The 72089-nt window shown below is 30.8% G+C and overlaps 4 protein-coding genes across 4 annotated transcripts in view; 1 reads left to right on the top strand and 3 right to left on the bottom strand.

The window, feature by feature from the left end:
- Positions 1–1200, bottom strand: part of LOC130821210 (probable inactive receptor kinase At1g27190) — a 2551-nt gene extending 1351 nt beyond the window's left edge. Inside the window, exon 1 of the mRNA XM_057686891.1 lies at positions 1–1200. This exon is cut by the window's left edge and continues 1351 nt beyond it. Within this exon, the coding sequence (XP_057542874.1) occupies positions 1–918 (918 nt within the window). The 5' untranslated portion in view covers positions 919–1200.
- Positions 1201–18130: 16930 nt separating this feature from the next.
- Positions 18131–23120, bottom strand: LOC130820950 (transcription factor MYB1R1). Its single transcript, XM_057686517.1, has 3 exons — positions 22543–23120; positions 19836–20044; positions 18131–18657 (listed from the first exon to the last, which is right to left on the bottom strand). The coding sequence occupies exons 1-3, from the start codon at positions 22940–22942 to the stop codon at positions 18286–18288; spliced, it is 981 nt and encodes a 326-aa protein (XP_057542500.1). The 5' UTR covers positions 22943–23120; the 3' UTR covers positions 18131–18285.
- A 12683-nt stretch (positions 23121–35803) lies between these two features.
- On the top strand, positions 35804–42965 carry LOC130820617 (protein COFACTOR ASSEMBLY OF COMPLEX C SUBUNIT B CCB4, chloroplastic). The gene is made up of 8 exons (XM_057686054.1): positions 35804–36028; positions 36109–36278; positions 37926–38025; positions 38165–38238; positions 38534–38715; positions 38811–38881; positions 40902–40985; positions 42642–42965. Exons 1-8 carry the CDS (start codon positions 35894–35896, stop codon positions 42732–42734), a joined length of 909 nt encoding a protein of 302 aa, XP_057542037.1. The 5' UTR covers positions 35804–35893; the 3' UTR covers positions 42735–42965.
- Positions 42966–44250: 1285 nt separating this feature from the next.
- Positions 44251–47226, bottom strand: LOC130820616 (glycosyltransferase family 92 protein At1g27200-like). The gene has a single exon (XM_057686052.1). It carries the CDS (start codon positions 46430–46432, stop codon positions 44495–44497), a length of 1938 nt encoding a protein of 645 aa, XP_057542035.1. The 5' UTR covers positions 46433–47226; the 3' UTR covers positions 44251–44494.
- Between the last annotated feature and the right edge of the window lie 24863 nt (positions 47227–72089).

The raw sequence follows: 72089 nt of genomic DNA on the forward strand, positions 1-72089 counted from the left end.
AATATTTTCATCACTAAAAAAACTTGTACCTACCAACAAATCACCTACTCTAATCTTCACAATACTCTTCTCAAACAAAACTACTTGCACATTCTTATAGTTGCCCAATTTTCCTACCCATCCCACAAATTTCACACCTTTTTCATCATCAACATTACAATCTTTCTTCTTATTCTTAGTATCCCTACAATACCAATAACAAATCATAAACCCTAATAAAAAAGATGCCCCGCCACCAACAACACCACCAATAAGAACAACCTTCAAACCCCCATTTTTCCCACATTTGGATCCCATTACACTCCCACATAACCCAGCATTCCCACTAAAAGAACTCTGCCCAAATTTGCCTAAATCATCAGGAACAGCCCCAGAGAGTTGATTTCTTTCAAGGGAAAGCCTTTTCAATCTATCTAATCTACCCATCTCAAAAGGAATTGACCCAGAAAGCTTATTATCACTCAAACTTAAACTATTTAAGAACTTACAATTTTCAATTTGAATAGGAATTGAACCTGTAAACTCATTACCAGAAAGATCTAGAGTTACTAAATATGGCAACCAATCACAGATTTGAGGTGGGATTTCACCAGAAATTTTGTTGTCCGATAGAATCAAACTTTGTAAACTTCTACAATATTGAAGTGATGATGGTAAATTTCCTGATAATGACATTGATGGAAGCTGTAATGAGATGATACGATCTTCTTTTTCATTCCAACATGCAACTCCAGTTAATTTGCAGATTGAATCTACTGAAATATTGTCGAACTTCCAGTTTGAAAGAAGATTTTTTGGGTCATTAAGTGCGGATTTTACTCCTTGTAAGCATTTTACATCATCATCTAAAGAGAAGGAAAATGGGATGATGAGATAGAGGAAAAGGAAGGTGAAAAGAAGGTGAAAATAAAGCTTCATTTTAGTTATAAATGGTGGAAATCAATGGATTTGGGAAGCCATGGAAATGGAGAAAGAAAGAAAGAGAGGAGATTTTTAGAGTGGTGTTTTTTGGTTGTGGGAGTGATGTGCAGAAAGGGGAAAACTAAAAGTGAAAAAGGATGAGAAAAACGGTATCGTTTTGAGGAGGGAGGATTGGTTTTTTTGGGTAATGATTGGAACTTTGGAATGAAGAAGGGTCAAAAGAGTTCAAAGTTGTTAAAAATAATGGATTATTTTAGGGGTTGTTTTCTAGAGATGTGGTTGGGTCTTGGGAATTGAGTTGAATTCTTTTTCAATGATTTTGGGCTTTTGAGTACTAGTAAAAAGGGTTGCCTAAAACTAATCATGTGGTTTTTTACAAATTACACAATAAACTTCTACCAAAAATCTTTTGTCCAATTCAAATTTAATTTACATAAATTTTTAAATGAGACAGTGTTATAGTGAGATTAAATTTATTGAACTAATCTATATATATTTAATATTTAAAGTGATTATATATGATTTCAAAATAATTGATTACATAAATGAGTCTGTTTTATAATAAGACGGTCTTATATAAAACGAGTCAATTTAGTTTATGTTAAGGAACCAACTCAACCAAAAATTTAGGCTGATGATTGAGGCCCCAAAATATGTTATATACTATAACACACCCTTTTACATGAAAGCCCTTTAAGTTAGAAGTGTGGATGCAACACAGATTCTCCTCATATTTGGTGCTAAATATTTCAATTTAAATGAGAGGTAATTAATCATTAAATGAAGTATCATTTGATACCTTTTGTTGCACTAATTAATAGTGTTTTTCTTTAGTCTCTATATCCTATTGTGATTGATGACCTACATCTTAATATTTCCTACATTCTCACTTAAATAAAAAGAGTCGTACTATTCATTGCAAGTTATTTTGTCATGAATTTCCATGTGTTTATGAGATCAAAAGAACAATTACATACGATACAAGTATGAAATAATTCTACTACATTGTGACAATTTTTACAGTTTTAATATATAAATTTATACTAATTTATATCAATCATAACTAAATTTTACTGATTATATATATATATATATATATATATATATATATATATATATATATATATATATATATATATATATATATATAACGTGAACTAAATATAGTCTTAGACATCCTGTTAGGTAAGAGATGGACATGCTATGAGCATGTGTCTTGTGAGGGTATAGGACATTGGTTTCTTAACTTGATATAATTGTGTGTCATTCCTACGCTAACTTTTTTTTGTTATAAAACCTAAACTAAGATATTGAGTATTATTAAGCGGGCTTTGATACATGCCTAAGATCAAGCAATTATTATAACAATAACTATGTGTATAAGATTTATGCACAATATATCATGTTCATGCCAATATTGATTACATAATTTGATTTGCGCTCTACTAAATTGTTAATAGATCAATATTTCAAAACCAAGTGTATATGTATAACAATCTTTAAAAAAATTTAACTTTATTATATTATAAATTAAAAATCAATACTATTTGCTTTACCATAAGCCACAAGGTGGTGTCTTTTTGGGTTATATAGAATTATAGCCAATAATTTATAAATGGAAAAATTGTTGAAAATTACCTAGAAAAATAGATCTTTTGTGAAAAACTATCTAGAACATTTTTTTTGTCAAAAAATACCTAGAAAATTTGTTTTGTTTGTGAAGAAGTACCTGCTAACGGAACTTTACTAACCCCGATATATTTTCCAATTTTAAAAAAAATTTTAAAACTTTAGTAAAGCAAGTATGGCATGTGGGTTCTTCAATATAACTCACCTTTTCAATTGACATTTTCATTCCCAGGAACCCAAACTCAAGTCTTCTTCCCCAATTTTCAAGATCTAGGCTTTCTCAATTATCATGTTCTTAAGCACAAACAAGCAATTTGTCTCTTTAAAAATTCATCCTCATCATGTCCAAAATTCTTTTGAAGGTCGAAAATTCGTGGTCAGTGGCGTCCAAGTACAGGTGAGGTGGAAAATTGCATATGGAGTCTTCATCTAATGAAAGCTATGTGATGAAATCTGTTTCTCATTAGCATTTATATTTTCATAGCTTTTAACTTAATACAAAGCTGATCGAAAATGTTCATAGAAACCTAATACCACATTGTTCATACAAAATAACTTAATACAATGTTCATAGAAACTTCTAACTTAATACAAAATACCATATTGTTCATACAAAATAACATAATACAAACTTCTAATTTAATCGCAAACTTGATTGGAAATGCTTGATTGTTGACTGGAAATGAGAGAAAGCCTAAATTGACTGGAAATGCTTGCATTTTTACTTGCTTTACCTACCTTGGCCTTCGATGCGCTTGAAGTAGGCTTGGGTGGGTTCTTGCAGGTTTTCTTGTAATGCCCAAAGTTACCACAATTTGTACATTTATTCTTCTTTCCTCGACTAACCAAACTTTCCCCTAGCTTCTCTCAACACATTGTTAAAGGATTCACAACAATTGTTGAGTAACATTCCAGACTTACTCTTTGTTGTAAATACATGTCTGGACCAGTGGGCACTAGAAATGGCAGCTAAGCACTCGTACGCCTCTACTGATATGTCTTTAATTGCAGTCATATGTTGTTGGAAATGATACTGCATACAAAATAAATAAATCACTATATGAGCACAACAAAATAAACAAGTATCACTAATAACTTACATTAGTTGTAGCCTAGACCGCCTTCCAAAATAAATGCCTAAATAGCTCTCCGGAGAATTGCTGTTTAAAGTTTGCCCATATATGTCTACAACAAAATCTAACTTCTGACTGTGGGACAACATTTTTCAATGCATCTATCAAACCCTGCACATAAATATTTTTAGTCCAAATATATGTTTCCATGATCATATATATCTAGTTTTATATGTTAAAAGGGAAAGGTGATACCTTTTGTCTGTCACTCATAAATGTAATTTCACTATCTTTGTCTGTCACTGAGTTAATGTCATCAACTAGAAGCGCTAAGAACCTGTCCAAGTATCTGCACTCTCTGTTTCAACCACAGCCCACGCAATGGGAAATATGTTGTTATTCTCATCCTTAGCTACTGCAGTTAGCAATATTCCAGGATATGACCCTCTTAATGTGCTCCATCAACCCCAATGATACGTTGACACCCAGCCACAAAACCCTCCTTACAAGCTTTTAAACAAATTTACATCCTTTGAAATAAAGGAGGGGAGACTCTATCCCAATACACTTCACTATTGTTGCACTACTTGGAATAAACTTTCTTATTGCTTCCGCATAATCCCGAACCCTACTATACTCCTCATTTGCATCCCCATAAATCATCCTCATGGCAATTCTTTTTGCGTTATAGTAATTGTGATATTTCACTTCACATCCACACTCCCTATTTACTCTTTTAATGAAAGCATTTAAATCCCAACCCGAATTTCCTCTCCAATCTTCTAAATACTTCTCAACCAAATACAAGCAGTAACTTTGTTGTTTTCATGTTGGTGTCCACAAGTATGCTCAGATCTATAAGTTTTAATTTGAAAAGTCTCCTATTCCCTCAATTTCACGGTATAAATCATAAATGTACATTTATTTTTTTGTGTACAAGAGCATTTTTTAAACTTTCCTTTCACTTTTTTACAACCACATTTATTAAAGCAATAAACACTCACCCTTTTACCACCATTGTGCAAATAATAGTACTTGTATCCATTTTCAATAGCATGGTGCCTTAAAGCCTTTCTAAACACATTATTAGAAGGAAATTTTAAGCCCAAAGAAAGGTTTACCTTACCCTTAAAGTCAACATCTGGTTGAATACTGGATAATGCTTTTCCTTCTCGTCATCGAATCCATCCAAGCTATTTAATTCAACATCCAACTTAACTAATTCATCATCAGTATCCTGATAATTGTTCCTAGCTTCCTCATCCGCAAGCTCTCGATTCAATACATCTAGAACATCAGACTCAATTCTTGGAGCTACTTCTTCCAATCTAATATCAATGTTCTCAGCAAAAAGATCATCAACATTACTATCTTCATAATCTCCATCACTTAGCACGACATCACTATCACTATCAACATCACTATCATTATCTTCAACATTAGACTCAATCCTTAAAACTCCTTGTTTCTCATCCAAACTTTTTTTTTTTGGAAGAAATCATCTTCAATTTAGGCCTCTTATCCTTCTTATGTGGTCCATTAGTCCTAGAAACTCCACTTTCCAAGACATTATCCACCTCAAAATTGACCAATTCTTTCTTCCCCAAGTCGGTCCCTCCATGTACTACATAAAGATTATACCATCCATTTTTTTCAGAAGACTTCAAAAAATTAGTGATTTAACTATCATCAATTATCTCTTTCCTACCATTGAACAAACTACAATTAGTGTTTCTAAAAAAAATTCTACCAACATCTTTACATTCACAATCATTTTTAATCCAATCAACAATCTCAAAGTAAGCAATTTCATCAACATTGGTCACTAATTTTATCCCACCCTCTTCATACATTGTACTGTGTTCTTTAGTAAAAAAAAAAACCCATGAAATATTTTAACATTAATACTCTTCATCATCCAACTTAATTAAAGTAAATCAAAAGTTTGAGACCAATTAAAACTTACCTAAAGAAAGAAGATTAATGGAATAATAGGATGAAAAATTGTAGCAGCTCTGAGGAAGGAGTGTCGAAGCCCTAAGTGTTTTGAAGGAGTGTCGAAGTCCTAATTGAATTGGGGAAAAGTAGCTTATGTTTTTTGTTTTGCCAACCCACGCCAACCCACGTGCCATACTTGCCTTACTAATGTTTTTAATTTTTTTTTATATTGAAAAGTGTAACGGGATTATTAAAGTTCCGTTAGCAGGTACTTCTTCAAAAACACAACAAATTTTTTAGGTATTTTTTGACAAAAAAAAATGTTTTAGGTAGTTTTTCATAAATAAACGGTTTTTTTATGCATTTTTCAATAATTTTTCCTTTATAAATATTATCATATTGAATATAATTCGCTTTATATTTAGGATTAAAAAGGATTAAAAAATTATAAACCATCCTCTTATCGAATCATATTTTTTATGTATAATAATTTCACTTTTAGGTAATTAAAGAATAGGTGGAGATTGTCCACAAAGGCTCGCCTAGATGGGAATCGCATAGTAATTCAAAAAGTGTAAGAAACAGGATAACGTGGGAGCATTCATACATGTTGATTAAGAAAGTACAAAGATGATGACTTCTTGGTTTTTTTGATACGAAAAAAATCTGCCGAGTTGCAAGATCTTCTACTTTTATTTGATGTATTAATATTTTTTGTTAATCAGCTTAATTAATCAGTAATCTTAAATTTAGTATGGTAAAAAATAGGAAAATTACCTAGAATAATTCAACTTATTTATGATTTTTCTACAATAATCCCACCTATTGATTAACCATAAATAATCTCTACTTAGAGGGTATTTTCCTAGAGTAAACTCGGTAACCCGATAACTTGCTGTAACAAAATTTATTTTAAAAAAAAGATGAAAACAAAAAAATGTGAAAAAATATTTTTTTAATTTTATTTTTCTAATTATTTAGAATTTTTTATGTGAATTTTTAAAATTTTTCTCTAATTTTACATTAATTTTCAATTTACTTTTTTTTTTGTAAATTACCTACTACAGCAGGTTATCGGGTTACCTAAGCTTACTCTAGACAAATACCCCTAAAGTTGGAATTATCCATGGTTAATCAATAGATAGATTATTATAAAAAAATTATTAAAATATTGAATTATTTTAGGTAATTTTTCCTAAAAAATATTCAATTCATCTGGAATAATAAAAACATTATAAATTAATAAATAAATTCAGCACATAGTTTAGTTCGACTAAATATAAATTCACTTGAATATATTTTTTTTATTAAAAACAAATGACTCATACTTTATACTTCTACTATAAAAATCGATTATTGAGATTGCATATTGTCAATGAACGAACTCAATCTAAAGTTTAAAATAATGATTAACGTCTCAAATTAGATTATATACTCCAACACGCCATTAACATAATAAGAGTCCTCTGGGCTAAAAGTGCAGATGCAAAATAAACTCTCCTCATTAGGTCCGGCCCTGGAGGTAGGCGAGGAGTGCCGCCGCCTAGAACCCAACATATAAACGGGCCCATTTCGAAATTCAGAGTAATAGAGTTGGTGATGGTAGTGACCGTATTCTGTGAGAATGAAGACCCTAAAACTTGCAAAGAAGAGGAAGATGGAAGTTGGAGAGAAAGCAATTACTTCCTTTTTTACAACTTTAAAATTAGAAAGACAAAAATACCCTTGCAAACTATTCAAAATTGCATTTAAAAACTAGATTGAAAACAGAATAAAAATTAATTGGAGTACTAAGGGTAGTGGATTGATGTGGCTACTCTACCTAAAAATAAGGCGTCAAACATTCAAAATTCCAAATTTTTTTCTTGAACTTCAATTTATATTTCGATTGGTAATCTTTTATATTGTGATTTGTGCACTTTAATAATGATGAACATTTTTAATTTTTTCTATAATTTTAAAAGAGATGAGACCCTTCTTACTTCTTAGTGTGATGATGCTTAATATTAATTTTATCGATATAATTAAAATAGTGTCACAATTAATTAATTAATTGAATTTTAATTTGTATTATATTCTTAACTTGTTATCATTTATTTAAGTGAAATTTTATTTAATTTGTTTCAGTAAAAAATAATTAACAATAACTTATTTTTTATGATTATGCATAATTAGAGAAAGAATTAATAATCATTAAATAGCACTCCAATGAAATAGCGAGAAAGCACTAGTGCATGGAATATTGCAATATTTTGATAAAAAAATAACTTTTCCTTATTAATGACTAAACTTTATTATGTTTAGTAAAACAAAACTGTATAGTCATTGATTGAAATATTGGATAATATATCAAATTTTTGTTAGTGCCGAAATAATAAGAGGATGAAAAATTATACCTTAAATGTAATTGTGAATGCAATTCATTTGATATTGATTGAATTCACTTTTCATGAAGTTGATTATGTTGAATTTAATATTTTTTATTATAATTCACTCATACCTTTAACAATATTTTTCCCCTCAGTTGAAATTAATAATAATTTTTTTGTGATATAGATGTATGAGAATTGTATTTTAGAAATTTTTGTTAATGTAGGCCTCAGATTAATAAATCGCCTAGGGTCTAATAATTCTCGAGAACGACACTACTCCATATACCTGGCATTGACTTTTCCACTTTAAATGGGTGGTCAAAATTTCAACCGTAACCTTTTATCATATTTGCTTCTGATATTATATATCAAAAAAATCAACTCAACCAAAAGTATAAACTGATGATTAAGACTCAAAGACTCTTTAACACATATTATTATAATTTATAGTGATTGACTTTAAAAGGTAACCACAGTAAAAATTACCGGTTACTAATATTACCTCTATATAATATCACCTCTATATATATTACGTCGTGAAACACGAAATGCTAAACATTGAACAAGTGGAAGAGAACCATCAGAAAAGCAAAGCCCAGGAAAAAGTAGATGCCATGGAAAAGGAACAAGAGTCATACAACATTATAAATTTGTAGCGCTCATTATTTTTTGTCGTATTTCAAAATTAGGTATTTTGGGTTATTTAAAATTGAGTTTTATGTCTTTATTGATATTTACATAATTATAAACTCCTTTTAAAGTTAGGTCAAAGAGAACGATTCGGTTATTAAATTAATAAATGTTAAATCGTTGAATTTGTTTTAAATATCTCTGATTTTGTCCATTTAGAAGTAGAGCAAGGGAGGTTCTGAGCATGTTCGACCGTATAGCGCCCTAAAAAATTAGGGGCTTCAATATTAAATTACGTAGTATATGTTAAATGTTTAAAGATACAAAGTTATTGCAAAAAAATATGAAATTATGCTTAGCCTTTAAAAAATTTGTTAATTTTTACTCGGTCGCCGAAGTAAAAGAGTAATTTTTACTTTTTAAAATTCAATTCAACCAATAACTAAGCCATATAATGGGCCATGCAAGAATTAAAGTTGCATGAAGTTAACATATTAGAATCAGATCGCGTTAGGCATAAGCTTGGCTAGTTGGCTGTACGTAAATTAAAGTTGAAAATGAATCCCACTTCTACAATATCAACCTTTACTATGTGTCAGTGTGTCAAAACAAAAACATAAATTCAATCAGATGGTAAATTATTTTTATTGGGTCGATTTATATATATTTAGTGTAATAAAATGATCATTTATAAAATAATTAATTAAAAATAGATTAATTATATGAATTCATCTCATCGTAAAATGATCTAATACAAATGAGTTGTAACATAAAATAAGTCGATTATTATTTAGTTAAATTTTTTTCTTAATAAAAAAAAATATGTCTTAAGAAAACTCCATATGTTAGAGGTATAAATATGCCGGAGATTTTCAACTTGACAATTGTAAACAAGTGAAGTCTACTCTTGCAAGCATTCTAAACTCATTTGTTTTGAGTATGGTTAGAGACAGATTTTCTTTTCGATCGATCGGGCAAGGTCTCTCTAATTTTTTTATAACTTAAAATTAAATTTTGTATTTTTCCTCTAATCTGTTCTCGAAAACTCAGTTATTATCGAGAAACTCAATCATCATTATTGTATCTACATGGTTCCCTTTATAGGAAACTATAACTAGAATCTGAGAAGGAAAAGAATGCGACAACTCATACCTGTAAAAGAGAATGCGACTAAAGAGTCTCATGGCTCGAAAAATATCCTCTAAAAAACCCTCATAAAAAAAGAGATTCCTGCAACCCGATCCAAAAAAAACTTTTTTAATCAATTGTTTATATCAATAGAATTTAGGGTGATTAGCTTTTTTCTTAGCTTATAATCATCATCATCATACCCAGAGTATCCCGCTCATAAAAAACTATGGTCACGGTCTAGGGAAGGAAGAAAAACGACAGCTTATAACCATAGAGGAAAGTGCGATCAAAGAGTCTCTCGGCTCAAGAAGGGTCTTCCAAGCGAGAGAAGCCTGCAACTAACCAGAAGCCTGCAACTTATAACCCAAATTGACCATAAATAGTAATAAAATAACTTAAGATACATAATAATTAGAATGCGTACAGATAACTAAAAATAAAGATAAAAGTAAAGAAGGATTAGATTAAGGATTAGACTATTGTATTATGCTAGCTATATTTGAAAATGATTTCATTTAAAAATCTAATTGATTCAAATTTAGTATTTGATAAATTCAAAAAATTCAAATTTAAATTTGAGTCGATTTCATCATTCTCTTAAAAATAGTTAAAGTTGAAAATTTAAAATAGCATTTCAAAATTTGTCACTATTAAATACTTTATCAAAAATTTTATAATTAAAATCTAAAATTTAAAACAAATTACTTATTCTCTAACACATTTTGAAGAACTCAATCCTTAAACTTCGCCCCCCTTTTCATTTTATCGCCACCCCTATTTTAATGAAATGATGAAAATGCCCCTGAGCTTAAAATTTGTGTAACACACTTCAATCTCACTCAATAACACTTTTAGCACTCTAAAAAGCACTAAATCAAAATGTAAAATTTGTGGAGCTAAAGCTAAGGAAAACAAAACGTGAAGAACAAATCGAAGTAATTTTTAATCGAATTTCTTATGTAAATTTTTTAAAATACGAAGAACCAGTCGCACAAAACGTGCGACTGAGCCGCGGTCCAGTCGCACGTTTTGTGCGTCTTGCATTTTCAATTTAACTTATTTTTAAATGTTTATTATTTGTAATAATTTTTATTTGTTATTATTTGTTAAATGTTTTTTGTTAAAAATAATAACAATATTTATTAAATTAATAAGTTAAATTAACAAATATTTAATTAATATATTATATTATTTAATAATTATTAATATAATTTTATTATTATTATTATCATTATAATTAATGTAAAAATAATAATAATAATAATAATAATAATTAATTAACAAACATAATTTATGAACATAAACATTGATTATTATTAATAAAAACAATATTAAATTAATTATTATTACAAATATAATTTATTAACATAAATATTAATTATTACTAATTAATAACATAAATATTAATATTTAAAAAAAATTGAAATGCAAGTTGCACAAAACGTGCGACTGATTTGTGTGACTGGTTTTTCATTTTTTTTAAAAATTTACATAAGAAATTCGATTAACAATTACTTCAATTTGTTTTTCACGTTTTGTTTTCCTTAGCTTTAGTTCCACAAATTTTACGTTTTAATTTAGTGCTTTTTAGAGTGATAAAAGTGTTATTGAGTGAGATTAAAATGTGTTACATAAATTTTAAGTACAAGAATATTTTCGTCATTTCATTAAAATAAGAATGACGATAAAATAAAAAGGATAACAATAAATAATAATGCCCTTAAACAATTAACCCCCGCTCTTTTCATTTCAAATCAAATCTTATTAGAACTATTTTCCGTTATGTTTCATTTTTCATGGTTATAATGTGATCAAACAAATGTCTTATCTAAATCACCTGTCTCCTCTAAGGAAAGAAACAAAAATATGCAAAGGAGAGCAAGAGGTGTATAGGTGGTGAATGGCCATAGCCTTTTATGCTTTGCTTGTGAATCTTAACAACATAATTAGGGAGGGACCCATTTTGAAGAAAAGACAAACAGTTCATATAATAAGAATATTTTATTTTACCCCAATATTATTAAATGATTTTAATCTATAGAATTTGTAGAATTAGATATACACAACTCACAATTATATATTTATTAGTGATGATAAAAATATTTTTTTGAAATTTTACCTAAATAAACACGTAATTTGATGAAGAAGATTAGATATCTAGTAATTGGAAAATATTTTATCCAACCAAATAATTTTGAACACATCATCAAGCAAAGCCCATTGCACCCACTACTTTCTTGGAGAATTTGTACCCCTAATAAAACAATTGGACATATATTTACTAATTCAATAATTCTATTATTAATATTTCTAATTATGTATATAATTAAAAATCATAAAAATTTGATATTAAATGATCTTGACATTGAAACAATCAAATAAGATCTCCTTAACTATGTTATACTCCCTCCGTTCCTATTTGATCATCCTATTTGGGTATTTCACAAAGATTAAGAAAAAGAGAATCTTTGGTGGTTGTGGGTATTATTTTAATTATATAATAGTGGAAAGTAATGATTGTATTGGAAGTATGAGGTTGTAGTGGGTATTATTTTAATTAAATAGTAGTGTGAAGTAATAATTGTATTGAAAGTATGAGAGAGAAAATAATTATAAATAAAAGAAAAGCGGTAAAAGTGGGGTTTTAAGGGGTAAAAGTGGGATAAAAACTTTCTAAAAATAGAAAGTATTCTAAAGTGGAAGAACTTTTGAAACTACCCGTTATAGTAATGTGGAAGATCAAAAAGGAACGGAGGGAGTAACTTATAAGAATAAAATACAAGTTAAGAGTGATTGATGAACAATGTTAAAAGTCAAATGAGACGGTGAATAAGACTATATTTATAGGCACTTAATTTATCTTTCCCGTGTAGTTACGTCTCTTTATCTTTCTCGAGCCGATAGACTTCTTTGGCCGCACTCTCCTTTATGGGTAGGACTTTTCGCCGTCCTTCCCTCTCCAGACCCTGTCCATAATTTTTCTATAAGTGAGATACATTGGATAGGATGATGATGATAATGAATTGTACATCATAAATCTTCTTTATAAATCTCAAATATTTTCTCCTATATCATCTCATCATATAACCCTACATCCCAATATCTCAAACATTCCATTAAACATCTAGCACTAGATTTTTAGAACCTATACATATAAAATGAGTAGCATCAAGTCCAAAGATAGAAAATCCCTATGTGAAGAATCCATGTTAGTTTTTGTAAACATCTTAAAACTCTCATCAATCTCTTTTACAAGTAGAAATTTAGTTACAAAATCAGATCATCATGATCATAATCATATTGATGATCGTCAATATAGTGATGAAGCTACACCATTAGTCCCTGTGCCTCCAACACAGAGAAGAAAAATGTCACAAAAGCCACCACAGAAGTCCAAACGGTCTTATGTGATGTTGCCTGAACATGATGAAACTAGAACTATCGTTGATGGGAAATTCTCTGATTATATCAAAAGGTTTCATGAGAAGACGGCTAGTGATTTGGAAAATGCTAAAGCAACTAATTTTATTAAGAGATTTCATGAGAAGAATTTGAAAGATTTGAACAACGAATCCATGCGACGACCCAATTATGTGTTGCCTCCACCTCCTCATCATCAAGTATTCCATTAGAAGCTTTATTTTATTATATATATTAATATATTATATATTCTATAATAATATACATAATATATAAAGGTTCGGACTTCTGAATATATATATATATATATATATATATTCGACTATACAGGACCTTTGAAAATATGTACCTCAAATATTGAACGAGTACAACATATAATATAGTAATATACTAGTGGTATTTAGTATAGAGATTTTGATATGAGAAAACAGATAATTAAAAATACATAGGATCTTAAATTATTTATCGAAATCTTGGTACATCCTTTTATGTTGATAAAATTATAATGTTTTAGTGATTACCTTAAATTTATAGTCGAAATCTTAAAATATTTTTTTAATATTAAATGTTCTTAATAGTTAGAGAATCAGGTCGGTATATGCTAGCTTTATAGTGTTCTAGTAGCTTTTAAATATCTTCTCAATTTCTTACAATTAAAAAAATCTTTGGTGTGAGAATTAATTTGTAGAAAATGTTATAAATTGTAATTATTTAGTGAAATGTGATGCAATGAGCTATATTATGTAATTGAAGCTCATTGACTACTTCAACAAGAATTATCTTTTCCTTTTCTTTTGGAGGAGAATGGAGACAAGAAAATTACTTGGTAGGTGATCAAGATATATATTGTGATGTATAGAAGCTTGACTTTGAAGCTAGCATGTTGTTTAATATTGTTAGATGAAGCTCTCTTTGTAAATAAATAATTTTTAAGTGATTTATTTTATAAAAGAGAAACTAATAATAACTCACTCTAATTCTTTTGAGTTTGCTATTAAAAGTGATATTTCTGCTCATAACTTATTAATTTTAATAGCAAAGTCAAATAAATAGAGTAGTATATAGGAAGTATGTAAGAGTCTATATACGAGTACGTATGTGGAAATAAATTTATTATACTTTTTTTAATAATTGTTTATATTTTTTTAAAAAAATATTATTAGAAGTTTAAGAATCCCTCACTCATATGGTTTTTGGTTGACAAACTTTTTTTTTTTTTTGAGTTTTTCTAATTTTCTTGTATAAACTCTGATTTGATAATTATTAATAAAACACCTACCAAGGTTTTCACTTAAAATATTTGAGCCATGAGTTAAGAGAATCGGGCCATAAGGTGGAGACAAACTATTGTTCGCTGTGAATGGGCCATTGGCCGAATGCGTTGTGATTACACAATGTGGACACATCCCATTTCTCTTCCACAATTAGAAGGCCCGAAGCATCATATCATGGGTTCATAATAATATATCCATTCAGCAACTACCGTCTTATTATGAGTTGTACGTATATAATTACATTATTTCTCTTATTGAAGATTATTAGTAATTATTTTAAGACTTTGCTTTGAGGTTATTATTGGTCATTTTAAGAGTATAAGTGATCATTTTTAGGTTATAACTAATAACTTTGAGACTTTAAATATAAATTGGGCCAGCCCAATAAATATGGTCTTATAGTGAGACCCTCTCACTTGTATCCATTTCACAAAAGACGGTCTACTAATTCTCATTTAAAAAGGTCTTACTGTGAGACAGTTTTGAATTAGGCTGAATCAGCTAAAACATGCACTTTGTACTTAAAATATTAACCTTTTGTTGTTGCATGTTTAACATGTCATTTTGAATGTTAAATTTGAAAATTGAATATTAAAACACTTATTATTTAATTTGAGTACCTTATATGGACATGTCTTATTATGAGACCGAAACCATTTTTTGAGTCATACGACTATACGAGTTAAGACCCATGCCTTTCTTGTAAAGGATTTGTTTATACAAGAAATTTAGATATTGGTCTGTCTAGGCCGTTGTCAGGGTTGTTGATTAAAAATTCTATTATTAAAAATAAAAAATGACATTAGGTTTAACCCAAATACAAATACAAAATAACTATTTCATCAAATACTAGCGTCTTGATTTGTCACAATTGTTATGCGACAGCGGAAGCAAGATCGATGAACAATAATGAAATAATAAAAAAATTCAATACAAACAATAAGAAAATGACACAAGTGATTTAAGGTGGTTCACTATCAATGTGATAGTTACGTCCATCAGCACCTAGGTCAAATAATTCACTATGATCGCAAAGAATTACAAGAAGATGAATCAAGAATTTCACTCACAAATTACAAAGGCTCTCTTGTGATCTCTCTATTTATGAATCCTTAAACCCTAGCACTAATAAAAGGAGATATATATACTAAAACCTAACTAAAAGATACTTGAGCTCCAAGAAAACCCAAATAACCGTCAAAAACCCACGTGAAAATAAGACAAAATGCATAAGCGTCAACAGCGACGAGTCGTCTCCAGTCAGCAACAACTCGTTGCAACAAGCGACGAGTCATCCCCAAAAAAAGTCACGACTCGTGGCAAAGTTTCTGACCCAATAATGCGACTTCAGTGAGAAAGCCACGACTCGTCGCTTTCTCTATTTCAGAAGCGATGAGTCGTCGCCTAACTCCTGACCCACATCTTCATTCATTCCTTTTTAATTCATCTACAACCACAATCAAAACTCGATTTAAGTCAGCAATCATCAACAACAATGCGTATAGGTTTAGGTACATTCAAAATTTAGATGCCCTGTTTGAAATATCTTGTTAGATTGTGGGTTGTCATACTTCGTTTGCAATTTTAAGATTGTGCTCCAAATCTTACAAGTTCTTGTGGACCTTAATGTTTGTGTAGGCCAATATTGACATTGATACGTCTATTTCTTCTATAATTTGTAATTAAGTAATTTCTCCATGTTATTAATTTTGATGATGATTGATGATTAATTTCTTGTTAAAAAAAAGGTGGTGAAAGAATTAATAAAAAAAAAAGAATGAATATATAGATGAGATAAAATATTAATGAAAGAAATAAAAAATGAAAGAATAAATATATTAATAAGATTAAAAGTTAAATATAGAATCAAATTTAAGAATAAAGATGTAGCAAAATTCAAAGCCCACCCTAAAATAATAACAAAAATTTACAAAACAAAGGGATAGATTGTAATTCTCTTTTTCTATCAATAGTGATTCTTCCATTATTTTTTACTATGTCGTCACTGTTTTCTTAAGTTTTTCAACTTTGTCCCCCTCTCTTCAAAAACTCTCAACTCATTTTATAAATTTCTCAAAATTAATGCTTGTTTAATGTAAATGTATATAGAATTCTGTGTTTTATTAGTTAATTTTATTTAATGTAAACGCAATTTAACCACAATCTAAAATGTCGATCAATTAATTTTGTTTTTATTTTAAAAATAAAAAAGATAAGTTACGTTTTAATTAAGGTAAGAACAACATAGACACAAATCTAAAATGTCGATCGATTAATTTCGCTTTAGTTAAAATATATATTAAAACATTAGTTTCATTTAAAATTAACAAAAACACAATGTAGACGCACATCTATAATGTCGATCGATCAATTCCAATTTAATTCTTAAAAGAAGAAAAAGTGTGCAAATCACCTATCTTCCTATTTTAGTTAAATAGAAATTAATCTCTTTTTTATTTTTAGATAAAATCAAATCAAATAATTAATAATTAAATAAGTTGAGAAAGTTTATGTTAGAGAAATAAGTCCAAGAACAATAAAAATCAAAATAGATGACGATAAATAATAAGACGCTTTGTTTAACATTGAAGACTTGGAGGACATGTAGTATACTCATTTTGGGAGCTCTTTATAGTGATACAAGTATTGAAGTATTGTGACCCTCCTAATTACCTAAACTTATGGCTATAACCTCATAATCCTATTATCCTCCAAGCTAGAATGTGGTGCTTGTGAAGGATACCATCCCCTACCCCATAGACAAAACATAGGGAGAAAACAAGTCATTGGCCTACATCCTTAGGATAGTGCCAACTATTTATGTCCAAGTTGCACCATATACCAACACATTGCACCAAATTGATTGGTCTATAGTAATTGTAATGTGAGCCAATCAACCAATTAGCTTTTTTAAATATTTATTATCTATGTTCTTGTGAATTTGCTATAATTACTTATTTTAAATATTAAGAGATTCTATTTTTAAAATGAAATTTATCAATTTTATAAGAAATAATAATTATATAATTAAAAGGTTAAGCAAAAGATAATATAACAAAATTTATCATAAAAGAGTATATTGATATTATTGGAGAGCAAATAGTTATGAGTTGACATAACAATTAAAGGAAAGGATCCTACCAAATAACAAAACTTAGTAGTGGATACAAACCAAAAGAACAAACACCAATGAAAATGATGTTTCCTTCATTTATGTCCACATATATATTTTCCATGACTTTGGAAAATTCTCATATTATTATACACCCAAAAGGAATCACCTAATCACCTAATAAATACTTTCCAAATCTTAATTATTAATGTCATAGCATTTTGACTAAACACAAGAGAATAAATATATAATTATACAATACACTAGCTATATTATAGTATGATATTTTTCTTATCCTTAATATAATCAAATCATTAATCACACATTCACTATCACCCTTTACAACCCAAAAACGAATTAAATCTATCATAATCTTCATCATCATTGTCTTTTGATTATTCTCTTTTACTTTCAAGCGAGGGGAATCTTGATCCTTACGTGCCTAAATTATACTCCCTTCGTTTCTTAATGTTCTTCCCATTTACTTTTTACACAGTTTTCAAAGTAAATTTTGAATCTCAATATCTCTAAATATGCATCATAAAAAATTATAAAAAATGTATGATAAAAAAGTATACTTTAAAACGAATCTAACAAGATTTCACAGGGATATATTTTATCATCTATATATGTCTTAAGAATCTTAATTAAATTTCTCTTTCCAAAATAGAATATTCTAAATGGGAAGAACATTAGAAAACAAAGGGAGTATCACACAGAAGAATGATAGTCGAATTGATTAAGTACACATGCACACGGATTAGGATTGTAAATTTGTTTATGTTTCAAGCAACACTAATTATATTATCTCCATTTCCGCTAAAGCCTCCAAAAGTCGGGGGTGATCGAGATCGCCTTGACGATTCTTCATCGGACGGTGGTTGTGAGAGCTTAAGGGAAAGCAACGGATCATATTGATCATTAGTAGTAGTGTTGTACGTTGATGTTGAAGATATCGTTGGTGATTGGTTTAGATTAAGGCATGCCATCTTTGAGGAAGGTGGGACCGGTATCGAACGGACGTGTTTGGCTGAAATTGGTCGTAATGGAGGATGATAAGGGGTAGGAATTGGTATGGTTTGATGTGATTTTAATTGTGATGTTATTGTTGAATTATCTTGGCTTGCTGATTGACCTTCACTTGCTGAACGAATCATCTGAAAAATAAATCAATTCAACAAATAAAAATAAAATACATGGTTTATATAATCTGCCCATCTTTGTATGGTGAGACTACTATATAATTTATTTATTTTTTAATTTATCATTTTAAAATTGTAAGTGATCAATATAAGATTATAAACGATCATTTTAAAACTAAAAAGTGTGATCAAATTAAAATTATTAATGATATTGAATTGACTCAGTAAATATATGGTTTCAATGTGTTACTATCTCATCTAATAATTTGTCTTATATAATTATATCTGAAAATATGTAAAGTGAACCGCTCCACTTAAACATTGTCAATTTGCTATTTACTATTTGCCAAAAGAAAACAAGTATTTATTTTTTTTATATATATTTTTACTTCTATGACACTCAAATTTGAGTGCACTATGATGAATGAGGATTAAACTACTGGGCTAATTTTATATATAGTCTAGTAGTGTATATCAAGTAATATTAATGTGACAGTTTCGTATATAACTTTCAAAGATATAATTATTTAATGTAGATGTGAATTACCTAATTAAACTCCAAACATTATAAAAAAATTATAAATTTTAAAATGAAACGGTCTTACGGTGTACAATATATACTTATTATCTTAAAATAATCACTTATAATTTTAAGGAGATTAATTATATTTTTAAAGTGATTATTTTTTATAGTTTTTGAGTGATTACTTGTAAACTTAAAAGTGTTCATTTGCAATATTAAAGTAAGTAATTAGTTATAAGAGTTTGTCTCATAACGAGACGATTTCATACAAGACTTACTAAAAAAATTTTATTTATATAAATAATCATCGCTTGTACGGTATATTGTCTCATGCACCTCGAGACATATCTATATCAGTAGTTCAAATTCAAAAATAAAGTGTTAATCTTAATAAAATGATGTGTTAAATTTTGAATAATTAAAAGTGATTAATATAAGTATAAAATTAAATGCTTTAATTAATTTATTTTGTAGTGAAATAATAAGAATTGTGAAAAATGTAGTATCTTTTTATGGAAAGCTACTTCCTAACTACTTTCTAACATGAGTCCAAATTGTTATTTCCTTTATAGAGAATATATTATATTCACAAATTAAAATAATTAAGAATAAAAATTGAAGCAAAATTATTATCTAATAAATAAATAAAATTGAGAAACAAGTAACTTACTGTATCAGTGGTGATATCAAAAAGACTAGAACGGCGTCGACGGCGGTTGACATTGCTTCTTCGGAGAAAATATTTTTGAGCATGACTTGCAACTTGTGTTGGTGTTCTTGTTTTCACAAAATTTCTTGATATTCCTCTCCAATCTCCTTTTCCTACTTTATCCAATCCCATTAAAAATAATCTATGCTCTTCTTCTGTCCATGGAATCCCTATACATTAAATTTTTGGTTTAAATATTAATCTTTTCATGTCGGAATTCAACTAAAAAGTTTAAATTAATTGTTGAACCTTTAAAATTTATTTTATACTCTAATACTACATCTCTTTATACGAGAGTTTTTGGGTTAGAAATGTGGATGCATATTATACTACACATGCTCTCGTTATACATAGCACACATATAACATTAAATATCTCAGAAAGTCTTGTATGAGACCGTCTCACCGTGAGACGGATCCATACAAGCAGTCCAAAGTTAAACTTATATAAGAGTTAACTGGATAAAAACAATTTTTTTCATTAAATTTTAAGAAATTTAAAATCATGTTAGTCCATATTAAGCCGGCACACGTGAGACGGTCTTAATTAAGATTTTTTAAAAATATTTTATTTTAAAAAAGGGATAAAATAGATACGAATTCATGACCTCCCATCATGTTAACTTGTGATACCCGTGTCAAAAAATCATTTCAAATAAAAGTTCAAATGAGTCAAATAAAATATATTACTATAAATTAATGAATTAGAGATTATTATTAGGTGTATATTCAAAATATATGATGATATTATGTGACTATAGTTTTTCGGAATAATATTTTGGGACGAAAATAAGGTATATATTATTACTAGATAAAATAAGGTATCAAAATACTTTCCAATCGCTAAATTATGACAAATATACTAGTACTAGCCACTAGAATAAAATAGAACATGAGTTAAGGGAAAAAAAATTTCAAAACCATGTAATTATGAAAAGACTTGCTATATGCTATTACTAGTGAACTCTTAATGTAATTATAAAGATGCATATATTATCTCAATTTCCATTATTACTATTAGCTTTTAATTATAAATAAACCAAACTAATATCATATTTGAATATAATATAATAATGAAGAATCTTTTTATATTTATAATGAAGAATATCTTGCTTTATCTTATGAAAATAAATATTTGTTGATTTGTTGAGGTATTTGTTTTTTAGTTATTAGAATTTTTGGCATGAAAATATTAAATATGATCATAAAACGTATTATTGTGATTGACGATTTTAGTATATTTTTTTGAAAGGAATCTAATAATTTATTAATAAAAATATTAAACAATAACTACAATAGAGAGTAATAATCAATCAAATGCATAATAATATTAATCAAATAAAATTCTATATAAAAAAGTCACAATCAATATAAAGAAGAGCATACATAAATAAAGAGCTAATTTAATTATTATTATTAAAAAGTACATATAATAGAATATTAATGGATGAATAGTGTATGTTATTATAAAAGTATTGCATAAAAGAATTAAGATAAGAGTAAGTAAAAATTCTAATATATATTATGGTATTACATTTTATCGTAATTGTAAGATTTGATTTATTTTTTAAATACAAGTACAATCAAATAAAATTAATTAATTTTAAGGTAAGATCCAATGAACCTACCATGGAAAGCATAAATGTTAGAATATATATATATATATATATATATATATATATATATATATATATATATATATACACACACGTGGAGAAGTTTTAAGTGAAAATCATCTTATATGAGAACTGTGAAAACCATAAAAAGGTGTTACTTTTTTCAGAAAAACGTGTTATTTTGCATTTATTTTTTTTCTGAAAGTTACACTTTTTTGGTAAAAAGTACCAGATTTTTTTAAAAACAAAAGTAACACAGTTTTTGTGCAAAAGTAGCACCTTTTCTGTAAAAAGATAACACATTTTTTGGTTCTCATGGTTTGCATACACCCGTGGTTTGCACCTGAACGCGACCCTCTATATATATATGTGTGTGTTAATTAGTACAAAATGTTGATGGATTCTAACGCTATCTTTACAGTACAAAGACCATTCAAGTAACATTTGAGTATTTGACTAATTACAAACAAGAACATTCGTGATTAATGTTATTAGTCCAGTTGAACATTTATTTAGAATTTAATCACACTTACATTTAGAAATACATTAAATAAAATTTTAATCTATTAAAATTTAAAATATTCTTAATATTATTGACCGTTACTTTTTAACTTTGTTATTTATTAAAATATAAAATATATTTTTTTTAGGAGGTAGACTAAATAAATAAAAACACTGTAAAAGTACTATTTGATCTCCAACTTATTAAATAAGACATTTTTCTTTAATAAAATATCAAAGATTGATTGTTAGATCAATCTTCAATATTCAAGTATGATAAACAAACCTAGCTCCATAAAACCCACACCAAATCAAGTATAAAAAAATACCATCTAAATTAGATTTTATATTGTATCGATGATAAAAAAACACTTCAAAAAATATAAATTTGTTGATAAAAATAATTAAAATAAGACAAAAATAATTTATACTTATTTATTTTACCAACTAAAAAGCTAAAGCTAATTTATACTTAATTTTTGTTATTTATTTAATTAATATCAATAACCAAATAGAACATAAAACAAATTAAATGAGTAAATAATAGAGTACCTCGTTTGCGTTCGCGGGTTCGACTACCAGAAGCATGAAGAGCATCATCAGAAGCATAACCAGAAGCAACATCATTGACATTAGTAGAATCAAGAGGCAAAAACGACTTTTGATATTCATGTTGTTGTTCATATTGTGATAGATTATTCATACTCATACTTTTTCGTACAAACGAAGAACAAGATGAGGAAGGAGAAGTACAAGGAGAAGTAGGGGAAGGACTATTATTTGTTTCTGATATAGCACTCAAACGAACCCCAAAAATAAATATTCCCGGCGTTTCTACGGTTTCCGTTGCGGTTGCGGTTGCGGTGGAAAGTTCAGTGCAGGTACGAGCGTTGTGGCCGTTATTGCCGCACTGAGAGCAAGTTCTTGGAGATTTTGAAGGCGGCGCCGCCATTTTTGGTGGCGGAGGAAAATGATTGGTGTTATTTTGGGTTTTTGGGAATAAATGAATGATAAATCAAGGGGAGGATTTTTGGGTTGAGGGGTTTGGTTTGGTTTATATAAATAATAAATAGAAGGAAAGAAGGGTGAAAGAAAAAGGAAAGTTCCACGATTATTATTTGTGAGATAAGATGATAAAAGATTTGGATTTGTTTTTAATTATTTTAGTTGGAATAAATAATTTTTTTTACGAAAAATTTTATAATTGATTTTTTTTAAGTTGACTCTTTTTTGGCCTATTTTTATTTCAGTCGGAAGAATTACGTCTTTTTAAAATAAAATTTTGAGATTGATATTTATTTAATTGATATTTTTTTAGCCAACTTTTATTTTAATTGGATTAAGTACGTTTTCAGATAAAATTCTTAGATCAATTCTCATTGACTCGTCTCTTTTCTTTAGCCAAATCTTTAATCAAAAAAAAATAATTTTGGGGAAGGAAGGTTTAAGCCGCGTAGACGTGTAGTTGAGGTTGAGGATATATAGAAGACTACAGAAACTTTTTTTAATAAAACGTCGTGAGAGTAAAGTTTTATTTTAAGGAATCATCTACTTTGAGCATTTGCTATAGCAAAGGTCAAGATTTATTTTAATAAATTTTGTGGTAAATTTAGTTTGTTGCACTGACTCAAAATAAATAGCAATAAGTATATACTTTTTATAAGGAATGGAATAAAAAGTACTTTTATATTGAGAATGTGGAAAAATATATAAATAATATAAAAAGATACATTAAATGTGTTAATGAAAATTAAAATAAAATGTGAGTTATGGTCAAAATTAAAAATGAGCAAATTTTATAGAATGAACCAAAATTGAAATGTTGCAAAATTTATGAAAAAGTAAGAGTATTATTTGTTGTCTATTTATTATAGTAATTATTTCGTTTAAGCTCAAAAGACATTTTTCAGCTAACTAAAAGAAATTTTCCAAAAGAAAATAATTAGTCAATCGAACTATTAAAAGCCAAAAAAATTAAAAGTGAACATAAAAATTGACCAAAATTTCCTTTAACAAACTAGATTATACTCCCTTGTTCCATGATATTTGCAACTAGTATAAACACGATAGTTGTTAAGGGTTGAGGGTAAATGTGTACTTTATAGGGAGACTTGAGAGAAATGTCTCAGACGAATTAAAAAGAAAATTAAAATTTTATCATATACAATAAACTGAAATAAAAAGAAAATTGCATTAAATTATATGGATAAAGAGAATATTTGAGCGTTCAAAATAGGCAAAATTCAAGATTTACCCATTCTTGTATAATTAGATTCAATTTTGATCTGACTTTAAAATTAAATTTACATATTATAATGATATAAATACTAATGTAGACGCAATATTCGATTTTAACCAATCTAAAACAACAAATGAAAAAATCGAATATATTTAATTATGCCTCTAACAACAAATGGAAAACTATGCCAAATGGGTTGTTAGTTATTACTATTGACCCTTTGAATGAGCATTAAAGATAAAATTGATTGTTTTTTAGAAAAATATAAATATTTGATAAAGAAAATAATATTTAAAGTCGGATAATATTACAAGAAGATTCGTACGAATGAACAACATCAAAAAAAACAATAGATCATTTCAAAAACAAAAATGACGTAAAACGAATGAAAAAGAAAGTAATGCTAAATTAACAAGGATTAATTACTATGACATGGTTGGAGAGTATAGGACGTAATTCGTTCAAGTGACAGCACGTTATCCAAGGTTATAGGGTCATGAATCTTGATACCATGGGCCAATACCGGGCATAAATTATGAAAATTTGAAAACAATACCACAAAAAATCTGAAAAAAACAAAATAACACAACTTTTAACTTATTTTTAAAATTAAACGTGAAAATTTTAAACTTGTGTTTTGTGTCTATTCGCAGTTATTAACTGCGAACAGGTCAAAATAAGTCAAACATTTGTTCGCAGTTAGTTTCTGCAAACAACCCTTTAACTTATTTTGACCTGTTCGCAGTTACTAACTGCGAACAAATAGCTCCACAAATACGCTGCAGCTTCCTTGCCTTCTCATTTTCCTACTTTTCAAAACCCTAGCTGTTCAAAAAAAAGTCCAAGTTGTTCCCAGTTATTAAGTGGTAATAACTAGTTTGTTTTTTTTGACCTGTAACTGCGAACAGCCCCAAACCACAGTTTTAGAAATTGCACGCTTACTTTTTGAAATAAGTTGATAGTTGAATTATTTTGTTCCTTTTTTTGATTTTTTGTCTTATTGTTTACAAATTTTCATAAATTATTCCTCGTTCACTTCAAAATATTTGTGTTCACAAATTCTTGAGATCGTTTTTATGAAAAGCGCATTTTAAATGAGTCGACCCATTATTAATAAAAAAAAATAAATATCAGAAAAACGCGCGCTGTGTAATCTTATTTGAAGTTGGTGTTATAACCTATCAAAGTTGGAATTATAACCTATCAGAGTTGGCATTATAACCTATTAAAGTTGGTATCTTCAAATAGGTTATAATACTAACTTTAATAGGTTAGAACACCAATTCTAAATACCAATTTTAATAGGTTATAATACTAACTTCAATAGATTATAACACCAACTTCAATAAGTTATAACACCAACTCCAAATAAAGTCAAACGTGCGCATCAGTTTTTAGATTATTCTCTTTTTTTTTAAATTATTGGACCTAGGCCTTAAGAGCCGTCTCTTATAAAAACGATCTCTCAGCAAAATATGTTTGGATTGGATTAGCTCAGGTGAATGTACTGCAGCCTGCAGGTTTATCTATGATTTACAACTGGCCCAATTACACAAATCATGAGTTAGTATTGAGATTTGTGAGCCCTTGAGGGAGTTAAAAACAAATTTTATTTGTCCAACTAAAATATTTGATTTGTTTGGCAAATGATTGATAGCTGCTAGTTAATGTATTGGCTGATTTGACCAGCTAATTTTAAACTCGATGCTATAAGCATCTTGTTCAAAAACAGCTTATTCATATCAATAAGTTGTTTCAACCAGCTAATTCGCCAAACACTAGCAATAGTTAGTTTGACCACCCAACCCTCCGTTTATATCAAAATAAGCTAAAATTGCTTAATAAACTAATTTGCCAAACACCCCAATGTCTTTCGGACGTTATAAATAACGATATAAATCTATCTTTAGAAGTAATTTAGATTATATTTTAAACTTGACGTATTACTTATAGTTATATGTATAAACATTAATTATATTACATATACATTAAATTTGGATATATTAATATATTACTTATTTCTATCTTTTAACGTGTTTGGTAATTTACGTTTTTTAATTATAAAAGTATATTATTCTTCCGGTCAATGAATGCTCCGATAGCTTTTGCTTTTTTAAATTATCAATATATATGGGATTTTATAGCAAATAGTTATTGACTGTTGATTGTTGGCTTTTTTTAGTTGGATGATTTAACTAGTTGAAAGTGTTGTTTGTTTTTGTACGCTTTTAAACTAGCTGTTTTGGGAGATATTTAATAAAATTAGGTATTAATTGTTGACTATTTATTATAGAAAAAATAGACTAATAAGCCAAAAGTCGTGAAAAAAAGCTAACAAAATTAATTTATTCTTTTTTACTTAAAACATCTCTTTTTAACTGGTTGAAACGTCATTTACCAAATAATTTTTGAAACTTTTTTTATCAATCGACAAGCTAAAGCACTGTACCCCTCATTTGAGCACCTTATCAGGTGCTATTACTGTTTTCGCCGCATTGCTCCCTCGTTCTACGCATTGCACTCTAATTTTGCCTTGCCTGACCACTATGACTAGGCATCACTTGGATGCTCATAACCTTACTCATCATACTCACACCTTAGTGTTCCGAACATTCACTTGACACACCACGACGCACACTGAAGTCACCAAAAGCAACGAATAGTGAATATTACTATTCACGGACAATAGCAATTTGAAAGAAATAGACTGTTATACACACACTAGATACCACATTTCTATACTTTTTTAGTATACGTACTTAAGTGTTAGGAATATAGAGAATGTATAAGTTAATAACGGCTATTTAAAAAAGTAGTTGTGTCCCTTTATAGGAGGACTTTTGAGATTTTTATTTTATCTTTTTATATTTTGTTTATTTATTTTGTCTTTTTATAATTATTTACGAATAGCCGTTATTAACTTATATTTTTTATAAGAGTATATACTCCTACGCTTAGCTTGTAAGTTGTACAATTTATACGATTGTCATATGTATAATGGGAATTTTTTTAGTCGGTCCAAATATAACTAGACATGATCAACTAAGGTTGATTTGAAGGGGTTTTGAGTCTTTAGTGAGGTTTACTATGCTTTTTTTTTTCTTCTTGTTTACTTTTTGCACAATTTTTAAAGTAAATTTTAAATCTTAATATCTGTAAATACACATAATAAAGAATTATAAAAAGTACATGATAAAAAAGTATACATTAAGACGAATCTAATGAGATTTTACACAAATATATTTTATTTTTTAAATATATGTCAAAAATATTAATCAAATTTTTTTCTCCTTAAAATAGAATATTCTAAATGGAAAAAACATTAGAGACGGAGAGAGTAATGTTTATATTTGCAATGACATTTTATTAGCTGCATGCATTAGGCCGTCATGGTGATTTAGTGTCTCCCACCATATAAATGTACTTCTAGTTCTATTGATGGAGTATGTGTGTGTTGTGATCAGTATTTAATTTATTCAAATACTTAAATCATGCATGATTATGCAAGCGTACGTCAATCACATATATATTGTTTGTTTACCTAAAACTAGACATACAACTGACATATGCATGCTATTCCACTAATCATATTTCTTATTTTTTCTAAAAAATATTATAGAAAAAATGTTTAAAATTTCATTACAACAAAAATGTACAACTATCTGTTTCATTTAATTTATCTTATTTTTTATTTTAATATTTTTAATAAGATAACCGTGTTTTAGATATGATTTTACGGTTTTGTTCTCTATATTTTCTTTCTTGTTTTTGAATGTTCCATTATTTTGATCCACTGTAATTCAGTTTTTTAGTCGTTGTGCCAAATTGGCGCTAATTGATAGTTGAGATAGAGGATTATTCTCCATGTTGATATTTTTTATAAATAAAGTATTTACTAAGGAGTATTGTAATTATCAGTGATTTAAAGCTCAAGATATTACAGTGAACTATAAGAAATTATAACCGAATGGATATATAAAATAAAAAGTGAAAAATTTATTAAAATAATGAATAATGTCTTTGAAGTGAGAGATCAATATTATTCAAAAATATGTAAACCATGTAATAAATATTTATCAAAATGGCGATATTTTTCTCCTTCAAAAAAAAAAATGTGAATGTTGTTAAAACATGATGATAACAGTTACTTACATTTGAGTACATTTAAAAGGAATCGAAATGAGTTTAAGATAATTATATCGAAATGAGTTTAAGATAATTATATATATAAGTAAGTATTTAATTACCTTCTTAAATAAGCTAAGGTTAATTAAAATAAATAAATTGAGTACAGTACACCTATATTTAAAATGTATATCAGAATTATAACGAGAGCTAGGGGTATGATCGGTCACAACTCTCCTCAATTTCTAAATTTTTTTCTTTTATATGATAGTAGTTATAAGGAACTTTGATTTAATTAATTTTAATATATCCTTAGATAACTATTATATGATCTTTTTGCTCATTTTTACCTTAAATTTTAATTTAATTTCAACCCTCTTTCTAAATTCATGGTACTTTATTTTATTGAAAAGAATAAATATCTTAAAGATGAAAAAAAATTAAAATACTTCCAAAGACATTGGGTTTGAACTAAGTTACTATCATAATTTTTAGTTGAACATCGTATAATTTTGAATAGTCAAACAGAATAAATAGGAAAATGTTTGGTTGAAATTGTAGAAACCAAATGAAAAAGAAAACTGAGGTAATTTCCAATTACGAAAATTGAAGATATACAAATTAAACCAATGGTGAGAGGAAAAGATTATCTATCCACCGTTAGCTTGGCATATTCTCTGTTGTATATACTTTTCAGGTAACCAAAAGATAGTCACACTTTTTTTTAAGATTGTCTTTTATAATTTACTATAATTTATTTTTAAAAAAATGTCTTTTTACTTTTTATTTTCACCTACACATTTTAACTATACACTAATATTATCTAAATAATTTAATTAGTTTATTTAGCTTTTAATATTTTTATAATATATAACTGTGATAATATATTGAAATATTATGTTCTAAATTTGTATAAAAGTTATTACATACTATTTGGTTGTCTACAAGTGCGCCAATTAAATACTTCACACTTCACCCTCTTCTTAACTTTTTATTTTATGGTGGGTGGATGGTGTGTTATAAGGAGCCAAAACCCTATCTTTATTTGTGATTTTTTTGTTAGAAAGTTGATTTTTTTTGATTTAGTTAGTTTGTTTGATCAGTTAATAGTATTGTATTTGTTGTACAAGTTAATTTTTGACGGATTAGTTTGTTAAAAACTAATTGTTGATAATAAGTTGTTTATGAGAAAAACAAAAAGACAAAAGTCTAAAAATACAACTCAAAGCAACTTTTCGATTATAACTTGAAATTCAGCTTTTTATCTGGTTTAACAGTTATTTACAAATACATTATTTGGTTGTTTGAGTAATTAACCAATAAAATAAAAGCCAAAAATTAACTATATAGTTGATTAAATAGTCATCTGTCAAACAAATTCATCATATTATCCACGCAAATTTATTGTGTTACTTGTATTGTAAGAGCTTATGGTAATTAGACTTATTATGATTAAGGTTCCTAAAGAACTATAAATAAAATATGAAAAAGTTTATTTTTATTGTAAATAGACATTTGTTTTATGATTGGCAAAAAAATTTTAATACTTATTTTTATGATTAACGTAATAAGTATATTTTTCAATTGTATTATAATTGGATCATTTTATTCTCATTTTACGTTGAATTCCTAAAAAGTTAAAAGTAGCAATATAAGAGATTTTATATTCTAAGTCATAACGTTGTTTGAATTTGAAAACAAGCTGTTTGTTATTTCTCTTTACTTTTCATACTCAATCGAATTGTATTCATGTGAGTTAGTCCATCTAACTTTGGAATCATAATAAAATAGTTTGTAAATAAAAAAATATTATCTTTTAAAGATGTTTGCCTTCATTAAATTGATTGAGTGATACATATAAAGTTATAAATTTGTTGTGGAGTGTATTGCATATTGATTTTGACGGCTAGGCTTTGATTAAAACTTTATATATACTAGAGTTCAAAATTGCAATGCCTATCTAGTATATAATTGTTAGTTGGAGCTATTGACTAAAATTATTAATTATTTTGACTAGATGAAAAATATTGATTTTAACGGCTAAGCGTTGATTAAAACTTTACATATACTAGAGTTGAAAATTGCAATCGCTATCTAATATATGACTGTTAGTTGGAGCTGTTGATTAAAATTATTGATTGTTTTGACTAGATGAAAAATATTGTTAATAACTATTTAAGTCAATTATTAAAAGACTTTTAACAGATATATTATTAATTAGTTGTTAGCATAGTGAAAAAGAAAGTCAGAAGCCTAAAATTAATGAAAAAGCTAAAAAAAATTTTAATTTCGACTTAAAATAAAATTAGCTCTTTAACTAAATTAAAAATCTTAATTTATTTATTTTTCATTTATCGTTTAACTAGCCAAAAAATTGAAAAAATGACTAAAAAAACAAAAAGAAAAAACAAACTAATTGTGAAGCACCCCACATTTAAACTTGCCTATAGATAAGCAAAAAACGGTGAACTTTGAAGGGTGAATCTTAGAGTGTCCAGGTACATTAAGATCACATAATAATTAATATAGATAATAAGATGATAAATTAAAGTCATCTTTATATTACAGTGGACCTTGTATTTTAACTTTATGCTCTAGTACCCAATACAACTTTTTACTTCCAATATAGTATATAATTATATATATTATAGTCCCTCAAATTTTTTTAAGTTGTTGTATTTACTTTTTGTCACTATTTATCAATTCTTTATAATTTGCATTTTATTCTTAATTTATAAGTTAAAATATAGTAAGGTAGAATCTTTTTTTATTCGTCTCAATGCAAAGATTATTAACATTATCACTTTTTATAATTTTTAATTATGTATAATTAGAGACATTAAAAGTCAAAATATTATCTCGACAAGTATGAAAAAACAAATGGGACAACTCAAATAAATTGAAGAGAATATATCCTAAATTTTATATTATTTAAACATTATTAATTGTTGATACATTGAAAATTAAATGAGACGAGCCTCAAAAAATCTTATACGCCAATTTTTTAACGTATAATTCATCACACATGATTAAATATATTATTATTGATCACATAAATAGTAGAAAAATCAAAATTTAAAAATTCTATATTTATGTTTACATAATAAAAAAACTCATCTTAGCTTTTGATTGATATATAAAAAACACATCTTTATATCATTTGTTCATTTATAGTATTTATCAATCAATTTTTATTGATTGATAAAGGGTCATAAAAATTGATCTTAACAGGTAAAACAATTGAAGGGTACATAAAATAAAAAAATATAATAATATGTTAATCATATAGTGAGATTTTTAATATTATCACACAATGTAAATGTATGTGAAAATTTTAAACTATAATATTCTTAAATTGTAAATATAAAAATCATTTAAAAACAATGATTTGACTAAACTGTAAATATAAAATTTTATCTTTAAGTATTGGTACATGTCAATTACTCCCTCATATTCATCTTAAGTGTCCCATTTACTCCCTCATATTCATCTTAAGTGTCCCATTTACTTTATGTACTCTCAATGCACTTATTCAATCCTTAATGTATCCAATTATGTATAATTAAAAATTATGAAAATTTGATATTAATAAACTTTAAATTAAAACGAATCAAATGAGATCCCACATGATTATATTTTATTTTATAGATTGATAATAAAAATACAATTTAAGAGTGGTAAATAAATAGTGTCCCAAAAGTAAATAAGACACCTAAGGAGAATAAGAGGAAGTACATTTTTTTTTTAATTTGATTAATGTTTTACTTGCTATATTTTTATTTTGACAATTTCCTATTACATTTTTTTTCTCTTTTGTTAACTTATATATTTTTTTTTTCAAATTTCATTTACAAATTTTATTCCTTTATATATTACTCTTTTATTTCATTTAAATTGTTACATATATTAACTTTTAAGTATGCGTTTTATAGTCAAAACATAACAATTATAATGGAGCTGAAAGAATAAAATAATACTTAATTTTATATTTGTTTTTTTCAATCCGTCTTGTATAAAACTGTTTTACGGTAGGACGATATCAAAATAAGAAGCCAAATTTTTATTATTAAATTATTTAACCCAAATATAAAACGTGATTTATCATCATATGGTGTATCATTGGCACTCGATGGTGCACGTGTTCCCCACTCAAACAAAAGCAAAATCAACTTTTGTTAAACAAACTTCGCAGTCCATACAATTTTGACGTGCATAACTGTGGTGCTTCATCTGCTTTTGTCTTATCATTACTCGCACAGTCAACACAATCAATCAATATTATTGATCGTTCTTTTGCCCATGATAATATGGTTGGATATTCACAGTTTTTCAGTCATTTGAGCATACTACTGTTATTTTGTTGTGATTAAAATCAGGAAAATTCAATAACCTTCATTTACAAATTAACATAAAATAAACATAATAATAAAATATATAAATATAAAATAAGAAAAAGATAAAACAAAACACCAAATCCCCTATAAAATTAAGCCACATAGTGGTGATTTACCACTCTCCAAGTAACCGTAATTTACCTGGACTCTCTTATTAACATCCGTCCTAGTACAATCGCATTCAATAAAAAATAAATGAATTTAAAAAAGAGTATGAAAAGTTGATAATAAATAATGAGAAATAATTAATTGTGTGGATGATATAAAAAAGTTAAAATATATAGATGAGATTAATAGAATGTGTAGATTCTATTTCTAAATAAAAAATAGTGGAAGGCAAGTGAGAGAATCCAAAAAATGATACAAATTGTATTGAAGGAGAGAGTATTTCTATATTTCACTTATTTTATAATTTTTTAGGAGAAAACATATTTAAATCGTAATTTTAAATGTCATAAAATAAATAGGATAAAGACGCAACAAAAATATAATTTGGCAAATTTAAAGTGACAGATCACTACATGTTTGCAAGAAGTTTTGAGAATAAATAATTGTTATTATATTGATATCTTGTAAGATTGGGTTTGAAAGGTGATAAAATTAAGATCATCAACTCTTATTATGAAATGGTTTTACAGCTTTGAAGTTTCTATTTTTAAACAATTGATAATAAAAGTGAATGCTTTAATATATAAATTATTAATTGTGATATTTAAAATGACACGTTATATTTTATACAACTAAAAAATATATTTTAAGTAAAAGAGTAAATATTTTAATTAATTTAGCTGAAATATTTAGTCTAATTTTAAAAAATTTCACCGGTTGATAATGAAAGCACAAGAGCATTAGTCTGATAATGTCCACTTTAAGATTAGGCCGTAGCATATATTGGTTTTCGGCGAACTCCTATTAAAACGTCTCATACTAATTTAAAGTTGGATCACTTATTTACCTATTAATTTTTTTTCGTTATGTGGAATCAAAAATGTTCATCCAAAATCAAATAAAAAGAAATTATTTGTTCTAGATGAATTATTTCTATACATGGAAATCCATTAACTTGTTCAAGGTGGGAAATAATGCGTCTTTAAGTCTATTTTCCATTTTTTATATTGTTTTATATGATAAATTATGTGATTTAAAATTAATTTTATAAAATTAGGTACATGGTAGCAAGTAGCAACTTGTATGAAATTTCATGATTGATGACATAATTAATCGATTGTTTAAAGAAAACAGGAGACGCAAGCAGCACATAGATTTGTTACAAAATTTTAAAATGGAATTGTATTATAAAAGGTTAATTGTCTATAATAAGTTTATTTTGCTCTAGTAAAATAAACTTATTTATTATTTATTTTTAAATGAATTTATTTATTGGTTAAACTACTAAAATTTTCAAACTTGCTTTGTAAGTCAAGCAATTAGGAATAAGCAAAAGGTGTTTTTATTTTCAATCATTAATTCAATATACTTAATTGGTGAATTTTTTCAAAATAAATAATAAGTAAGTTTATTTTCAACACCCAAGTACATCCTAGTTTATTATTTATAATTTCCCTAATGTAATAGCTAGCTATATACGGCCTTTTTTATTGCAAGATAAGTTAAAGTGAGGAGAGAGTTAGGCGAGAACATAACTCATAATCTTGTTTGTAGAAAGTGGTACTTGTTCCAACTAAGATAAGACTTAATTCTCACAATCTATTTTTTTTTAAATAATTATACTTTTCTAAAAATTACTCTAGCTATTAAAAAAAAGTAATACATTATCAACAAACGTATAAATTCCTGCTCCATATTTTCATGAATTGTTTGATTATTTAACTTTTTGGGAACTAAGCATGGAAGCTACGGTGAAATGAAAATCGATCTCGTTTGAGGTGCTTTTTATATTGGAAAAATGTTTTTTAGCAACAGTAATGTTGAATATCCTATCCTAACAAGTAATAAATGGGTTAAGAGACTCGTGTTATAAGATTTTGACAACAACTACTCACATAAAAGACCGTCTCTCAAAGAACCACCTTAAAACAAAAAACTTATATTTTTATTTTCTCTTTAATTTGTATTAATTAAACTATTTAGCCTATAAATTTATTATGTTTCTCAGAGATACCCTCTTTCACAACAATTTATGCTTTGACAAAAATAGACTAACAGGCCAGGTATAGGGGGGAAGCCATTAACAAACCTTGTATAGCTTTGGCTGGATCATTATATTGGGCCTGATAATCTTCTTAATAGGTTTAAAGATCCTATGTAAGCTACTTGAGCCCAATTAAAAAATTTTTGGGTTGATGACTACTTCCTCTATCCCTCTAAAAAAGCAATTTTTCTTGAATATATGAAATCTTTTCGAGTCAAATTGTATTTTTTTTGAGTGATAAAGGGAGTAATAGTGAATGAGGAGCCGCTTGAAACCCCACAATTATTAAGCTTGCACCGGGTTGACCTTTAAAATGATTGATTAACAATTTATGTTAACAAGGTGCATCTTCTTTTCAAGAGAACTCATTTATAAGAACTTCACACTTTATCGTGCTTGGTAGGGAGCGATCTTATAATTGGTGGCCTCCTATAAAATTATCCTGAGTCTGCACGAATGAGGCCAATATGCGCTATTTGGTTTGTATGGTCAGTGTACAGTATCATGAGCAGTCATCGACGTTCCGATGAGGCAAGGGAGTTACAATTGGTTCAAATTAGATTTGAGCCTAATAAAGACTGAAAATCAAAAGTCCAAATCAAATTAAAGTATGAGCTCAGCCCTCTTACATGCAAAAATAAATATTTAATCAACAATTTAAGTTTTTATTTTTTCATCCTTACTTTTACTATTATTAATTTAATTTTTTCAGAGTTTTGTTTTTATCCTTACTTTTAATCTGTATTTTAAGTTTTATTATTTTATCCTTACTTTTTATCTGTACTTTAAATTTTATTTTTTTAGAGTTTAATTTAATTTAATTTAACAAAAAATCAAACTTCAAATTGAACTCCCAAAGTAGGCTATTACATCCCAAGTTATTAGTTGCATATGTGCCGAACCCGCCGTCTAGCAACTTAGCAACGTATTCACAAAACGAATAAAGTATACACGAAGGAGCGCAACTAAAGTACTCCACTACTCCATATAACAATGGAAAGGGGAACACTCATTGTTATGCATCATCCTTTTTGGCACACTCTCAAACAACCTACTCGAAACCTTCGATCTCTAACTCCTACTTTCCCGCCCTTCATCACCAAAGCTTCCATTTCCAACTATATTCAGGTGACCACTTTCTCTCTTCTCTCTTTTTCTCTCTCTCTAAACTTTCGACCTAAATTCGCTTCCATCCTTATGAATTGTAGTCGGAAGGATACAAAGGCCCTAAACCGAAGAGGAATTTCGTCGCTGATTGGGTCTCTAACAATGACGATGTTGCTCGAAGCTTGCCTATTTATATTGGCGGTTTTTCTCTAATCGCTGTTCTCTTTAATCGTGCTGTTTCCGGTATTGCTCCTGTTGCAGATGCTAGCAGGTTTTTTTTTTTTTTTTTATTGGAAAAATTTTGATTTCGCTGTTTGATGTTGTCGTGTCGGTGCTCTACTGGTTGAGTTGATGTGTTTTGGTTATCTGATGATAGGTTTGCTGCAAATGTTATCTGATTTTGGTTATTTAATAATTGCATGAATAAATCCGATCAGGCATTACAGGTAGGTGATGGTTGAAAGAGTTTGTGATTCAATATGCATGAATAAATCCTGTTGCCGATGCTAGTAGGTTTGTTTATTTTCAAAATTGTGCAATTTCTTGATTTCGTTGAATTTGATGTGTTTGGTTCTTTTCTCTATAATTTTTAAATTGTGATTGTTTATAGCTGGATGTTGTCTTCTTGTTATTGCTGTTACTAATTTTACCTGAGAATATGTATGGAATTTTGCTGCAAATGATGTCTAATTTGAAGTTATTGATAAATGCATGTGTATATTGTGTAACGGTGAATTTGTGAGATGGATAAGCATTACTGCTGAATATGCAAAAAATCAGGATTCGCATACTTAATGCTTACCCTGATAACTGATAAGATATATGAAGTATTCTTATTAACACTACTAATTTTAACTGAGATAATTCTGAGGATATGTATTGAAGTTTGCTTCAAATGCAGTCTAATTTATATTATTTGATAATGAATCACATTTTGCAGAAATTGCAAAGTAAATAGATGATACTGGTACCATCTGTAAGTAATAGGTTATGAAATGTACTAGGTCAGGAAATTGAACTTGTTTGTTGTGGATATTTAATTGGCTAGTAAGGAAGAATTCATGCAGCCAAAAAGGAGGTGTATTACAAAGGCTAAACGCATGAAACAATATGCTTCTATATGGCCTATGCACAACATTTTTTCTGGTTTCAATGAAGAAGGAAGAAGTCAAACAAAAGAACGTATGATTTTTTTTAAGTATGTGGAATAATTAGCAAAATGAAAAGTCAAGAGCAGAAAACTAAGTTGATGAAGCAGAGGGATGAAATTCTGAAATCACTTTTTAGAATGACCATAAGTCTTGAATCTGGAGAGCGGTTGTGAAGAAGATCTCGCTGAATATGTGGAACAACCTTTATCCGTCTTTTAGGCTGAGAAAATATTTGGAAGGACCTAATGAAGATTTAGAGATAGTAACAATCTGGTGATGTTTAGCTTAAAAAACTTCCAACCACCAAGTTTGTTAGCTGTCTATTATTTCTACCTCAAGTGCTAGGTAGATGTTTAGTTTGCAAGCATGATGGCATTTTTGGTTTTCCTTTTTCTAATGCATCCCAGACTGAACAACTCACGTTTGAATTGATTGACATTTAGAAATGGCCATTTGATCAGTATGATTATCACATTCTAAGTTCTAATCCACTCAAGGTCTCAATTTCTTATAAGGCAACTGCTGTATTTCTAATTTACTTCTATAATAGATTTTTCAAATACATTTTTCCCATTTGTGAGTCAGGTGGGGGCAGCCTTCTGAATGCACTAGGGTACTTGTTATGTCTCCTACAAATATATTACCTTCTTTTTAAAAATCTATCTGGAGTTGTAGCCTTGTAGGATATGTTTGCATATGATTCTTATGAAATGTGTTCGTATTTGATTCTTATGGAAATCAGAATGTTCTCTTTTTTTTTTTTGCAGTTCGCAATCGAGGGCTGATCTTTTGGCTCTTGGATTGGCTGTTACAAATATCTTAAGTGGTCTTGTATGGCTGTCGATTCGACCCAAGTCTATCTCTAAGGTTCACATTTTCTTTTCAAATAATAATTCTTGTTCGTTTCTATCATACCTTTTTTCTGATGTTCTCTTGGAACTAACTATTTGTTTACATCATCTGGATTGCACATAAAAATATGTCCATCGCTTTCTTTCCATTTTAGGTGGATCCTAAAGGTGTGGAATGTTGCCGGATTTCTCATAACCTCCCTGATTTTGTTGTTACAGAGTTGAAATGGTACTCTATCTAATGTAATTTTTAAGATAATCTCATTCCATTTCTCTTTTGAGAGCCTTCGATCCCTTTATCTTCCTGTGACGTGTATGTCAAAAGAACGTTTCGCCGTATCTAGAGACCTTAGATGTTGTAAGAAATATCTCTAATACTTCCCTCCTGTGCAATCAACTCGATGACAGTGGTATATAACATATATAGACAGAATAACTCTTGTTACTGTAGTTTGTTGATTATAGCTCTGAATTCTGATATTATATCCTTAGTTTGGTACTCAGTGGTAATGCACTTCTTTTAGGTTCTGGCAATCTCTCTCAGCTGTCACGTGCTGCAGATCCATGGTCATTGTATATGAAGACAGTTGTATCTGCCAAATGGGTGTGGCCGCTGAATCTTCTATAGGTGGTGAAGCGGAGACTGTGGATGCAACCAAATTGATTCAGGGCACACTTTATAAGGGGATTATGAAATCCAATGCACGTATGATAACTAAACTGACTATTACTTCTAGTCTTAGTAGCTTCGAGTTTGAGAAGGAATAAATTATGATTGAAAGTTGTTACATGTGTCTGCAGAGAGCTATCTGGCAAACTTGTCTCTGTACCCAGGAAAGTCTGAGCTGCCATTTTTGCCACTCAATACACAGGTATGTAATGTCTTTGTAGTTAATTATAATGTGTTTAATTATATAGTCATTGCGATTTGTTGCTGTATGTCAGTTGTAAACTTTTAATCATTACTTCCTTAGAGTGTCCAATAGCTCTTATAGAAGATTCAGTTTATGTGTAACAAGAATCCTCCAGGGTTATAAAAAAGTTCAGGACAGTTTTTATCGTATGATGCATAAAAAAAAAATTCTTTAAGGAAGTAAGCTTGATTGAAAACCATGCATTTACAAAATTTCTTTGAGGAAGTCTGACTTTCATATAACCTCTTTCACTTGATGTTGGTATCGTATGATTCACATTAGCAGCTTCTTTCTATAATATCCTTAAAGCCAGTGGCGGAGCTACCTTAGAGCCCACGGGGTCACGTGCCCCTAGGCATTTAAAAAAAAAAAATTCAAAGTAGACTTTTCTATTAGTAAGAGTAAAAGTGTAAAATTAATACTAAAGTCTTTTGATGATAAATACTCCCTCATTTTAGTAATTTTGTCTTATTAATTTATTTTGTCTTATTTTTTTAATTAGGTCAGTTGATTTATTTTGTTCATTTTCTTTTATGGTATGTCGTATTTAAAATTTTAGCAAGTAAGGGTAAAAGAGTTGTTAATTTTACAAATGAAACTTTGCCGAAATTTCGTCCATTAATTGGTGCCCCCTAGGTCTTCGAACCCAGTTGCAACACATGGCTGGATTTGAATGAATTGAAGCGTACTTACCAAAAAAGCAAAACTACTTATTTCCCAAATATCTTTGATTTGAATGATTCACATAAAGCATTCTTCTCTATTTGAGAAATTCTGAATGGTAGTCTAAGATTTTGTCTTTTCTCAATGGTAGCCAAAAAAATATGCTTATACTAATGTTATTCTTGTGATCTTGTAAATGGACCACCAGTAACATAAAGCTATTGTAAATGCTGTTTGACAAGAATATAATCGGCTAATGATATAACAATGGTCAAGAGTACAGGAATGCATTACAACAAAATTTGAAATTGAAATGCAACTTTTCAACTTAGCATTCTTTTAACTATTTTTACTTCATGAGAAAACAATAATGGCATAGCTACACAGGTCAAAATTCTGGTTAACATATCTCGCTCTTTCGGTAGACGTTAGTATTTGTCCCTTGCTAAAATAATAGCAAACAATCTCAAAAGCTTTGAATATGTAAGGGGACTCATTGGTTTATTTCTAGACCAGCAATTTACCTTGTGTTCCAAAGGGATGTTCTCTCTTCCATGGGGCATTTATGCCAAGCGCCACAGTGCACTTCATTCCACACAACAGAAAATAAAAAAATGTCAAAACATTTTAGTAGTGATGTGAAGCCAGAAATTGACAACAAAAAATACTACTATATGGTTATGTGGGGTAATTAAGTAAAGATCAGGTGCTTAGTTAATTTAGTGTATTCTTTATGATTATATTGTTTAATCATGTCAACAATTAGTTTTATGCTACCATTGGTTAATCTAAATTATATATAGGGCTACCATTGAAACAAATATACTCTTTTATTTGGCTACCATTGAGTAAAAAAGAGCAGAATTTTGTGTGGGGGTGGGGGGGGCGGGGGGAGAGAATCATAGTGGTTGTGAATTTGGCTTTCGAGCACAAAAACCTATATTCAGGGGCACTGGTCTAGACATATCAGCAATAAGTCCTTTAGCCAATACTTATTCCTAACATGCACTATACAAGGAAATAGCACTAAGGAGTTCGTTAGTTGCTGATTGGTGAACATGTGGCCAAGTAGTGGACAGTTTTTCAGCATGCCTGCTATTTACCTTATTGTTCCATTTAGGTTGTTAAAATTTGTCATTAATATTGTTCCATTCATTTATGTTGGACATATGTTGAAGCTAATATTTACCTTAAAATCATGTTGTTTTTAAATTGGCATTGATACATTGAGAAGAGCAGTGATTATGGATTGTTAGTTCATATTCAAACATCAGTTTTAGAGAAAACATCCCTTCTGACAGTTTCTGTTGAACAGGCCGTCATCCTGCAACCGATCGGTGACAAGGGAATTGCAGTTATAGGTGGTGATACCATAAGGGGGTTTTCCACGGCTGACCAGGTCAATGCTTAAGTTTTCAAGTGTAATGTTTAAAAAGGTTCTTGTATGTGTTTTTACTTTTGGATCTGAGTGAGCATCAGTGTGAATGGTGAAGTTTTGAATTCGACAAACTTGCAAATTGCAAAATCATTCCATTGTGATGTTTGCAAATGGCTCGACACAAATTGGGAAGAAACAATTGGAAGAATCATTACTAAAGTGGTGGTATGGATTGATATTCTCATACTCAACAATCCTCTTGAGCTTAGTATAAATTTCATAGGGGTTTTTATCAAGGAAAAGGAATGGTTAGTGTGAGAGCAAGACAAATAAACAAGAAAATGCGTGGAAGAGAATAAGAGATTGATAGAAAGGTTGAGTTTCTGGATGAGAATAGGAGAGAGTGTGAGACGCCATGCCTCAAAAAGGAAATGTAGGGAATTCAGTCGAGCGGACCAAAATGACATTTAAAGCAAGCTTAGAGGGACAGAGGAATTATATGATAGTATGAGACAGGGGCAAAGCTAGTAAGCTACAATATGACAAGGCTCAACGACGACTCCCCTATAAAATTAAGGTTTATTTTATGTACCCATTGGTCCCACTATCCGCATTACATAAATGTTCAAATAACCTAAAATTTTGACAATTTTCGCTCCCCCACCTAAAGTCCTTTTTATGATGTTGATATGATAATTTTCAGCACAACTGTGATATGAGAGTGGATTTTGTAGATTATGTGCATGAACTAATCTAAACTTGTTCTTCATTGTGAAATGAACTATTCTAAACTTGTCTTGCATTTCCTTGTCTTGCTCTTTGTTGTGCCTATGGCATGTTCAGGGTCTTTTGTTTTCATTTGCAGATCTTCACGAGCGAGCCGCAACCTCCTTATCTCTATGATAAGGGTACGGTTTGCCGCCTTCGATCCTCTTTAGACCCTCCCCAGATCTTGATTGAGCGGGATATATTGAGTATGGTTATAATGATGAGTTCTTTTTGAACTTCTCTGGCTTTACTTTTCTAGTTAGATCTATATTTTAGGATGCCTCCTATTGTACATTTTGTGGAAATAACTTTTGTATGATTTTTATACAACATTCCATTATTTCAATGTCACTAATTGGTTCTTAACTATGTGGAATTTGCCGTTGGATATGTGCAACCTTATCCTTGTTAGTGATAAATAAGAGGTTGTTTCAGATTGACCATTTGTTACAAGCATCATTTGCAACTTCACATCTATGAAACATGCACCCGATTTAATGAGTCAGTTTAATATAGTCCATTATAATGCGAAATCGAAGTTTTATAAATTTTTAGCCCCATGTACATTTTTGCAGAACATTAATGTTTATATAAAACAAGGTTTTCCTGTATTTGGATGGGTAACTTGAAAGTTCTGGTATCTCTTTCACATGTCCAAACTAGCAGTTACAATTTTGGAGGCTATATTATTTTTATGCCATAGTTTTTTAATTGACTTGATGATTGATATTCCCTAACTCTTTATCACCTTCCAACTCACATTTAGAATTATGCACAAGTGATTATTCAGTATAATGATTCTTTATTTGCCCCTTGCAGTAGTAGTTGATAAATTGACATTAATTTCATTCCAGCTAAAATTTGATTTTATAATACTCCAAGTCAAACAAACTCTCTTGCATGTTACAGGCATGGATATCATTGATTGGTGACAAATTGGATGCTACGTTGACGAAGTCAGTGATGAAAAACGAACTAACGACACAAGATGCAGGTCTATAATGTGATTCTTTGGGTTTACTTTATTTGTACAGACGCGAGTCGGTGAAGTTTGTATGAAAGGTGATTCTGATTTGATTTTCCCGAATTCATGGTGAAGTAGCATGTCATAATCTATGTTCAAATTACTTTGTCTGGTAGAATTATATTTTTAACATGAATTCATCAGAGAGATCAATATCAACTATCAAATTCAGTTCCATCCTTTACAAAGGGACATTTTTATTACTGGAACTTCAAATCTCAGCCTTACACTAATGTAGGCATTGATATAATCGTGTAATGTGCAATAAAAGAATTAACAGAGGGATAACGCCAATTTTCTTTAGGAGTTTAAACCTGATACTCTGAAGATGAATTCAGGTTGCTGGTCATTCCTGAAAATGATATTAGATTAATTTTTGACTTGAACGCATGGATGGCTCAGTTGTCCGTCTTACCTGTATACTTATTGGCACTTTCACATTTATGAACACGTTTGAAAACTTGCTGCTATTCCATTGAAGCTACTTTGTTCACCGCTCCTCTTGTCGAAGCTGCAAATATTCTGTTCTTGTGTATACTAACAATGATAGTTACCATTGCTTTTATCACTATTTTAATACCATTTAACCAACCCTTTCCTTGGTTTTCTATCGAGACTGTTCTTCCTCTCCAAACATGAAATAAGTTGGTAAGAATTCCATGTTGCAATTTCAGGCAGCACAGGTGTTGTAAAAAGATGCAACAAAGGACCTGATTCATATATTTTACACCTTCGCCCAATATTCTTTTTTCACTACCATTTTCGGTAAATATATGAACTCTCACTAGAGAGGCTTGCTTCCCTTATGACTTCAACTGGGAGGGCAGTGGGAAAGCTACTCCAAGTAAACTGACTAGCCTACGCTAAAGAACCTCTTCGCTTTGCTTTGTTTGAGTCACTTCGTCCCGAAAGCTTTTGTGCGAAGAGTATACAAAGGTCAAGCGTCAAAGGGACAAATATCATTTCACATCTGATTAAATTTAACCCGCTAATCTAATGGCATATAGAGTTTAATCGTCTTGTAGATCTATTTAATAGATGCACTAAAAGTGTTTTTGAGAGCATAGTGTTCTGCATTCTCTTAGTCAACGAGCAAGAACTAGAATACAGAGTCACTGGTCTTATTTTTGTTTCCTCACTGAAATTGTCATGATATTTATAATGATCAACTAATATTCCAATTACTGATTTTGCTCTCATATAGATGTCTGATATATTTGTATAAGAATTATTGGAAGTGACTGTTAGATAGCTTAACACTTTTTTTTTGCACAAATTGCAACTGATCTAGCAAAACTGTTCCACAAAGCATTGAAGTTTTGTGCTGTTGGATATCAAGACGGAAACTGTTATGCTGTAGTATTTGCATACATCATCATTCCATTGTTCCAACCTATTAAGTAGCTTCCACCTTGTCAATGTACTTTCGTAACAACAAAGGGGAGTAGTATATGCATAATCGTACATTTTCTAATCTCAGCTTAGTTCATAAGATTAATGAATATTTCTCAGATAACCATATGGCTCTGACTCTATAAGAATTAATATCAGTAAACCAAAAAATACATACATGAGCAGATGAGGAAGGAAAACAACAAAAAAAAAAAAAGGTTTATTTCTGTCTCTTTAATTCGTCTAAGAAAATTTTTTTACTAATCTATGGCTTCTCTACAAAACATACACAATATATATGGTTTCAATAAAACAAAGGTAAAAAGAATTAAGTGTGTTTTATGTTTTACAAGTGTAGATGAGCTGCAGGTACCTCATCATTGAGCTGTGACCTTTGCCAAGGAAGCAATCCAGTATTACGATCAGCCAGGTTTCCTAGAACAAAGTCTCTTAACCTGGTATCCCACACTTCACAAAATCTCCGACGCCAATCAGATGGCTCGATTGCTTCTGTCCCTAACCCAGGTACTCTATCTCTTGATCTTTCATTGTGATTTTCTTGCCAATCAGCAACATAAGTTGAAACCCTTCTATGAAATTTTGCTTTGAAAACATCCCAAACTTGAAACTTGTAGTGGTTTATCACAGCACGACGGAAATTGAACTTCCTAAACTCCTTTTTTAGCTTGAAATGATGAACTTGATTCATGAGACTATCATCGACAGCCTCGAGTCTCACTATTGACTTATGCCTCTCGAGGCTTTTTAGTCTGCAGGTATACCCCAATATAAGTCCTTCTGCTGGACTTTTCTTCAGCCCCGAAGGTCCAAAATTTTGACAGTCTGTACGGATGTCACCCACTGATCTCAAACGAGTTGAAACCGTACTCACTAGAGTTTGAAGAGAACCCGGCCCCGGATGAATGATAATGCTCGAGTTTAAATTCGGTTTTGGAGGTGGGAAATAGAAAAACTCATCAACATCAAAGAATGCAACCCATTTACACTGATCCCTACTTCTCAACACACATTGCGAGAACCCGGCTTCCTGAGATTTAACCCAAGGCCAAGCATGCCTAGTCACATTATAATTCTCCTCATTAAGCTCATTAATCACCTCCTTCAATCCATCATCACTATTATTATCATAAATAAGCCACCTTTCGATTCCAAGCCAAGCATGATACATAACCCACTCTCTAATAAATGCAGCTTGATTCCAAACCATAGTACAAGCACAGAGATTATATTTATGATTAGACCTACTCATATCATTGTTCTTGTTTCTGCTCTTATATAATTTTGCTATTGATGGTACAAGTTGGGGTCGAAAACCTTTCAATTGGGACCTTCCGGGCACTTTCAAAATCGTTTCGACAGTGACTCGAACTTCCTTCTCATTCCATGAATTTGCCTTCAATTCCGGGGGTAACGGGCATCTGATCACTTCCTGTACTGCTGTAATTGCCTTACTGGTAAAAGCATTATCCTCTCCTTCCTTCTTAAATACACAATTGAACAAATTCGGGTCGGATTCTCTATCCGACTTGAGCTGCAAACCCTTGACAAAAACAACAGCTACATCCTCACCATCAAAAGCTGCATCATAAGCCACCATATCCCACGATTGAACCGTCTGATTCTCTACCTTCCCAACCTCCCACTCAATTCCTTCCCCGGTTTCTTCTCGTCCTTGCAGTCTTACAGCTGCCGAGCAATTCTCAGGCGGTGTTGGACATCGAACTATCCACCTTCCATCCCCATAATCATCGGCAGACAACATGGGATAGGTTACAGTTTCTTCACTGTACTCTGTACCATCTTCAACCAAATTGCCATCTAATTCCTTATGGTAAACACAGTCAATTTTCTCTCCAAATTCCACACTTGAGTACTTTCCTTCATCTGATAGAATCAACAATACATGATCACTAAACAAAACTCTGCTCTCTAATCTAAGCCCTCTGAACAAAGCATCAACAATATTTTTTTCTTCATTATAATTATTGTTACGGCTACTATTACTATTTCTAACACTAATCTCACTCTCAACTTTCTGTTGAGTAGAGAGATTCTGAACCGACTTACTAGCAGAAGAAGAAAAAATGGTTGGCCCAATTGGAGCGGGCCGAAATGGGCCATATCTGAAATTAAACCCCCTGGATATGAATATTACACAAAGAAAGCAGCAAAAACAGAGCATAAGATATCTACTTGAGAAATATTGCGTAAAAGATATAGAAGTTTTAAGCAACCGTTTTCTCTTCCTAACAGTAACATCCATTTTTCTATTCAGTTAGTTAATTAATGGAAGATTAGTATGAAAATTTTGAGTATGAAGAGTGAGAAAGAGATCTGGATTAATGGAGGGAGGAAGTTAAGAGGAAGGTTTATGTGGATCTGGAGGTGGACAAACGAGTCTAGTAAGTTTAATGGGTTCTTGGGTCGGAGTTTTTTAGAGAGAGAAAGAAAAAAGGGGAAAAAAAAGGAGAGAGACACGTTATTGAGGCTGCTGTCTGTCAGCCTGGTTGTGGGAGGAAGAATAGCCTAATAGGCTAAGTATAGGGTACTCTGTTCTCTATAAAAACATCTCGTTTTTCTTGGTTGTGGGATGATGGGAATTGGAATCATTGGTGGTCCAATATTTTATTGTATTGTGGGGAGAGTATTGTTTTACCTTTTAACTTTGAAGGTTTAAAGTTGTAGAGAATAATAACTTAGGCTCTCTTTTTAATCCTTTCTACGTCTATGCCTTGTGGGTTTTAAATATTCGAGCTTCCTCTAAACGAATATTTTCATATAAATTAATAATGAGTGAATACATAATAAATCAATATTAAATTCTCATTTGATAACATTTTGATAGTTACCGACTAGCCGGCTATTTTGACTTAGCTAAGACTACCATGGTAGTAATTAGTAACACAAATTTGTGAGTAGACAGTCTCTTTAAGAAATCATTTTTAATTAGGCTGACCTATTATATCATCATCATCATCCTATTCAGTATATCCCGCTCATACGAAAACTATGGACATGGTTTGGGGAGGGAAGGACGGTGGCAACTCATATCCATAAAGGAGAGCGCGATCAAAGGAGTCTCCGGCTCGAGAAAAATAATAAGATGTAGCAACGCGGAAAAGATAAATTGAATGCATATAAATAAAATAAATAAGTAGAACCAACTACAGAAGAAAACAAAAAGAATACAAAACTAATAATAAAAGAAACGAGAGAAGCAAGATGACAAGAACACCCAAAGGTAACCTAAGAGGACATTAGTAGTCTACAATATGGATATGGCGCTTCCAACCACCCTTATCCCTAGTTAGGCCCTAAAAGAGGTTTAACTTATGTAAGTCAACTCTTATTTGTTCATCCCAAGTTCTCCTGGGTCTTTCTCGACTCCTCTTACCTTCTACTATAATGCTTTCTACCCTCCTCATCGGGGCGGCGAAAGTATTTCTCTGCACATGTGTAAATCACCTCAATCTATTTTCGCGCATTTTTCAAGAAATAGGGGCTACCCCTAGTTTGTCCCTAAACTCGTGGTTCTTAGTTCGATCCATCAATGTGTGCTCAAACATTCACCTCAGCATACGCATTTCTATAACTTTCATCTTATGTTCAAAAATTTTCTTTACAAGCCAACAATCGGTCCCATATAGCAGAGCAGGTCTGATTGCCACCCGGTAGAATTTTCCTTTTAATTTGCTTGGGAATTTCCTATCACATAGCACCGCGGTGGCTGCTCGCCACTTGAGCCAACTCGCTTGTATACGATGGTTTACATCTCCGTCAATCTCCTCATCCCTTTGAATGACCGATCTTAAATATTTGTATTTGGTTGTACTTTTAACAACTGCTTCATCAATGGACACCTCTGGTTCAACCGGTGTTGTACCACTAAAGTCACAGCGCAAATACTCGATCTTCGTACGACTAATGCGCAACTCTTTACCTTCTAAAGCTTCCCTCCACTCATCCAATTTGTAACTAACCTCCTCTTTAGTTTTTTAAAATATTATAAGTAGGCATTTAAGATATTGAAAATAGGCTGACCCATTATATATTTTTTAAAATATTATAAGTAGGCCTTAAGAATAATGTAAATAGACATTTAAGATATTGAAAATAGGCATTAAGAATATAGTAAGTAAGCATTAAGAATAATGTAAGTAAGCATTAAGAATAATGTAAGTAGGCATTAAGAATACGATAAGTAGGTATTAATCTTTAATGGGCTGGGCTTGAGATATGTCTCTCAAAGATACGGTCTCTTAAGAGACTAGCTGAATTAGTAATTACAATTCCACTCAGACATTTAGCCCCATTAAGTTTGAATATAATGGATTAAAATAGTGATATATTAAGCCCTATTGACTTTTAGTAAAAAAAATAGCTCGTTGCACAATGCGTGTACAGCAAGGTTATAGGGAGGGTCGTTCTAGGTTAGAAAATTACCATAAGCGCCCGCTTAGATTGAGTGAAAAAATTTAGGGAAATTATCAATTTCATGAGTTTTAGTACTCTATCAATGGTGTCCCTAAACTTTTTTTTATTATTAATGGTATCCTCGTATTATTGAGCGTTTTACGGCCGTAACCTTTGTAAAACTTTTTTCATCCAAAACTGTTAACTTTTTTCTTTTTCTTTTATTTTTCAATTCAAAACATAAAAGAAAGTTAACGGTTTTGAACAATTTTGGACGGAAAAAGTTTTAAAAAGTTACTGTTATAAACAACTCAATAATACGAGGGTACCATTGATAATAAAAAAAAACTTAGGGATACCATTGATAAAATGCCAAAACTCAGGGGTACCATTGATTATTTTCAAAAATTTAAGGGGTAAAAAAACCAAACTAATGAAATAAAAGTAAGTTGGGGTGCAAATGAAGTAATTGAAATACGTGTGAAAGAGATTGAATGAGGATAAACTAAAAAAATAAATAAAAAGCAGGATGATTTCTTTCATTTAGAGGAGGAAAGTATTCCCTCATTCTCCCTTAGGGAAAACCAATTGTTATTTTATCCATTTTTTTATTATTTTTAATCAATTTTTCTACTTCTCTAACAATTAATTTCTTTTAATCTTATATCTAATTAACTTTGTTTTACCACTTAATCCAAGCGAACTCTAAGGGTGTAATGAAGGTGAACCTGTTTCCGTAATGAAACGAGAAAGTGCAAAAGACATTTAAAATACCTGGAGATAGGTGTAATCGGGTACAACCATCAATATGCTGAAAATGTTTATGATCCTTCCACTGATGAGACCTCAAATCCTGCAATACAACGTTAGCCTTGTCTGGGGGGTGATTTCCCGGAAAACTCCTCCGACGCTCAAGTCAGATCGGGAGACAGAAAGTAATGAATATATGATAATCAATGAATACAAGATTAACGGATTGTAGGATGAGTTCAGATCAATTGAAGGAATATTTGGTTCAGTATAGATTGTACGTAGGAGGGTGAATATTTATTGTGGTGTAATGATAGCAATATAAAAGCTTTGTCCGATGCAAATGATGTACGCGACATGTATTTATAAGGGTAGAATGGAGGTTGGATGGTGAATTAATGTGGGAATCATGGGTTTGATGGGTGAGTGGTAGGTTATGATGAGTAGTGGGTAGTTATTTTAAGAAGTTATTGAACCGAGTTGGGTGGTTAGGGTTTGACTAAATAAATTACGGGTTTATTTATTTGACCCCATAACATTAGCCCCACGCATGAAGAGCGATAGATGAGGGAATTTAATGTAGCGAGGGTATCAGTCTTTATGCGGAAAAAATCATACCTGTGATGCAGATCAAATAAATATTCGGAAGAAACCATGCAATAAGGTCCGAATAAGGTAAACTTCGAATTCTTGCCTCGATGGGCCCATGATGGTGAAAGCCCCATGAATTATAAATATTTGGCCTTTGGGTCACTTTTGATGATTCGACTTTAGAGCCTAATATGATGATTCGGCATTTGAGCTTGATATGATGATTCGACATTTGAGCTTGATATGACGATGTGGCCTGGCAGTCTAACACCTGTGACTTAGATAAGGAATCACACTAGATGAATCCTTCGAAAGCATTGATGAATATTCGGATCAGACATAAGTCTGCATTTAAGGAATATTTGGATCGGACATAGGTTCGCATTGCCCAGCCGTCAATCACCCGGGACATAGATAAGGAATCATACTAGGTGAATCCTTCGAAAGAATTGATGAATATTTTGATCGGGTGTCAATCATCCGTGACTTGGATAAGGAACCATACTAGGTGAATCCTTCGAAAATATTGATGAATATATTGATCGGACATAGGTCCGCTTAATAAGTGATCGAGTTATCAAGATAGGTGATACTTGCTATGAATACATTGACAATTAACGCCCAAAATCACTCATTTTGGGGCTTAATAAGAGTCCGAGTTACCAAGCTAGGTGACACTCGCAAGGATTTCACTTTCAAACTAGGTGAAAGTTTGATAATTAAGATAAATACTTTGAAAATATCGCCCAAAATCAATCATTTTGGAACTTCAATAATAATATGACTTTCAAACTAGGTGAAAGCTTAGATGATTCCATAATATGGCAAAGAACGCCCACGTGTTGGGACTTCAATAATAATGATAATAATAAGATGACTTTTAAACCAGGTGAAAGCTCAGTTGACTTTATACATTCATCATTGAAAACCACCTGTAAGTAAGACCCGATATAATACGAATAATAATGCTGAAGTATTGAATTCCCATGCAGAAATAATATAATATTCTTCCAATATGTGTCAATATCATACTTCATCACTTTTCATGTTGACCCATGAATATAACAAATATAAAACACCCGATATATGTTGATAAATAAAAGCAAGAGTAACCATATGATCATCATCAGATTAATATAATATATTCTTCACTTGGCAATACTAATCAAAGATTTGCATCCTTTATGTAGCATTTCATTAGAAGGCGATGATGATGATTTTTCTCCATGTATCGAGTCACCTCAGATTGTTCTTTCACGGGTGAATGGTTTGAACCACCGTCGGATCATACCCGGATCAAGCCAATACAGTCAATGTAGGTCGTTTTCCAGGGATCTAATGTAGATAGTTTGAACCACCGTCAGATCATACCCGAATCCAACCAATACATTGAATTCGGCAATATTTGGAGTAATTTTTTTATTTTTATATTTATCTTGAAAAGCCATGACTTTTCCCGCATATATGTTGGAGGTAAATATTAAGATATAGATTAACCATCCAAATAAAAGGTCCAATACAACATAGGTGGTTACAATTAATTATCTTGGTCAAAAATAATACTCATGCCATAATTAAAATAACCGATCTTCAATATTAGGACTGAATTGTTAACGCTACGAAATCAAGATCACCAATTGTCAAATAATCAACCCTACTCTCCTAAAATGAAGACTATGAAGCACTAGGAGTTGGACAAATAATATCAAATAGATCCCGTTTTTCACTTTTTATAAACACTTTCAACTTCTCCCTACACATCCTTAAAATATCATATAATAAACACCTTTCAAATTCTTGTTTCATTACAATCCATAGAAGGGATTGAATAATTCCTTGAACATGTAACTGCTTCGATCCACAGAAACTCTTCTTAAGTTAGGCCAAAGTGATTCATAGACATCATGAATCAAACACCACCAATATAAGGAAGCATCTTGATATATGTCAAGAGATATAAGATACACAAAGCAATCTAGCAATTTAGGAATAACACAACTGTAGTAATTTTTTTTCTTTAGGATTCCTTCCACCATTTATGAGAAAATCAGAAGGTTTAAAGTGATATTTAATGACTATGGTGATTGTGATATGGACGAAAGCAATCTGATGATTTGGTTTGTTGAGTGGTGATAGCCGAATGAATTTGGTAATATATAAAATATAATCGTGATTGGAAAGCACGTGGTGATGGGAATTAATTACTAATAGGAATTAATAATTGCATCCAATTCTCATTTGCGTCCGTTTTGACAGAAGTAAATGTCTATCACCATTACTAGACATGTTGATTTTGGCATTGGGTTTTGTATTAGCAGATGTTTTTGTAACCGCGAAGGAAGAGAAATTACGATCATTTTTTTTAAAGGAGACATGGCTTTTATGTTTGTAATCTCCACAGACGGCGCCAAACTGTTTCGGTAATGAAACGAGGAAGTGGAAGAGACACTTAAAATACCTGGAGATAGGTGTAATCGGGTACAACCATCAATATGCTGAAAATGTTTATGATCCTTCCACTGATGAGACCTCAAATCCTGCAATACAACGTTAGCCTTGTCTGGGGGGTGATTTCCCGGAAAACTCCTCTGACGCTCAAGTCAGATCGGGAGACAGAAAGTAATGAATATATGATAATCAATGAATACAAGATTAACGGATTGTAGGATGAGTTCAGATCAATTGAAGGAATATTTGGTTCAGTATAGATTGTACGTAGGAGGGTGAATATTTATTGTGGTGTAACGATAGCAATATAAAAGCTTAGTCCGATGCAAATGATGTACGCGACATGTATTTATAAGGGTAGAATGGAGGTTGGATGGTGAATTAATGTGGGAATCATGGGTTTGATGGGTGAGTGGTAGGTTATGATGAGTAGTGGGTAGTTATTTTAAGAAGTTATTGAACCGAGTTGGGTGGTTAGGGTTTGACTAAATAAATTACGGGTTTATTTATTTGACCCCATAATAGAACCTTTTTTACATTTTTATAAAATGTTGTTTTCAACGTTAAACTTGCGACTTTCATAACATAATAAAATCTAGATCGGTGCATTACATCTCTTCATCTTTTGTGATCAAAACATTGTAAAAAAATAGTTACTCTAGATTTGTTGTGAAATTTATACATTTATATAATATATTAATAAAGAAATATTTAGGACACATGTTGATTTCATAATAGAAAATTTTCCTCTCTTTTCACGTTTTTATTAGGAAAATAGTTTTTTTTAGCATATCATGTAATATCTTTTTGATTAAATTTGTTTAACATATTAGTTACAAAAGATTTTAAAACTATATCTTATTTACTAATTTTTATCATATACAATCAATTAAAATATGTAGTATCTTTTAATTATAATGGATAATTATTAGATAATATATTAATTATTTATGTAAAAAATTTATTTTCATTAAAATATTTTTGTAATAAATTAAGAAAAGAAAACAATTTTGAAATAGTTTTTTTTTTAGATAATCATATACACTACTTACATGACTATATTAAAAAAACTACACAAATCAATTAGATTATACATTAATTATTTAAGTAAATAATAAGGAAAAGATGGTGGTGAAATAAATTTAATTAGATAATTCTATCAGCTTGTGATAGGTGCAAATTTTAATAACCGCAAGTGCACAGTGTACATGTAGCAATACGGGTCGAATTCAGGAAAGCGAGTTAACAAATTTGTTTAGTTTATAAGTACGAGATACGGACAAACAATATAATCGGTTTGAGAATCTAACACTATGAACAAAAATCAAAATGATGCAATTAAAACTAATAAATAAAGCTAAGACAGTAATTAATATGAAGACGATGATAATAAAGCAAATCTAGATTATTGTCGGGAATCATCTAATTCTAACATGGGAGTCAATTACTCTCATAATTGTATAAAATTGAGCCTTTCGCATGATTAAACGTGATCTAATTAATCTCAAGCTTCCGCTTTATTGATCAATATCGGTTTAAGACCTTACTAGTATCAATCCTCAAACTTTTGTATTATTGGTTAAACTAATAGGAATTTAACTTAAATATACCTCAATTTTAAATTAATCCTAATCTTAAACTTCCATTTTATTAAAAAGGTTAATAAAGATGTTAAAACTAAGGCTCATTAAGCATAGGTTTAATCATAGACCCAAATTTCACACAATTAATCGATCAAATATCATTTCATGCTTCGAATTAGGGTCAATACCTTAATCCTAGAAAGAAAATCTACTCACTAGACATATAAACTAACATGAAATTAATTATAAGCAAAACCCTAATTTAGACGATGAACATGATGAAAATAATGAATTAAAGACAATTTGATGAATATTAAAGGACAAGATAAAGAAACTTACAAATTGGAACATAAACAAACCATAGATTGCATAAATAAATGAAAGTTGCAATGAAAAACATAAAAAACTAAGCTTAATAAACTAAGAATGAAAACTAGAGCATTAGGGCATCTAGGGCACTAAAAACACAAAAAAAAAAAAAAGAAATTAACTATGCCTAATTATATTCTAAGGTTACTTGGGGAACAATCTCCCCAAAAATAACTGATTTCTAATAATAAATAAAACCACTAAAATAGTGAAAGAAAATCGCCAGATTTGGATATCAGTAGGTTGGAGACGAGTCATGGCTTTGATTCTGTCTGGGTATGAGAGTTTAGTGAAGAAGCGACAAGTCGTTGCATGTGGCGACAAGTCGTGGCTTTCAGGCGACGAGTCGTGGCTTTCAGGCGACGACTCGTCACTTTGCTTCTGGCTGATGAACTTTAAACAGTCGCCATTTGTAGTTCGATTTTCGAAATTGGACAAATAATATACCGTTGGAAAGCTCTCAAAGTCTACTTTCCAATGCCGCAAACCTTGTATTAATGCGATCTTTCTATCAAAAGTTATGAATAAAAGAGTGAGCATATATCAAATTTCACCTCAAAACTTTAATATTTTAAACACTTTCAACTCTTTTGCCCATCTTCATTGTAAAACATCTTCAAATGACAAATAATCTCCTTTGTAAACTCCGTCAACATTAAAACCATAAGAATTATGCTTAAAAACGATCAAAACCGCTCAAAATCAACATGAATAGCCAAAACGGGTAGAGTAGCATAAATCTTCAAAATAAGCACGAAATTACTAACAATAATCATTATTAAGGAGTATAAAATGATATGAATAAGTGCAAATAATTGCACTTATCACCTTGACAAAGTTATAGCACATAAATAAATAAATTATGTTATATGTTGATTATTATAGTAATAAAATACTCTCTTCGTTCCTTAATGAAGTTTCCACAAGTAATGTTTATAAGATTTAAAACTTAATGGAGGAAAAGTGGATACCATAAACATTAAAAAACATTAGATAAAAGTTAGTAGAAAAAATATGAGGACCACAACTAATAAAAATATTTTTATAAAGTTAGTGAAAAATATGTAAGAACCATTAAGAATATAAAAATGTTAAAATGAAGTTAGTAGAAGATGTGTGGGGACCATAAGTATTATTAAAATATTAAATCAAGATGAGGTTATTTTTGTTCAAAATTTGTGACAAACAAAAAGATTCTTTATGAGAACAATAAATAAAACAACCCAAATGACAAATGAGAATTTCTTTAAGGAATGGAGGGGGTATGTTCTTTATGATAAAAATTTATTTTAAGGTTTTACAAAGACATTAAACATTTAAATTATTATTTAAATTATTTTTTATGTGTTGAAATTTTCGATTATTTTTATATAATTACTTATGATCTGTATTGTTTAGTGCATGATTTTATGGTTATGTTTTATATATATTAGTATTATATATTTCAATCTAATAGTAATACTTTTACAGCTTTATATTAAAACAAATCAATTTATAATTTCCTTTGGAAATCGTGCTTGGATCGGGAATCTATTTAGTATTTATATATTATATATATACAAACTTATGCTAACCAGAATTCATGCAATAATTAATAAAGAAATAGTTACACCAAAAAAAATAATTAAATTGAAATCATAATTACAGATTCTACATTGGACAGCATTTACATGCAAGTTCCATATTTTCCTATTAATATATTAGTGAATAGTGATTAGGTTGGAGGTAGGCAAAGAGTGTCGCCGTCCGTGATCCAATATATCAGTGTAATCCGTGAGTTTACCGTAAACATTTTTAAAAAGTTATGTTTGAGAGAGGAGAAAGAAGATGAATCATAAAGAAATAATTTATTTTAATATAAAGGGATTCGTCTGCCTATATTTATTATATTGCCTAAGGTCTATAAAATAACAGAAACTTTTGAATTTTTAATTAATGAGGATAAAAAGTCATATTTTATTGATTGAAAGACAGAGGATAACTTATTAAAAAAATAATTTGCATTAATCAAGATGTACATAAATCATGTGATGAGCGAGGTGGTATTAGTTGTTTTTTTTTTTTTTTTTTTTTTTTTTTTTTTTTTTTTATGTTTATGTAATTATGTAATGTAGTTTGTGGAGGGTACATTATAGGGTCAAGGCCTCAAGGGTATCTCATTTATGGGTATCCCGCATGTTTCGTGGGATATTAAGGGTACATGATTTTCGTGGACAGTTCGGAACTTGAGCATCGTGGCTCCTGTATTTGACTCCAAAATCATCTTATGTAGGGAGACAAAATTGTACTTATGTTCTTTTTTACTTGCATTATAGGTGACTTCGACCTATTTATTATCAAGTAAATTGATTTTCATATTGTCAATAATTTATAATCTATAAGTTAAAATATAGTCATGTGAAATTTTGTTTAAATTGTCTCAATTTAAAGCGTATTAATTTCTAATTTTCATAATTTTTAATATTCATAATAAAAAATATTAGTGATTGAATTCGTACATTATGGGGGTATTTTGTACGTGGGATTATGGGATGGGCGTGAGAATTTAATTTTGAAATTTCATAAATCCCATGTTTGGTAAATGGGATTGAGATTAGAAATGGAGACCGGAAATGAGATTATTTGCCATGAATTCATAGACACTACTCCCATTAACATACCAAACAAGGGAATGGAACAATATAAGATAATCAAATCCCAATTCAAATTTCACATTCTTATCCCCGAATTTCCATTTCCATATACTAAACGCCCCTTAGGGGTGTGAAAAAACAAAGGAAAAAGTAGCTAGAATAATCTAATCTATTCATAATTTTCCTACAATAATCCCACCTATTGATTACCATGAATAATCCCAAGTTTGAGAGGTATTTTCTTAGAGTAAACCCGGTAATCGGATGACTTACTATAGCAAGTTTTATTTTTTGATAAAAAAGATAAATTAAAATAAAATGTCCAAAAAAATGTTAAAAAAGATGTTCAAAAAAATTTATGATTTTTTTACTATTTAGAATTTTTTTATGTAAATTTTCCAAATTTTTCTCTAAGTTTAAATTAATTTTCAGTTTACTTTTTTGGTGAATTACCTACTATAGAGAAACCTGCAACGTACAATTAATTAAAAATAAAGATAAAAGTAGAGAAGGAAATAAAGAGCGATAATCAAAGGCAATGAACAATAACAAACGATGGGTAGAAGGGACAGGTTTAGTAATCTAGGACGTGGAAAAGGTGCCGCCAAATGCCCCTATCCCTGGTCAGGCCCTTAGAGAGGGGACGTTCATGCAGGTCACTTTTAATCTGTTCCTCCCACGTTTTCTTAGGTCTTCCTCGACTTCTCTTTTCCTTCACTATGATGCTTCGATCCTTCTTGCTGGGGCGTCGTGGGTCTTTCTCTGTACATGCCCAAACCATCTCAACCTATTCTCCCGCATCTTCGCAGAGAAAGGTGCAACTGCTAACTTCTCCCTGAACTCCTGGTTTCTTATCCTATCCATCATAGTGTTACCACACATCCACCTTAGCATACACATTTCTGTTACTTCCATCCTCTGTTTGAAAACCTCCTTTACGGGCTTACATTCTGTCTTATACAACAACGTCGGCCTAACCGCAACGCAGTAAAATTTACTTTTTAATCTCCTCGGGAACTTTTTATCACAAAGCACTCCGGTTGCTACTCGCCACTTAAGACAACCCGCTTGTATACGATTGGTAACATCTCCATCAATCTCCCCATTGCTCTGAATCACCGATCCCAAATATTTGGACTTGGACGTACATGCAACAATTTCTCTCTGAACCCTTGTTTCATATTTGAACTTGGACGTACATGCATCAATCTCCCCATTGCTCTGAATCACTCTTTCCCATAGTTTCATAGTATGGTTTAGGAGTTTGATCCTTTTATAGTTCCCGTATACTTGTGCATCACCCTTGTTTTTAAATTGTGGGATAAGCGTGCTAACCCTCCATTCTTCTGGCATCTTACTAGACCTCAAGATGACATTAAAGAGGTTAGTAAGCCAATGAATTCCCTCCTCTCCTAAACCTCTACACGGCTCAATCGAAATGTTATCAGGTCCAACTGCCTTTGATCTCCCTATATTTTTGAGAGTTTCTCCTACTTCCGCCGTGATGATATCAATAATCGACCCATTATCCTGTGTTCTTTGGATGTCCGAAGTTTTTCGAAATTCCTCCTTTAGACCCCTAGTCTCAATAAGCAATTTGGAAAAATATTGATGTTATCTCATTTTAATGTCCTCTTGTCTAAGGAGTACTCGTCCACCTTAGTCCTTAATGAAATTCACTGTCCCTAAGTCTTTCTTCTGCCTAAATCTAGCTTTTGCCAACTTAAAAATATACTTCTCCTCCTCTTTGGTATCAAGCTTTTGATAAAAGGCTTCAAACGCGCAAACTTTTGCCTCCGCTACTGCTTTCTTTGCCGCTCGTTTTGATAATAATATTTACATTGAGATGAATCAAATAAAATTCTACATTTCTACTCTATATTAAATTTATAGATTATAAATAAAGTACAATTTAAAAATAATTTAAAAACTAAACACTTTATTAAGGTTTGTAAAAGATGAAATTAGAGTAAATGGTGCATCCAATGCTAAAGTCAAAAGTATAAGATGAGGATCAACCCGAAAATATTGTTTGACATGTATCCAACATTATCAGGATTGACTCTAATAAAAGTATAAATTAAAAAAAAAAAAAAAAACTCTAATAAACTAAAATTATTTCATAAAATTAGTGTAATTAACTTCTAAACTAAAGCACTTTTATAAATAAACTTTATTCTTTCACCTTAGTGTTAATTCTACTAAAATGAATTTACTTTACTGAAACTTTAACTTTTTATTGAATTCTATTATTACTGTTTCTCCTTTGTACTAAAGATGTTTTTACAAAATTCTAATTAAATGAACAAAAATTTGCCTGACTTAAATATAGTAATTATTATTTTCTTGAACTTATCAAAACTTATTATTTCTAATCAGAATTTATTTTAACTTATCCGAACCAACATACTGAATAACTGAATTGGTTTTACCTTAGTTATACTCATTCTCTATTAAATTTGCAATCCTCGATTGTAATTTTTCGTATCTTCTTTCATTTAATTTTTCCTTACTTCGTTCTAAATTCTGTGTGCTAGGAAATTTAGTGTAATTCTTTATATCTCAGAACATATTTCCGGTTTATTCTCAAGCACCGTAGTATGGAGGAAATGATGTTTTAGGAAAGAGCATCTCGCCTAGAATTAATATCAAGTTCAAACATAATCTTCTTGTTATTTTGTTCGGGATTGAAAATTGGTTTCTCGAAGTCCTCGATGGTGTACATAATCATGATTCTTGATTGTCATTTTCTTTTATAAACTTATAACTTTATTTTATTATTTATTTAATAAATAAAGTAACATTTTAGAACGGATCGTGCTACTCACTTTAACCTATCAAATTTTAACATCTCTTACCATTCCAAGGTTCTACACGAATTAGTCACTGATATTTATATACCCCATTAATTTTTCTCTCCACTTGTTGTATAAATTCAAAAATAATATAATAACTCTTAGATTATTTTGTTATAATTATTTTGGCATGACTGGCTTGATTTTTTTATTCTTGTTTTCAACTCTCCTTAATTTTAGTTTATTTCCATTTATTATTTTTAAGTTGATTTATTAGTTAATTATAACACTTTTACTTTGTCAGTCTCATATTATTGATTATACGTTTAGAATATTTCATACACAGAGATAAATTTTATAGATAATTTTTTATAAATATAAAGAAGTTAAAATATATGCGCATGTATGTGTGATTTTGTTAGATTTGTATCGATGTGTAGGATTTTAATATATATTTTATAAAATGTATTTATAAATATTAGTTATATAATAAAATGAGGAAAAAAAGTCATTGTGAAACAAAGAGAGTATTACATAAGACGAACGACACGTTTGGTAGGTAATAATAAACAGTAGTAATAGGAATAAACAATTAATGTAATTTTGGTTGAAAAATCTCTTGGTTACCTTGATGATCATGCTTGTCCAACTTCAATTATCTCAATTTCTTCATAAAATTTATTCTAAATGCATTACAATTGGAAAATGTGGTATTAGGTGGTAATGAAAATTTATAAACAAAAAAAACTTTTTAGTGATCAAAGTTTCATATCATTCCAGTTTCATTACTATAGGAATGATATGAAACTTTTAATGAAATTGTACACTAAAAATCATTCTCATTACACCATTTAATACCACTGACTCATCGGGCGGTAAGGGTAGTTTATTACTTTGGTTTTATGGGAAAGGATGTTTATATTATGCAGTTATTATGCAGTTACAGCAGTTACATTGCAGTTACATCGGTTACATTGCAGTTACAGCAGTTACATTTTGTCAGTTACTATAATTGAATGGTGTTGTATTCATGTATATATAGAATATAATACTTTGTAATAAACAAAAAAAAAAAACAGAAAATGTACTTTGATAAACCAGAAATTCAATTATTGTCAAATCTTCATGGTATCAGAGCCATAAGGTTTGGATCCGGAAAAGGTATCATCATCTACCGTTTCTTACCTTGCAAATGGCCGATTTATCAGATTTATCAGAAGAGCAAACACAGCAAACCCTAATGTCAATGGAACAGATGGAACAAATGTTTCAGATGTTCTAGAAACTCAACAAAGCAAATAATCAGACTGAAAATCCAACATCACTCAAAATTTCAGAGAAACTTACATACCACAATTATACAAAATGGTGCAAGTTAATGCACGTCGCAATTGGAGGTCGGGGGCGGCTCAGCCACATCACTGCCGGACCCCCACCACCGTCAGACCCAAATTATATCCAATGGGAACAAAGAGATGCCATGGTCATAGCATGGATAATTGAAAACATAGATGGAGATATCGTAAATCAATTCCTGGACTACACAACAACACACAGCCTATGGCAAGGGATTGAAACTCTTTTAGGATGTGGTCGGGACGAACTGCAAATTTTTGATTTGAGTTCAAAGGCAGCGACATTAAGGCAGGACAATGATACTATCGAAGGATACTACGGTAAACTCAACATACTATGGAAAGAAATTGATCGGAGAATGCCAAATCCAATGACATGCCCACAGGATATAACAGAATTCAACAAATACATCCAAAGACAGAGACTTTATCAATTCCTCACGGGGATTAACGACAACCTAGACAAAGAAAGAAGGGAAATTCTTAATAGTGAATCGTTACCAATGGTGGAGACAGCCTATGCATCAATTAGAAGGGAGATCACACGTCGGAAAATTATGAACGACGTCTCATCACCGGGGACTCTTCCCTCAAAGATTGGATCGGGATTAGCCACGAGAAACAAACCTTTCCAAAGAAGCCGAGAAGAGGATGACCTGATGAAACTCCGATGCACTCACTGTGGTGGTTCCAGGCATACAAAGGAGGGTTGCTTCAAACTTGTGGGGTACCCTGAGTGGTGGGACGATCTACAGAAAAGGAGAGCCGCCACCAAGGCACCGGCAAGCCGGACCGGCGGCAAGGCTAACCGTGGTACTGCCGATCAACCGACATCATGTCTGAAATCAGACGAACTACAAGGATGGAGCAAAGGGGAAGGAGAAGTGACCGTAACTACAGAACAGGAGGCCAACCATGGTGAGAAACGGGAATAGGAAGAGAAAGGAACAGTAGCCGTCAAGCAAGGGAAAGGGAAAGGGACGCCCAACCCTAAATGTCCCACCACCCCCTTTTATAACCATCAAACCCTAAATACTCCTCCCTCACAATCTTCCGGCCCAATTTCCATCCCCAGGCCCAATAACTCTTCTGGCCCACAAAACACCAATTCCAAAGGGCTCTTTAGTCATAACACAAATTTTCAATGGATATTTGACTGTGGGGCAACCGATACGATAATCTTCGACCCCAGTGATTTTTTATCCACCCATCCTACTAACCGAACCCATATCCGGATGGCTAATGGAGATTGTGTACCGGTTGCCCACGCTGGAGCAGTCAATATCTCTCCCTCTCTTCATCTTAAAAATTGTTTACTCATTCCCACTTTGTCTCATAAATTATTGTCAGTTAGCCAGTTAACCAAGGACTTAAATTGTATTGTTCTTTTAACTTCTGACAATTGTATTGTGCAGGATGCTCAGACGGGGACGATCATTGGGCGTGGTACTGAACGAGATGGACTCTACTATGTCGATGAGGTGATTCAAAATAGTGGTGCAATGCTTGCTCATGGATCTCCTGCTCACCAATTGAGGACTTGGCATCGTCGCTTAGGTCATCCATCCCTAAGTTATTTAAAACAACTTTTTCCTTCTCTTAATAGTTGTACTAAATCCTTAGATTGTAAAACTTGTGTACTCGCTAAGAGCCATAAACACTCTTATTCTTCTAGTAATACTCGTGCTCCCAAACCCTTTGATGTAGTGCATTCTGATGTATGGGGTCCAGCCCCACATACTACCCCTCATGGTTTTTCATATTTTGTGTTATTTATTGATGATTGCTCTCGGATGTGCTGGGTTTATTTTTTGAAACACAAATCTGAGGTTTTTGATGTCTTTGTCACATATTATAACATGATCCTCACTCAGTTCCATGTTAAACCTAAAATCCTTCGCTCAGATAATGGTGGTGAATATATCTCTCTTGCAATGAAACAATTTTTTCTTGATAATGGTCTTATTCATCAAACATCCTGCCCTGACACTCCACAACAAAATGGGGTTGCTGAACGAAAAAACCGTACTCTTCTTGAGGTAGCACGCGCTCTCATGTTTGACACTCATGTACATGTCCAATATTGGCCTGAGGCTATTGCTACTGCCACATATCTCACCAACCGCCTACCCCACAAAATCCTTAACTTCCAGACTCCTCTTGCCACACTCAATACCTTTACTCCTGTTCCCTCTTCTCACTCCCTTCCAACTCGAATCTTCGGATGTGTTGTGTATGTCCATCTTCCATCTAGAGTCCGAACAAAGTTTGAACCACGGACAGTCAAATGTGTGTTTCTTGGGTATGGCACTACACAAAAGGGTTACCGATGTTATGATCCCGTCCATTACAAACTTTATACCACCATGGACTGTGACTTCTTTGAACAATCTCCTTACTTCACCCAGCCTCAATCTCAGGGGGAGATTATGAATGAGGATCTCAGCTGGTTGATTCATCCCTTGGCTGACAGTCGAGCTCCCAAAGAGCAAGTAGGTACTACCACCGATATTGCCACCGACATTGTTACTGAATCATCTCCTCAGACTACCACTCCAGTCCCTGAGCATCCGGCCGAACAAGAGGTAACACCGAGTCCTACTGCTCCTTTCATTGATATATCCACTGACCATATTGTGCCAAGTAGTAGTGTGATCCCCAGGAAATATAATCTGCCCCCTCGAAGTACAAGAGGAATGCCTCCTAAGCGGTATGATCCTGAATATTTATCCCACACGAGACCCGATATTGCCTACGCAGTAGGGATTGTGAGCAAGTTCATGCATCAACCTCAAGTGGAACATATGGCAGCAGTCTTGAGGATCCTGAGATACTTAAAGGGAATTAGTAATAAAGGAGTTTTTTACTCAAAGAATAATAATCTTGATCTTATTGGTTATACAGATGCAGATTGGGCTGGTGATCGGGACGACAGGAAGTCTACCTCGGGGTACTATACTCTTGTAGGGGGTAATCTAGTCACTTGGAAGAGTAAGAAACAGAAGGTAGTTGCTCTGTCTAGTGCTGAAGCAGAATTCAGAGGGATAGCGAAAGGAGTTACAGAAATTCTGTGGATCAGGAAACTTCTAGGAGAGCTAGGCTTTCACCAGACACAGGCAAGTCTTCTATATTGTGATAACAAAGCAGCAATAAGCATCTCCGAAAATCCAGTCCAACATGATCGGACGAAACATGTAGAGATCGATCGACACTTTATCAAGGAGAAACTAGAAAGCAAGGTCATCTGTCTCCCTTTTATTAGATCTAAAGACCAACTAGCTGACATTCTCACAAAAGCAGTTTCATCAGAGGTCTTCAATAGCACTTTATGCAAGTTAGGCATCGGTAATCCCACGACCTAACTTGAGGGGGAGTATGGGAAAGGATGTTTATATTATGCAGTTATTATGCAGTTACAGCAGTTACATTGCAGTTACATCGGTTACATTGCAGTTACAGCAGTTACATTTTGTCAGTTACTATAATTGAATGGTGTTGTATTCATGTATATATAGAATATAATACTTTGTAATAAAAAAAAAAAAACAGAAACTGTACTTTGATAAACCAGAAATTCAATTATTGTCAAATCTTCAGGTTTGGCATGAAAGAGGCATCATGGGTCATGATATTGAGTAATCAATAATTACAAGAATAATTGAAGTAGATTCATCATTAGCACATAAATGAAGGAATTTTCCAACTTAAAAACTGAACTCTTCTAGTAGAGATTTAGATTGGACAAAATAGAATTACAATTGCATATTTGCGTGCAGATTAATTAGGCCTTGCATCGGGGGTAAGAAAACAAAATCGATACACATCAAAGTAAACTACTACTTGTACATTGCAATACAATACAAGTAATTAATAATACTCAACCTAAAAGACTAAGGTCGTAACCCTTTTATAGTTAGAATTATGTATCTATCACCTCTGTTAAGGCTTTTAACTAGATCAGTCAAAATGATTCATTGAGTTAATTGAGTCGGATTAGTTTCTAAGTGTTGGATATTTGCCCCTTTTATCTGCCCTTAGGATCGAATCGAGCCTACATAGTATTCTTGATATCTATCTATAAGTCTAAATTGAGTTTCTAATAACTTTAAAGGTTTTATCATTGAAAAAAATAGTACTCCTATTATTAATTTTATTTAATTTTTTATTGATCATATAAATATTTTATGAAAAATTAAAATGTTGTGAAGTAAAAAACTATGAATTCCTCCATTTGATTGATTAAACTGATTCATAGAACAACGTATCAGAAATTTTTGATACAGTTTGAAAGAGCCTATTGTTGACCAAGCTCATGTGTTGTGTAGTGTTTACATTACTTGTAGTTAAGTAAGGAGTATTATATTTATTAATGTAGTTTTCAATAGGATTGCTATTGGATACATTATTCTTGCTCTCACCTAATATTTGAGCCATTTCTTCAAGTGTATGTCTAATATAATACGGTAGATACAACAATTGGTCATCTTTAAACCTAATTAAGTTACAAATGACGCATAAGAAAATAAGCAAACTTGTTTGTATACCACAAGTATGTTAGTACTTACTAATCATAGATACTTCTAGACTTCTGGACTCCAATTTTAATACTAGTAGCTTACTCTTTTAATTCTTTTTTTAATTTAATTTCTCATTTATATACCCCAAATTTAAATATTACTCTTTCTCTTATTTTACAACGCTTTTCATTTTAATTTGTTTCACCCGATTTTAGTAATAGTCTCATTCCCATTCTTTTAATCACATCCGCAAACTTATACTCTCTTTCATCAAAACCACTCATTCTTATCTTCCATTTTTTTGTTTTATTTTTCAATTTAATTTCTCTTTCAACTAAATTTTACAAAGTTTACCTAGTAAACAAATATATTCATCCTGTCCTTCTCATTTTGCACCTATTACAATATGTTCTCAAATCTATTTCATTTTCTTCCTAATTAACCATACCTCTTTTTTATTCTCGAAAGTCCATTTTCTTTCAAGATTAATATAAGACAATCTAAAAGTACAACTCAACTATTTAAAGCTAAAACTTCAGTGATTAACAAGTTGCAATGAAAGAATATTGCTTTAAAATTAGAAAATTACTTAAAAAAAAAAAGAATATTAATTAGTAAAGGTGATTCTACCTCAAAACAAATAGATTACAGTTAGTCGATGATTACAACACATTTGAATAGTAAGCGACGGATAATTGATCATTGCTAAAGTCATGGAACCCACATCTTTGTAACTAATATACTTGGAGTAACATGTAAAGTTGTTTTGGTTTGGAATAAAAAAATAAAATAAAATAAAATATGGCTTTTGTGACAAGTTGGATACTTGTTCAATGTGTTGTGTTTTGGTCTCACTTATTTTATACCATAAAAAACGTAATAAATTTCGCTTATAAAGTCAGGATATAGAGAGGTAGATGACATACAAATCATATCTATAGTCCTCGTAAGAAAAGGCAGAAGAAGAGTGATTAATTAGACTCCGATTAGCTAGAATTCTACCAAGAAAGTGATGACTATGTCATTACTAATTAGATTAATTGGTAATTAATGATTAATAATACTAAATGAAGGTCACTAATTATAGATTCAAACACCAATTAGTTCTCAAAAAAAGGAAGATTTTGCATAGTAATTGCGTGAAACAATGTGGAAAATTGATAAGCCTTCTCAAGAAAACGAGAACATTAATAATTTAGTATGTACACATCAAATTAAGTAAAGGAGTTTAATATAAAATGAATGAATTAATAAAATTACTTCATGATAAGGTTAATCTTGGCATATGGTGTCACGTGTGTAGAAATTCCTAATGATAAGCTGCAAAATTCAATGCTCTTGATATTATTGGACACATGAATATAGCTAACCTTTTTTTATAAGATAAATTGTCTTTTAAGAAAAAATAAAATACAAAACCAAAGATAGATTGCCGACAAATGGCCCCTTTTTCCAAGACTATAATGAGAATTGAGAACTTGGAGGGATTGCTTTCAAGGCAAGGGAGGAATGCCCGACTCCTTCACCTAATTTATTTTATGCTTCCTCTTAATTCCAAGCTCCAAAACAAATACTTTTAAATTTGTAGCGAATAAAGAAGAAAAATAAAGAACAAATTTTTACAAAAGATTTTAACTTATTAATATAAATAAAATAGCAGCTCAAAATTTAAAGATTTTAACTTATAATCCGAAAATGATTATATTTTAAAAAATAAAAAAAAAATATATATAAAACTAGTCAATGACATATTTTAGGCTTAAAGTTCAAAGGGGCCAAAGTAGTTATACAAAAAAAACTGTACTATTAACCATTAAAATCTATTTTTTTATTGTAAAATGTAGACAAGGGTTTGGTTTTTTATATAATGATTGAAAAAATTTAAAGATTCTCAGACCAATGAAGATCCGTTGTTGATATTAACGGTAAGAAGGTAAAAAACTTAAAACTGTTTGAATCGATCCGAACTTGATCAAATCAGAGACGACAAGAACAGAGATAATCCAATTCAAGAAAAACTGCTTGAGTATAATCCAATCAAAAAAATTCAAAAAAACAAAAAACAATAATCCAACTCAAGAAAAAAAAATTCAGATCCAAAAAAAGTTAGACCAAAAATGAATTTGACCAGAATGTATTACGAACATACTCTTACTAATTGTTAAGGAAAGTACAAAATGGATGGAAAGCAAATAACCAACTGATCTGTCTGAAACCAACATTATTTTAAAGTTCGAAAAAGAAAAGAAAAGACGTACATTACCCTGCAAGCCAAGTACAAACAACACAACTGGCACAGTCCAAAGAAAGGCAGCAAATAACGTAAGGGTCCACTTTCTTATCAATTATATCCCCATTTATTATTATTCATCAACTAATCAAGGGTTCTTAATACTAACAGAAGCCCAAAATGATGTGTTTACCCATTTGTAGATGAAAATTTACAATGAATAAGCAAAAAAATATAAAAATTCATTAATAGCTAAAGTTTCAGACTATTTTTCATGATAAGTAGTTTTTTTTCAAACTTGTGGCTTGAACCTGAAAGGCTAAAGGTCAAAATTAGTCAAAATCTTTGTTCATTGTTACTAACAGCGAACAGATGCGGTGTAAAATTTAAATCTGTTTTCTTCTTTCTCATTTTCCCTAAATTAAGAAACTGAAATTGTAACATACGAAAATTATCATCCAAATTCCTTCATTAAAAAGCTTTAATCCCTCCCTCTTCCAAATTAACATCACCAAAATGTTCTGAAACATAGTTGAATTGATCTTAGGTAATGATTTAATTGATTTATGCTTGATATTTTCGAATTTTAGGATTTATTATATTTATTTAAATGCAGGTGCCACATTTGCAAATCAATACTCCTTAAGATCATCATTAGATAATCAAGGTACTTGAATATTGGTGTTTTTAGTTATTTTTGTATTTTATGCAAGTATGGTTGTTGATGGTGAATATTTGTGAATGTTGCTGTTGTTAGTTATTTGTTTTAATTGTGAGTGGTGTATGTTTTTGTAAGTATGTTAAATGTGCTTGATTTATGGTGTATGTTGTTGATGGTGAATGGTGTATGTTGATGGTGAACATTTGCAAATAGCAGTGAATAATACAAAACAAGAGAATGATACTACAAGCTGTGACCGATAAGTTGTAAATGATACAAACTGAATGAATTGATTGTGAATGATACAAGCTGTGAATGAATTAATTTATCTAATAAATTGATTGAATTCTTCAACCCACAAAGTCAATCACTTTCTCAAGAACAAAAGGCACAAACATTTTCACATTCATCACATAAACACACATACAACATGAAAACAACAGTAACATCTTTCTATTATCGTGTACTCAAGTAGAAGACCTGGATCAGTAGTTACAGGCCCATAGAGTGCTGATGAAGTCACTATTGAGAGATACGCAGAGGCGTATCTCTTATACCTAATTGGTGTTGTCTTGTTTGCTGACAAGACTAGTAGCCAAGTACAACTGCTATACTTAACGTTACTTGACGCGCTTTTCTGAGAGCGCATTAAGGAATACAGTTGGAGATCTGCAGCCTTGGGTTACTTATACAGGAGGCTATGTGATGCCTCCAAAAAGACTAGTAGCCAAGCACTCGGGCGTACAGTCAAGTGCATGGAGAGCCTCTATACCATTGATATGTTTCGACATAGTCGAGGTACATCTTCCCGAGCGCGTAATGCGCCAATATGGGATGGTACAGGGCATCCCGCCGCCCTGCGACACAGAGGTTGAGCTACATCTCACTTCACGTAAGGGTCAGGGGCGAAGAATTGTAGCGAGGTCAACGAGCAACATATTGCTCGTTGGGATCATCGCCTGGAGCTGCTTGCCCAAGGTGCGCCGATCGATGCAGCTGGCGTAGCTACCACTTCAGATTACATGCCGTGGTTCCTCTCCATCATTCGTCAATGGATGACACCACGAGGTATCATCGCCGACGCTCAGTACACACCGGCCGCACCGACAATGACACAGTTTGTAAGTATTTTCGATATTGTTTAATTTTACCTACAACTCATAATATAAAAATATTCTAACTTTTATATGATTACAAGCACAAGGCATGGCAGCTGTGATTAGCTCTATCCATGAGGAGCCTGTGCGCGAAATAGCCCAAGGGATACTTCTAGGGACGCGGTTCCAACACTTCATTTCCGAAGTCGCTAAGATGGCACACCCATCTACAGACGTCCAAAGATCGCCTCCTTTTCCTGACGTTCATCTGAAGGAGATTGATGTGACGTACCCCCACGAGGGAGCGGGGTGATCTCAATATCAATCACCTACTCTCCTTAATCGTCATACGACCGCCTCTTACTATCGTAAGAGGCATCGGAAACCTTCACAGTTAGAAAGGATTGAGGAGGGTGATGAGCACTAGTTTTGTGTATAGGTGTACATACGATTGTATTTTAAACATTTGAACAATATTGACATTTGTAGATATTTTGTTATATATGTATATGTATATAATATTTATTATGCTTATTATATACCTAGTGTTTTTTGTATTTACATTTGTATACATTTGTTATATATGTATATAAGTATATATTATATTGATTTGTAATTTTAAACATTAATAAAGGAAAAAAAATAGCTTCAACTATCTGTTCGCTGTAACTAACAGCGAACAAAGAAGTTTGGTCAAAATCTTTGTTCGTTGTTAGTAACAGCGAACAAAGACCTTGACTTTTTTGACCAAGTTTCTCTGTTCGCTGTATTAACAACGAACAAGTCGAACCTCTGATTTGGAGAGAAACTACTTATCTTGGAAAATAGTTTGAAACTTTAACTATTATGTGAATTTTTTATATTTTTTTGCTTATTCATTTCAAATTTTCCTTGTAGATAGTCTATACAACTACCAATAGTCCATAACTGTATATTAAGCCCAATTATTCAAACTATATATTCATATCAGGTGACTGTCAACAATAGCTACCTTGCAAGAATTTTTTCACATATAACAGCTTCAGACTTCACTCGGTGATTTTCATCGCTTTCTTGACTGGGCCCTAGCTTTTTGGAGTCTAATTGACCACATTTCTCCTGCCCTTTCTTATGAGAGGGTACGGGTATGGTTTATTTGTCATCTATCCCCCAAACCATGGCTTTATAAGCGGAATTTATTGGGCATGATGATATGGTATGATAACAACTTCAGACTTCAAAACGTTAATCATCAAATTAGTTGGGAACTCTCAATATCACATCCAAATTCGCGGGTTTCTTCTCTTTGAGACTCAGATCAGCTAGGACGAATTTGAAGTTATACGGTGCAATGACCTACACACCCTTCATACAGTTTATTAGGAAGAGGCTCATCACACACAACTATGCAACAATAATGCCAAAACTTTAATTCCAACTATATGAAGTGTGTACTACATAAACCAAAATAAATCAACATGAAAAATTGTGGCCAACAAAGTTTGCTTTATTTGGCCTCAGCTAATACTAATTTATAACTAAGAAAACAGATTTCAACGATCATCTCTACATATATAATCCTCCAAAGCTAATCTTGTCTCCCCATGTTATTTTTCACTCCTATTATCAAGGTCACACTTAACTTTGCACCAGAATTCACAAAGGTTCTCAACGATAATAATGTGCTCATCTACCCAAAAAGCATATGGTCCGTTTCTGTCACAATACAAAATTTGAGTCTGCCATCTTTGTAACCGTCAGCAAGAACCTTGGTTCAAGTGAATTATAGAGATCATGCTTGGTTCTAACTTGAAGCCTACCGCAAATATGAGGGACAAAACTAAAGGTCGATTACCACACATTCCAAACAAAATCTTCAGACCACCATAATATCACCATCTTGCATATATCTTTCCTGGAGTGTGCTTGTATGCAAGCATGTAACTTCAAAGAAGTAAATTCGAGCGTGAAGTTACATGGGTCTATCTAATTCCACTTTATTCAGAAATAAGAGAAAAGCTACGGATAGATTTGAGATAATAATAATAATAATAATATATAAAACACTTAGTCAAACAACTACAAACTGCCCTTTCAAGTTTCATCCATTGAAAACTAACGACTGGTCAAACAATAAACTCCCCTTTTATCCTTCAAGCAAAAAGACAAGAGTTGACGCAATTGCTTTACCAGTAATATTTATGGTATAAGGAGAAAGTGAAGGAAAAATACTAATTAAATAAGTAACTAGATAACACAAACAATAGTACTTTTCAAATGTAGACCTACTGCTACCTTAAGTAGCAGAAATATCTACATCTCTGAATTTCAACTAACAATCGTTCAGAAATAGAATGCACATCACTGTCTATAAACAACAGCATGCTTCATCCAAAGCTCTTGTGTGCTGTCTTTTCATCCATTTTGAAACAGACAAAATATAATAACATTGGAGTAATTCACAATATCGTATGAATCCAAGTTATTCAATGAGTGATT

The sequence above is a fragment of the Amaranthus tricolor genome, chromosome 8, assembly GCF_026212465.1.
Source record: "Amaranthus tricolor cultivar Red isolate AtriRed21 chromosome 8, ASM2621246v1, whole genome shotgun sequence".
Lineage (NCBI taxonomy): Eukaryota > Viridiplantae > Streptophyta > Magnoliopsida > Caryophyllales > Amaranthaceae > Amaranthus > Amaranthus tricolor.

Excerpts from the sequence above, each read along its gene's own strand:
- LOC130820950 (XM_057686517.1), bottom strand. The coding sequence starts at position 22,942 with ATGGCGGCGCCGCCTTCAAAATCTCCAAGAACTTGCTCTCAGTGCGGC. Across the intron at positions 20,045-22,542 it reads AACCCGCGAACGCAAACGAG|GGATTCCATGGACAGAAGAA; the intron begins GTACTCTATTAT and ends TTTAATGTATAG. Across the intron at positions 18,658-19,835 it reads TTGATATCACCACTGATACA|ATGATTCGTTCAGCAAGTGA; the intron begins GTAAGTTACTTG and ends TTTATTTTTCAG.
- LOC130820617 (XM_057686054.1), top strand. The coding sequence starts at position 35,894 with ATGGAAAGGGGAACACTCATTGTTATGCATCATCCTTTTTGGCACACT. Across the intron at positions 36,029-36,108 it reads CCATTTCCAACTATATTCAG|TCGGAAGGATACAAAGGCCC; the intron begins GTGACCACTTTC and ends TATGAATTGTAG. Across the intron at positions 38,026-38,164 it reads GACCCAAGTCTATCTCTAAG|GTGGATCCTAAAGGTGTGGA; the intron begins GTTCACATTTTC and ends TTTCCATTTTAG.
- LOC130820616 (XM_057686052.1), bottom strand. The coding sequence starts at position 46,432 with ATGGATGTTACTGTTAGGAAGAGAAAACGGTTGCTTAAAACTTCTATA.